Below are 70,430 nucleotides of genomic sequence, written 5' to 3'. Positions count from 1 at the left end.
ATGATATTTCAGTTTCCCTCTGCAGCTGGATTTGGTGGATTTGGGAGGATTATGATGGTTAGGTCTCTGAGGAGTTCTCACTGGATAGATTCAATGACCCCATCTCCACTACCTTCAAGGGCAGGAAGTTCCAAAGTTGCACAACACTTTGAGAGGAAAAAAAACTCCCCTCATCTCTGTCCAAAAGGGGTGACCTCAAATTTTTAAAACAGTGCCCCCCTCCAGTTTTGGACTTACCCACAACAGGGAACATCTTTCCATGTCTGCTCTGTCAAGACCATTCAGGATATTGTATACTTCAATCAAGTCACTGCTCACTCTTCCAAATTCAAGTGGAAACAAATCCAGCCAGTCCCATGTAGCCCCCCTAAAACAATCCCCTCATTTCCATGTATCACTGCAATCCACCTCCAATACAATTACATTCTTCCTCAGATGAGGAGATGGAACTGCATGTAGTCAGTACTTCATGCTCCCATTGGGATTGGCCATCCAAGCTATTCAAGATGGCTGCTCATGACCACCTTCTCAAGGGCAACAATGGACTGACTTTGAGGGAGGTAATGGCCTAGTGGTATGATCACAGGACTGTTAATTGAGAGACCCAGGTAATGTTCTGGGGGAACCAGATTCAAATCCTGCCATGGGAAATGCGAAGTTTGAATTCAGTAAAAATCTGGAATTTAGAGTCTAATGATGATTGTCAGAAAAAACCCCATCCTGGTTCTAACCCATCAACCAGTGAACTAAAGAGTGATCAACACTTTGCCAAAGTCAATGAAGCACAACCACCCAGACTAGTGAAACCGACCAAACCATTTCTTCATGATTTAAAATGGGTGAAGTTAAAAGGTACAGAAATTAGAAATCCGTTATTTTATTGCTCTTATTAACACTTTTACACAGAACTAGAGTGACATGCTGGAAATCAAGTCCTGCTCTTCCTAGAGTCGTCACAAAAGAAAGATTTTATTAAAAAAAATGCAAAATCCCACTTAGCTTCTAGCTACAGATAGTATTGATAGTATTAACTGCTGGTTAAAATTCTAACCCCTTTCCAACACGCACACTCTCTCCTCCAAGGAAAACCATGGGTAGCATGGCAGGAGGTCAATTGTCTCTGTCCACGGCGTCTGTCCCCTGAGATTGTCCATATCTGCTTCACTCCCCTATCTACCTGTGACTCCACCTTCAAGGAACTATGAATCTGAACGGGCACGGGGATATTTCCACCGGTAGGAGACACTAGGACCTGAGATGAGGAGGAATTTCATTAGCCAGGCTGTGGTGAATCTGTGGCAGTCATTGCCACAGGGAGCTGTACAGGTGAACTCATTGAGTGTATTTTAGACAGATTGTAGAAAGGTTCTTACGAAGGGTCACTGGACCCGAAACGGTAACTTTCTTCCCCACAAATGCTGCCAGACCGGCTGAGCTTTTCGAGAAATTTCTGACTTTGTTTGACATGCGCCGCACTGAAAAACTGTCAGAAATAAGCAGAGAGGGGCGAGGGCGCTGCGTCATCAGCGGGCAGACCTGCTGGCCAATCAGGAGCCGGCGTTCAGAATAGGCGGGAAATTTGAAATGCGGAAGTGGCAGTTTAGTCCGTTTCTCCGAGCCCGCGCAAATGGCTGGTCAGGGACATCAGGTACCGAGTGAGGGTGGACGGGAAAGCGAAGAGAATCGGGCGGTGAGAGGGAATAGGCGAAGGGCGGGGCAACACGATTGGAGTGGGGAGGGGTGGAAATGGGCAAGTGTGGGCTCGGGGAGGACACGGGGGGAGCGATCGGGGAAGCGGGGGGGGGAAGACACGGAAGTTGGGGGGATCGGGGAGGACGGGGGTGAGTTGGGGGGGATCAGGGAGGACGGGGGTGAGTTGGAGATGAAGCGGGAGGATGGGGGAAGTTGTGGGGGGGGATTGGGGAGGACGGGGGGTGTTTGGGGAGGACGGGGGGGGGGGATTGGGGAGGACGGGGGGGGGGGGATTGGGGAGGACGGGGGGGGGGGGATTGGGGAGGACGGGGGGGGGGGATTGGGGAGGACGGGGGGGGGATTGGGGAGGACGGGGGGGAGGAGCGGGGGGGATCGGGGAGAACCGGGGTGAGTTGGGGGGGATCGGGGAGGACGGGGAAGTTGTGAGAGGAGTTGGGGGGAAGTGGGAGGACAGGGGGAAGTTGGGGGGGGGAGGACGGGGATGTTGGGGGGAAGACGGGGGTATGTTGGGGCTGATCGGGGAGGACGGGGGAGTTGGGGGGGGGGACGGGGGAGTTGGATGGGAAGCGGGGAGGACGGGGGTGAGTTGGGGAGGAGCGGGGGGAGGACAGGGAAGTTGGGGGAAAGAGGGAGTACAGAGGGTGAGTTGGGGGCGGATCGGGGAGGACGGGGGTGAGTTGGGGGGAAGCTTAGTGAGTTGGGGGGGGATTGGGGAGGAGCCGGGGGGAGGGGATTGGGGAGGAGCGGGGGGAGTTGGGGATGAAGCGGGAGGATGGGGGAAGTTGTGGGGGGGGATTGGGGTGGACGGGGGGAGTTGGGGATGAAGCGGGAGGATGGGGGAAGTTGTGGGGGGGGATTGGGGTGGGCGGGGGTGAGTTGGGGGATCGGGGAGGACGGGGGAGAGTTGGGGGATCGGGGAGGACGGGGGAGAGTTGGGGGATCGGGGAGGACGGGGGAGAGTTGGGGGGCATCGGGGAGGACGGAGGGAAGTTGGTGTGGAGTGGGGAGGACAGGCGGATGTTGGGGTGGGGAGCGGGGAGGATGTTGGAGGGAGGGGATGGGAAAACGGTGAGAAGAGGCCTGTACTTGGGGCGGGAGATCGCAGGCGCGAGGAGGAGGCATAACGATGGATCTGCTGTAAAGGAAAGGGCCTCACTGTGTTTTCTTGTCGCAGGGATGCAGCTCACAGAAACTATTCCTGCTGCTGCTGCTAAATATTGTTGCCTCTGTTTCAGGTCAGTGCTGTGACTGCTGGAACATTTCAGCAGTGATCAAAGGCTTGGGGGAGACACGAGAGAGTTGAAAGGGTTAACCCCGGGATGTGTCACAGTGACATCTGGACACTGGTTGGGAGAGGACCTCAGGTGCTGTGTTACCCTGAGCTGAAAGGAAGGCACATAATGGGCTTTGAATCCTGGGAGTGGGCAAAGTCTGGTTGTATTGAGGGAAAATTACGACAGGAGTGGGCCATTCAGCCCCTTGAACCAGTTCCACCATTCAATGAGATCATGTCTGATCTGTAGCCAAACTCCGTTTAACTGTCTTTGGCACATATCTCTAGTACTTTTGCTTAAATAAAAGAATGCTTAGATTTAAAATGAACAACACCATAGAATCCCTACAGCCCAACAAGTCCACACTGAACTTCTGAGCATTCCACCCAGACCCATTCCCCAAACCCACCTCGCCTACACATCACAGATCACTATGGGCAATTTACCATGGCCAATCCACCTTGCCTGCACATGTCTAGACTGTGGGAGGAAACTGGAGCAAACTCTCACAGACAGGGGGGTGAACATGCAAAGTCCACACAAACAGTGGCCCGAGGGGAATTGAACCCATGCCCCTGGCGCTGTGGGGCAGCAGTGCGAACCACTGAGCCACCATGTTGCCCAACACTGACCCAGCATCCAGTGCCTTTAGTGTAAGAGCATTTCAAGCATTTATCACACCTTGCATGTAGAAGTGCCCCTTAACATCTCTCCTGAATGCTTCTGGCCCTAATCGTCAGACGACACCCCCTAGTTTTAGAATCTCCAAACAGTAGTAATAGTTTATCTTGATCAACCCAATCTTTTGAAAACTTCGATCAGGTCTCCACTTACTCTTCTAAATTCTGAAGAAAAAGAAATTGTATATTCTTTCCTCATAATTGAACCTGAAGTTCAGATATCAGTCCTCTGAGCCTACAATTTGCACTCTTTTCAAGAACAACGCATCCTTTCTAAGATGTGCCCAGCACTGCTCACAGTTTACAAAATTAGGGTTTCGTATAATACATTATAACATGTGCATCCTTACCTGAACCCCCACATTTATTTGGACATCCACTATATTCAATTTCATACTATCTAAAAAGTACCCTAACGTATCCTTTAAAGTCCAAATGGAGAGGAGTAGAGTGTGATTGAAGAAGGTAAAATCCATATTTCAGGTTTTGGGAGTTACTGCTTTAGGTGGAATGTGCAACATTGTCTTTTTTTTGAGTATGTCGTTGTTCATCTTAATCCATCGACCAAGTCAGTAACCCTCAGTAGTCATCTGTTGCAGTGTTTAATTTTGTTTTAAAATAATTAGGTTCTGAGTACAGTTCATACTTTTAAAAGCCATGCATCAGACGTTTTTACAAGGCTGTTGCTTGGATTGGAGGGTTTAAGCTGTAGGGAGAAGCCGAATAGGCTTTCTTCCCTGACGAGTTGAGGTTGACGGGTGACCTTGTAGAGATTTTTAAAACTATGAATAGGGTGAATAGCCAAGATCTTTCTCCCAGGATGAGGGAGTCATAAACTGGAAGGCGTAGGTTTAAGATGAGATTTTAAAGAAGACCTGAGGAGCAACATTATCATGCAGAGGGTGATAATTGTACAGAACAAAATGCCAGAGGAGGTTGTGGAGGCTTGTAAAATTACAACATTTAAAAGATATTTGGATTGATGCATGAATAGGAAAGGTTTACAGGGATTTGGGCCAAACGTTGGAAAATGGGACTAGATCAGTTTAGGATATCTGGTCCGTGCGGATGAGTTGGACCAAAGGATCTGTATCCACACTGTATAACTGTACGACTCTATGCCTTTACTGGTATTGGGATATAATGTACCAGTAGTGAATAATTGATAAATATCTTCAATCCTTTTCCAGGTGACTCGCCTGTCCTAGTTTCCGGGTTCGTTGGAGAGCAGGTTGTGCTGCCCTGTACCTACAGTGGGAATGTCTCAGTCTCTGATTTACAGATAATATGGGGGACTCTCAAATATGAACTCTTACACAAGTTTGTCAATGGGAATGATGCTTTAAGAGAACAAAATGCACGGTTCAGAAACAGAACAAACCTGTTCAAAGATCAGCTGGAAAAAGGCAACTGGTCAGTTCTGATCTCTGACCTCAGGGAGACAGACCAGGATGAGTATGAATGTCAGATTTACAGCAGGATGGGGGATCACTTTCGATGGAAGGAAGTTGTTTCCATCCAACTCTCTGTCACAGGTGAGAGGTTTCTGTTCCAGCTATTAGGTTAAATCTCTAAATGTACATAGTGCATTCATTGTGTGCAGGGATGTGCAGGCCAGGTGAGTTAGTCATGGGAAATATAGCGTTACAGGAATAGAGTCAGGGGATTGCTCTGATTTGGATGCTTGTCAGAAGGTCAGTGCAGACTCGATGAGGTAAATGGCCTGCTTCCACACCATAGATATTCTGTGATTCTAAAATTAGAGCCATGTTGAAGGTCTTGAAGCAGAAATGGCAGATGTTTGTGACCCGATCTGTAAAACTCAACTTTCTTTTCTGTGACCCTCATTGATCTGAGAAAGCTCGAAGATGGTGAGTGAAAGAAAAGCAAGTAGCCTGGGTAAAGAATGGACAGGTGGAAATACCCCAGGAACTCCTTTCTGTCCAAACTGGAAAGGAAGATGCTGAGGGCAGATGTGAGAGATGTAGGCCTAAGTGTTCCATCGTAGCAAAGAGGGGCACACGTGCGTTCAGAAAGCTGGAGATTGTACGGGAAGCCCATGGGATCTAGTGACTCACTAAGTGAGAGTCTGGAAAAGAAACCCAGAAGTGAAACACCACAGATCATATTGTAGCTTTACCTACAGCTATGAGACCAAAGGTAAAAACTGCTGCGTGCAGAAGAGATGAATAAAGTAGACATGTAACAGAAAGGATTTTCAACAAAAGGAAAGGGAACTCTTTTTCTTCAAATAATATGCCTAAGTCGATAACTATGTTAAGGAATACGGGTTCTACTCAAACTCTTTAGTTGGAAGAAGATCACAGATATTCCTCTAGAGAATGCATTGAATGCTACAGTTTTAATAACTGGGATAAATGGAGAGTACCTGTCAATTCATTGTACAACGTGCACTTAGAATGTGACTTGATGTCTTGGACAATGGGAGCATGAGCAGCTCAGAAACTACCTATGGCTGGGGTTTACTTACTCCTTACAGGCACAAGTGAGCTGCCAGAAGACTGCAGGGTGCCATTGTACAAGAAACATTGAGAACTATGGACTGTTGAGTCTGACATCAGTAGTGGATAAATCGTTGGAGGGAATTCTGAGAGACAGGAATTTGGAGAGGCAAGGACTGATTAGGAATAGTCAGCATGGCTTTGTGTGTGGGTAATCAAGTCTCACAAACATGATTGTGTTTCTGAGGATGTGACTAAGAACGTAAATGAGGTCAGAGCAGTAGACACTGTCTACATGGATTTTAGCAAGGCCTTTGATCAGATTTCACATGGTAGACTGTTAGTAACATTAGATCACATGGGATTTGGGAGAGCTTGTCAATTGGATACAAAATTTGCTTGACGGTAGATAACAGAGTGGTGGGAGGGATAGTTTTTCAGACGGAGATCTGTGACCAGTGGTGTGTCGACAGAATTGGATCCACTGTCGTTTGTCATTTTCTATAAACAATTTGAAGGAGCATATAGGAAGCACGGTTAGTAAGTTTGTGGATGACACCAAAAATTGGTAGTATTATATGCAATGAAGGAGGTTATGTAGGAGTACAACCAGGCCAATGAGCCGAGGAGTGGCAGACTGAGTTTAATTGAGATAAATGTGAGGTGATGCACTTTGGTAAGATGAACAAGAGCAAGACCCACGTAATGTTATGGCCCTGGGGAGTGATGTTGAACAAGAGATGTAGGAATTCGGGTATGTGGTTACTTAAACTGTGTCACAGGTAGACAGGGTGGTAAAGAAGACATTTGGCAGACGAGCTTTCATTGCTCAGACCACTGAGTATATGAGTTGGGAGGTAATGTTGCGGTTGTACAAGATATTGGTGATGCCACTTTTGGAATACTTCATATAGTTCTGCTTACTCTCCAATAGGAAGGTTATTATTAAACTGAAGAGGAGGCAGAAATAATTGGTATGGAGGTTGCGGGGACTGTAGGGGCTATGATGAGTCCCATAGTACAGCCGTAATATTATCCCGTACCGAAAATGCCACTGCCCTCCTCTCTTGCCCTCCTCCATTTATATCCTTCCCTTCACATCTATTCCCTGGAACGTAACGCTGCCAATCCTTCCCTGAGCCGTTTCTACGATATTACTATGATTTCTCAGTCCCATGTTCCCATCTATGCCCTGAGTTAATTTGTCTTTACCTGTTAGGCTTCTCGCATTGAAATAAATGCAGTTTAATTGATCAGACCTACCTCTTTCTCTGCTTTGGCCTTGCCCACCTTGACATTTGGACTTGCTCCTTTTCCCCACTGCCTCAGACTAAGTATCTCCCCGAGCAGCTGTAGCAAATCTCCCTGCCAATTTATTAGTCCCCTTCCAATTCAGGCACACCCACAATGCTTACTCAGGTCATTTCTGCCCCAGAAGAGATTCCAATGATCCAAAAATGTGTGTCCTTCTCCCCTACACCAGCTCCTCAGCTGCACATTCGTCTGCTCTATCCTCCTATTCCTTACTAGCACCTGATATCAGAAGTAATCCAGATATTACTAGCCTCAAAAGATCTGCTTTTGAACTTCCTGTCTAATTTCCTATATTCTCTTCTAAGAACCTCATCCTTTCTCTCGTGTCTTTGGTTTCAATTTGTACAACAACCTCCTGCTGGTCTCCCTCCCCTTTGGGAATATTCTGCACCCTCTCTGAGACATCCCTGACCCTGGCATCTGGGAGACAACACGTCATTCTGATACCACATTACTGGCCGCAGAAATATCTCTCTGAGCCTCTAACTACAGCTCCTATCTTACCTTGGAAGCTTACGTTCCCCGTGTTACATCAGAGCCAATCTCAGTACCAGAAACATGGCTGTCAGTGCTCCATTCCAACAAGAGTCCATCACCCCCTTAAATTTTCCAAAACAGCATACTTGTTTGAGATGAAGATAGCCACAGGAAGCTCCTCCAGTACCTGCCTACCCCTCTTACCTTTCCTAGAGGTAGACCATTGACCTGATTGTGTCTCCAGACTCTGAGCTAATGGGAATCAGTGACTAACAGTGAGTGACGTGAACAGAACTCATTGCAGTGGGTTAAGGTACAAGGACAGCAGAGTTTGGGATGAACTGAAGGTAACAGAGGGTTCCATGTGACACAGTGACCAGGAGAACATTGGAATAGCTGAACCTGTAGGCCATAAAGACACAGATGAATGTTTCAGAATTTGATGAGCTCTGGAAGAAGGGTAAAGTTAACATTTTCATGTTTTGTTTTCCAGTTGGCCCAACCCAAGGCCCAAATGAAACCCTAGAAGCAGATCATGGCAAGCAACTCAATCGAACCCAAGGTATTCCCCTGTGAAAGTGTATAATGCTGGAGAAGGGTTCAGTGGGTACAACTAACCTCTGAGCCCTGATTTTGAAGGCCATGGGGTCAGATCCCTCTATTAGACTCCAGGATAAAATGGGGCCCAAACTCACTGCTGCTGAGGGCTCTACTGGACCACCATCCTATTGGGGAAGTAGCAGTATGGTGGGGGAACACTATTGGCATAGAGGGTGCAGTACATGGGTAGAGAGAGGGTGAGGCTGGGGGAGTGCCACACTGTCAGAGAGAAAGTGAAACTGGTGGGGGCAGGTGGTGGTGGTTGAGGAGAGAAGAGAAGCTGGGTTGTCCCACACTGTGTGGGAGAGGGTGGTGGTGTGGGAAGCAGACTGTCGCCCAGGGATTGAATCAGGAAACAAAGAGATTGTATAGCCCAGTTGTAACTCAAGAGCCTCCTCAGTAATCCTACCTCCCAGATTGCTTTGGTCTCTGTCCCTGGATATATACCCTGTCTGACTGGTGGGGGTGAGGTCGGGGTAGAGGGGTGGGAGGGTTCTTGGTAGGGGTTGGGGTTGGTGGCGGAGCCCACCAGAGGTTTGGGGATGGTGATATCCAGGCAGGAGGGAGTGGCCCCAAGATCTCCGCATTGAAGACAGTGGAGCATAATATTAGGGAGAGGTAATTGCCTCATGATATTATCACTAGAGTATTAATGCAGAAACTCAGCTAATGATTTGAATGTCACGGCAGATGGTGAAATTTGAATTCATTTTTACCAAAATCTGGAATTAAGAATCTATTGATGAGCATGAAATCCTTGTTAATTATTGGGAAAGACCTATCTGGATCACTAATGTTCTTCAGAAAAAGGACATCTGCCATCCTCACCCATTCTGGCCGACATGTGACTCCAGACCCACAGCAATGCAGCTGACTCTCAGTTGTCTCCTGAAATGTCCGAGCAAGCCCCATTCAGCTGTACCAATCGCTACAAAGTCTCAAAGAAATGAAACCAGGTAGATAACCCAGCATCAATCTAGGCACCAGAAAAGACAACAGCAGAAACAGTCCTGTCGACCCTGCAAACTTCCCCTCACTAACATCTGGGGTCTACTGGGAGAGCCGTCTCACAGAGACTAGTCAAGCAACAGCCTGACACAGTCACACCCACGGAATCATACCTTACAATGTCCCAGGCATTGGTACCATCACCGTCCCTGAGTATACCCTGTCCGACTGGCAGGTCAGGCTCAGCAGGGGTAATAGCACAGTGGTATACACAGTCAGGAGGGAGTTGCCCTGTGAGTCCTCACCATTGACTCTGGACCCATGAAGTCTCATGGCTTCAGGTTAAACATGGGTAAGGAAACTTTCTTGTTGATCACCACAGTACCATCCACCCTCAGCTGATGAATGGGTGCTCCTCCATGTTGAAAACAATTGGAGGAATCAAGGATGACAAGGCACAAAACATACTGGAGGAGGTAATGGCCGAGTGGTATTATCACTGGACTGATAATCCAGAAACCTAGATAATGTTCTGGGGGCCCTTGTTCGAATTTCACCATGACAGATGGTGGAATTTGGAATTTGAATCCAATAAAATATCTGGAACTAAGGATCTAATGATGACCGTGAATCCGTTCTCAATTGTCGGAAAAACCCATCTGGTTCATCAATATCCTTTGGGGAAGGAAACTGCCATCCTTACCTTGTCTGGCCTACATGTGACCCCAGACCCACAGCAATGTGGTTGACTCTGAACTGCCCTCTGCATAATTTGGGATTGGTAATAAATGCTGTTTAGCCAGTGGTGCCCTCATCCTGTGAATGTATTTAAAACAACTCTGGGTGCGAGATTTCAATGTCCACCACCAAGAGTGGCTCGGCAGCAGGACTACTGATCGAACTGTTTGGATCTTAAGGGACGTAGCTGCTAGACTGGGTCTGCGGCAGGTGGTGTGGGAAAAACAACCTTGACCTCACCCACATTGTAAATAATCTCCATTGTGCTACATGGTACAGACTTCAAACAGATCTAGCATTCATGAGGCACTGTGGGCCATCAACAACAGCAGAATTGTACTCCAATACCATTTGTAACTTCACAACATAGCATATTGCAGTCAACCATCAATCAGGGGATCAACCCTGGTTCAATGGAGAGTGCAGGACGGATTGCCAGGAGTATCGCCAGGCATACTTGAGATTGAGATGTAAACCTGGTAAAGTCACCAAACAGGAGTAGTTGCATGCCAAACAGTATAAGCAGCAAGTGATAGTCAGAGCTGAATGGTCCCATAACTGATGGATTAGATCTAAGCTGCAGTCCTGCTACGTCCAGTTATGAATTGAGACTCCACAAATATTCCCATTCTCAATGATGGAAGAGCCCAGCATATCAGTGCAAAAGATAAGGCTGAAATATTTGCAGCAATCTTCAGTCAGAAGTGCTGAGTGAATGATCCGTCACTGTTTCCTCTAGTGGTCCCAGCATTATAGACACCAGTCTTCACCCAATTTGATTCACTCTTGTAATATGAAGAAAGAGTTGGAGACTGTGGACACTACAAAGGCTACAGGTCCTGACAACATTCTGGCAATGGTACTGAAGACTTGTGCTCCAGAACTTGCCGGTCCCCTAGCCAAACTGTTCAGTGTAGTTACAACACTGGCGTCTACTCGACAATGTGGAAAGTTGCCCAGGTATGTCCTGTACATAAAAAGCAGGACAAATCCAACCCAGTCAGTTACCACTACATCAGTCTACTCTTGATCATCAACAGTGTTATCAAGCAGCACCTGCTCAGCAATAACCTGCTCAGTATTACCCAGTGTATCCTGGATGGTGTCAAGCTTCTTGCGTGTTGAGGCAGCACTCATCCAGACAAGTTGGGAGCATTCCATCACAGTCAGCTCCTGACCTCATTGCAGCCTTGGTTCAAACATGGACAAACGAGCTGAATTCCAGGAACGAGATGAGAGTGACAGCCCTTGACATCGAGGCTGCATTCAACCGAGTTTGGCATCAAGGACCCTTAGCAAAACTGGAAGCAGTGGGTATCAGGGGCAAACTCTCCAGTCTTTAGGATCATGTCTGACACAGAGGAGGATGGTCGTGGTTGTTGGAGGCCTATAATCTCAGCTCCAGGACATCTCTGCAGGAGTTCCTCAGGGTAGAGTCCTCAGCCCAACCATCTTCAGCTGCTTCCTCAATGACCTTCCTCCCATCAAAAGTGGGGATGTTCACCGATGATTGTTCAATGATCAGCACCATTCATAAGTTCTCAGATACTGAAGTAGTCCGTCTTCAAATGCAAAACAATTTGGACAATATCCAGGCTTGGGCTGACAAATGGCAATTAACATTTGCAGCATACAGACGTCAGGCTATGATGATCACCAGTAAAAGACAATCGAACCACCCCACCGTGGCATTCAATAGTGTTACTATCACTGATTCTCCAACTGCCAACATCTTGGTGTTAGCACTGTCCAGAATTCAACTAGACTCACCTCTTAAACACTGGATACAAGAGCAGGTCAAAGGCTAGGAATACGGTGACAAGTAACTCACCTCCTGCCTCCCCAAAGTCTGTCCACGATCTACAAGGCACAAGTCAGGAGTATGATGTAATACTCCCCACTTGCCTGGATGAGTGCAACAACACTGAGGAAGCTTGACACCACCCAGGACAAAGCAGCCTGCTTGACTGGCACAACACCCTTAAGCATTCTCTCTTCCACCGCCGACACTCAGTATCAGCAATGTTTACTATCGACGAGATGCACTGAAGATCCTCAGACAGCATTTTCCAAACCCACGACTACTTCCATCTCGAAGGACAAGGCCAGCAGATATATGGGAACACCACCATCTTCAAGTTCTTCACCAAGCCATTCTCTATGCTGACATACAAATATAATGCTGTTCCTTCACTGTTGCTGGGTCAAAATCCTGGAATTCCCTCCCTAAGGGCATTGTGGGTCGACTCACAGCAGGTGGACTGCGGCGCACCAAAAATGCTGCTCACCACCAGCTTGTCAAGGGGCAGCTAGCGACAGGCATTTATATGCTGGGCCCAGACAGCGACACCCTCATCCTACAAATGAGAAAAAAGAAATTGACCTGGGTATCAATGGTATTTCCATCTAATCCCAAGACTTTCCCATTTAGGAAATGGTTTCTGTTTCTTCCTTTGGGTTTAATTGAAGGTAAACTGCTGCTGGTCAGTGTCCTGTTCTCTATTGGAAAGCATATTGTTACCGAGTTGTGTAGAGTACTCAGCTGGAACGTGTTTGTAAAATAATGAGCAGGCAAAAGCAGTGCACAGCCCCTTTAAGAGATTGTGCTTTGTCTGGTCTTGGAAGTTTGCAAGTACTGTACAGAGAGCCCCAAAATTGAAACAAGTGTGTCAAAAGGCTTTACACTTGGCAGGCAAAACAGCAGTTTTGTCTTGCTGTTGAGATAACTAATTTAAATTTAGCCAATTAATTCAAACCAAGCGCCGAGATACAGAAAACCAACTGAATTTAAAACTGATGGTTTAGACAACCTGCACCATTTTATAAAAAAAAATGTTATTGAAATGTATGTAACACAAGGGTTTTTGAAAATAAGGGAGAGAGCCATTTGTCATTTGGAGCGAAAGCGAATCCACCATCTGAGAAATAAACCTTGCTTTCTCACAAAATTGTTAAGCTCTCTTAAAAAGCCCCAGCAATGATACCACGGCATTTTAGCTCAAAATCCTCACTGTAGGGGTTACACAGAAAATGCCCCTGACTGCAGAATCAGCAGAACAGTGTTTGTGAAATAATGGAGAAGGCAGAGCGCTCCAGAAGACAGTCTCTCCAAGTTAGCACAGACTAAGTTTTAATTTATTGTTGTCTTATTAATTGGGCTCATGCCCAACCTCATGCTATAGAGAATTGCGCTTGTAGAAAACTGCACTGTAGACGATTGCTATTTTTGAAAAAAAATCGCTTTATCTGTACAACAGAAAACTCGTGTTAGCCAAACAGCATTCACGAATTTCTCAAGTGCATTATAGCCAATTCGCATTGACAAAACATGTTTAACAGCAGAACTACCTGTACTCGTTACTCACATAGAGTGGAGATCAGAGACTTTCTTTTCTTTAACCGATCTTTTCATAGATACAAGGGTGAGGCGAACTTCTGAGTGTTTCAAGTTTAGTTAGTAGAAGAGGACATCTACACTCGCTGTAACAGATTAGGCGCTTGTGTGGGTGTGTGTGTGTGTGAGAGAGAGAGAGCGCGAGAGAGAGATTATTGGTATCTAACCTCCCACATCTGTCAAGGACTAGAATTAGCTCGGGATCTCTTTGTACTGGGGCTGGTTCTGAAACACTAGCTGATCAAGATCTCTGCTGTTAATTTTGTTCATGTGTTCCAGTCTGCTCATGTCTTCATTACTGTCTCCAGATCCTGGACTTTCTACTGGAGCAAGTGCTGGATTGCAAATCGGGATTCTTGCTGCTGTTGTTTTTGCTGTTGTTGGAATTGTCTTTTGCATCATCCGCCAGCGCAAAAGATGGTGAGTTCTGGAATGTTTCACAATTTCCATTGTTACTGTTTTCTCTTTGTATAACATTGTGTGAAATGTTACTGAGTTCTGTCCCTGTCCATTCTCTGAGCTGTGAGGATGCTTCGATCCACCTTGTCATTGAGCAGCATCTTCCAGTCACTTCCAGCTTGTCATCCTCTCACTGCTGCATAGTCCCTGTGGATTAAAAAGGAGCAAATATCATCCTACTGGAAGGTAGCTGTGTCCTACAGACCCCCTAAAAGTCTGAGAGAAATAGAAGAGCAGTTTTCTCGGCAAATTTCAGGGAGATGTAGGAGTAATAGGGTAGTGATCATGGTGAATTTTAACATCAACAATGTTAACTGGTGTAATCATAGTGTGAAGGGTTAGAGTATGTGAACTTCTTGCAGTGCATCCACGACACTGTTAGCAAACCCTCCAAGACACAGGGTCCTTGGCTTAATTTTACATCATCAAGCTAAGCAAGTGATTGAAGTTTCAGTTGCGGAACATTTTGTTGACTGCAATCATAACTTAATCAGATTCAAGATTCAAATGAAAAAGAGAATCATAGAATCCCGATAGTGTGGAACCAGGCTACTTGGCCCATCAAGCCCACAGTGACCTTCCGAAGAGCATTTCCCTGAGACTTACCCTAAACCCCGTCACTTCACTTACTAGACACTATGGGGCAATTCAGCACGGCCAATCCACCTAACCCGCACATCTTTGGACTGTGGGAGGAAACTAGAACACCCGGAGGAAACATACGCAGACACTGGGAGAGTGTGCAAACTCCACACAGACAGTCGCCCGAGACTGGAATCGAATCCAGGTCCCTGGTGCATGGTGGATCAGTGGTTAGCGCTGCTGCCTACAACAGGGACCTGGGTTCGATTCCAGTCTCGAGTGACTGTCTGTGCGAATGCAAATTCGAACTCTCTCCTTGTTTCTGCATTGATTTCTCTGGGTGTTCCAGTTTCCTTCCACAGTCCAAAGATGTGCAGGGTAGGTGGCTATATTAAATTGCCCATAGTGTTCAGAAATGTGTACATTAGATGGGTTATGGGGGATGGGTCTGGGTGGGATGTCTGAGGGCCAGTGTGGACTTGTTGGGCTGGTGGCCTGTTTCCACACTGTAGGGATTCAATCATTACATGATCTATGGAAAGGGTGGGCTTGTAATCAGAATTAGAACCGATGAAGGCCAATTTTCATTAGGTGAGATATGACCTGGCCAGAGGGGACTGTGGGTAGATACTTTTGGTTAAATCTAAGTCCAAAATCTGTTTCTATGTTTAAGAACAGTAGGAAGCATTTAAGAAGGAAAAGAGGGAGAGGACAGGGCCAACATGTTCCAATAAAGGTAAAGGGTGGGATCAACAAATCCGGCAAACTCTGGTGATGTACAGGATTAGATAAAGAGAACAAGGGAGACTAATGCCAGATACTGAGGAGTCAAACAAGTTGAAGTCCTACAGGAGTACAGCATGTGCAAGAGAAACTTAACAAGCAAATTAGGATAGCCAAACGGGGGCGTGGAAGTATAATGGCAGGTTAAATAAAGGCAACTCCAAAGTTACTTTAGAAGTATATCAAGGATCAGGGGATAACTAGGCATAGAGTCAAACTAAACTGATTGCACATCACATCATCTCCCGGATCCTGAAACCCTGACACAATACTCCCTCGTCTCCGTGTGTGTTGCATCAAAGTGTTTACAAGTTCAGCTTCCTATTTATACCCGAGTTTAGTTTCTAGCCTAGTATCAATCACCTGCACTGTGCACTTTCAACTCTGTCTGTTTCTACTACTCACTTCAGCTCATTTGCTGCTGAAACTGTCATATCAGTCCCCCTTGTCATTGGACTCAACAGTTCCCAAATCCTCCTCCTTGGGTAGGCCTTCATGATCAAGGTGACTTGGTTCTGTTCTGGTTCAATGGTTTCTGAGAGAGTTGATAGCTATAACATGCCTCTTCCACATCGAGTCATGCAGCATGGGAACAGACCTCTTTGTCCAACTCGTCCTTGTCAACCAGACATTCCAGTCAGACCTAGTCCCATTTACCAGCATTTGGACCGTATCTGTAAGCCCTTCCTATTCACCCAGATGCCTACTAAATGTTGTAATGGTACCAGCCTCCAACACATTCTGTGGCAACTTCATTCCATACATGCACTACTCTCGGCATGAAAATGTTACCCCTCAGGTTGTTTATAAATCTTTCCCTCTCACCTTTAAACTTATGTTCTTTTAGTTTTTGACTCCCCTACTCTAGGAAAGGACCTTGGCTATTTACTCTACTCATGGCCCTCATTAGTTTATAAACCTCAATAAAGTGATCGCTCCGTCTCCACTCCAGTGAAAATAGCCCAAACCTATTCAGCCTTTCTATTACACAAACCATCCAGTCCTGGCAATATCTTTAAATCTTTTCTGCATTCTCTCAAGTTTAACAACATCTTTCCTGCAGAAGGGGTACCAGAATTGCACACAGTATTCCAAAAAGCAGCTGCATCAATGTCCCGTACATCTGCAACGTGACATACCAACTCCTATATATAATGCACTGACCAATGAGAGGAAGTGTGCCAAACACTGCCTTCATCACCCTGTCTACCTGCAACTCCACTTCCAAGGGACTAGGTCTCTTTATTTGACAACATGGCCGAGGACCCGATCATTCAGTGCCCTGGTTTGCCTTATCAAAATGCAACGCCTCACATTTATTGAAATTAAATTCCATCTGCTGCTCCTCAGCCCACTGGCCCATCTGATCATGATACTCTGAGATCATCATCTTCACTGTCCACTACACCCATTATTTTGGTGTTCATCTGCAAACTTAATACCCATAGCTTTATATTGACATCCAAATCATATATAAATGAGTTTTTTGAACAGTCAGGTCAATGAGTTTATTTAAGGTTATGTTCTTTCTTTAGTTAATCAGATGTTATCCTGCTCCCACTGACCCACGTTGACTTTGTCCAGCAATGATTTCTTTCTAATGTTCTCAACCCTCTCTGGAATCCACACCAGGTACAATTATAACCATGCAAGAACTATCAGGAAAGTCAGAGCTCGATGATGGATAACAGCTGGATAGAAACGGGAATGATAGAGCAACTCAGAACATTCTCATCCAGGATAGAGAGACACGCAATCTATCCTCGAAGTGTTGCCAATCTCAGGGGTTTCCTTGAGGCGGGGGGGCGGCGGTGAGTGATCTGGATGCAGCCGCTGTCGGGAGAATTCAGTTCGAAGCTGCTTTTCCCCTGAAGGGATTGGAGTGAGACAGCGATCCGAGTGGGAAATCCCGGAAAACCGTGGATCCACGGCAGGAGAGGGACTGATACTCTCCCTCCAAAGTGAGTCAATCTGAAAACGAACCACAAAAATTGTTTAAAATCCTGCAAAATTCATAAACTCGGTAACAACGCACGTAATTTCAGGGAATATGGAAGCTTAAGATTGTGCACTTTGATTTCGAGACTATTTCCTGTTATAGAGCCAAACAGTTTTAAAGTAACTGGAAAAAAAAACTCATTGTGTCCAAATGAGTTATCAAGCATTTTTAAGCACAGGAATCAGACTCCGGGTTTATCTGTCTGAACCCCGTTTAATACAGGATCAGGACTCTTGGCTTATCTGTTTGAACCCTGATCAATACAGGATCCAGACTCTGGGTTTATCTGTCTGAACCCTGTTTACTACATGAACCACACTCTGGGTTTATCTGCTGAACCCCCTTTAATACAGGAACCAAACTCTGGATTTATCTGCCTGAACCCCCCGCCGTAATACAGGAACCAGACTCTGGGTTTTTCTGTCTGAACCCCACTTAATACAGGAACCAGACTCTGGGTTTATCTGTCTGAACCCTGTTTACTACATGAACCAGACTCTGGGTTTATCTGCCTGAACCCCCTGTAATACAGGAACCAGACTCTGGGTTTATCTGTCTGAAACCCCCTGTAATACACGAACCAGAGGTTGGGTTTATCTGCCTGAACCCCCTGTAATTCAGGAACCAGACTCTTGGTTTATCTGTCTGAACCCGCTGTAATACAGGAACCAGACTCTGGGTTTATCTGACTGAACCCCCTTTAATACAGGAACCAGACTCTGGGTTTATCTGTCTGAACCCTGTTTACTACATGAACCAGACTCTGGGTTTATCTGTCTGAACCCCCTTTAATACAGGAACCAGACTCTGGGTTTATCTGTCTGAACCCTGTTTACTACATGAACCAGACTCTGGGTTTATCTGCCTGAACCCCCTGTAATACAGGAACCAGACTCTTGGTTTATCTGTCTGAACCCCCTGTAATACAGGAACCAGACTCTGGGTTTATCTGTCTGAAACCCCCTTTAATACACGAACCAGAGGTTGGGTTTATCTGCCTGAACCCCCTGTAATTCAGGAACCAGACTCTTGGTTTATCTGTCTGAACCCCCTGTAATACAGGAACCAGACTCTGGGTTTATCTAACTGAACCCTCTTTAATACAGGAACCAGACTCTGGGTTTATCTGCTTGAACCCCATTTAATACAGGAACCAGACTCTGGGTTTTTCTGCCTGAACCCCCTTTAATACAGGAACCAGTCTCTGGGTTTATCTGTCTGAACCCCCCATAACACAGGAACCAGACTCGGGGTTTATCTGTCCTAACCCCCTGTAATACAGGAACCAGACTCTTGGTTTATCTGTCTGAACCCCCTTTAATACAAGAACCAGACTCTGGGTTTATCTGTCTGAACCCCCTTTATTACATGAACCAGACTCTGGGTTTATCTGTCTGAACCCCCTTTAATACAGGAACCAGACTCTGGGTTTATCTGTCTGAACCCCCTTTAATACAGGAACCAGACTCTGGGTTTATCTGTCTGAACCCCCTTTAATACAGGAACCAGACTCTGGGTTTATCTGCCTGAACCCCCTTTAATACAGGAACCAGACTCTGGGTTTATCTGTCTGAACCCCCTTTAATACAGGAACCAGACTCTGGGTTTATCTGTCTGAACCCCCTTTAATACAGGAACCAGACTCTGGGTTTATCTGCCTGAACCCCCTTTAATACAGGAACCAGACTCTGGGTTTATCTGTCTGAACCCCCTGTATTACAGGAAGCAGACTCTGGGTTTATCTGTCCTAACCCCCTTTAATACAGGAACCAGACTCTGCGTTTATCTGTCTGAACCCCCTTTCATCCATGCTGGGATGATAGTCTGGGCAGTGCTGGCATCAAATCACAATTGGACCTGTCTCGGAGTGTGCAGAATGGAGTCACCAAGACTGGGGATTGTGCTCTGGGGCCTGGGATGGTTAAAGTCTGGATCTTGTGGGGTGCAGGAGCAAGGACTCACAGGTTAGTGGTGGAGGGAGGTGAGGGCACACATTGCCTTGGCCCCTTTCTGACCATCAGGTGCTGCCTCACTCCCTGCTCAGATTGTCACTGTTCCACGACCTGTCCAAATTCACCCCGAATCCTCAGTGACTCTCCTGCAGTCGTTATTATCTTTGTCTTTCAGGCACAATTTTCCACTTCCCAACTTCAAAATTCTCTCAGAGAATGTGAGGTGAAGAGGGAAGTTGACAGTATCCAGCTGTGTTCTCCCAGCATGTGTCCAAATGGGAAACATGTGATTCGAAGTGTGGTTCGTCTGTTCAGTGCTGACAAATATCTGGCACAAGCTGCTTTTGGGTGGGATTCCTGAATTTCTGAGCTTTAACCCTTCTGCAGAAATGAAAGCAGTGAGTTACTGATCAGAGCTTCTTGTAAATCCAGCATCGCAGCGTAACCATGAGAAGCTTGGCATGTAAAGTACCAGCAGGGAGGTTATAGCTGTGGATAAATACTTTCACTCTTTTCCAGGTGACTGTCCTGTCCCAGTTTCTGGATTCATTGGGGAGCAGGTTATGCTGCCCTGTGCCTGTAGTGGGAATGTCCCAGTCTTTGATTTACAGGTAATCTGGGGGACACCCAAGAGTGAATTTTTACACAAGTTTGTCGGCAGGTATGATGATTTGAGAGACCAAGACCCACAGTTCAGAAACAACAAATTTATTCAAAGATTAACTGGAACAAGGCAACTGGTCAGTTCTGATCTCTGACCTCAGGGAGACAGAGGAGGACGAGTATCAGTGTCAGATTTACAGCAGGATGGGGGATCGCTTTTGATGGGAGGGAGTTTTTCAAGTCAAGCTCTCCGTCGCAGGTGAAGGTCTCTACTTCAGCTATTGTTTTATCTCTGACTTGAGATGGTCCATTCATTGTTAGTTGAGCAGTCCACAGTGTTTGAACATTTCTGCAGTTTGTTTTCTCTAGAGCGAGCTCCCACACCTCGACCAAAGACATCTGTACCAGGTCAATCTGTTTCTAAACTTCTGCATGGGTTTTCAGCTCTTAGATTTGATCATGCTGGATAGACAGGAATATTGGAAGATTTGATAAGCTGTGTGATATTTTACCAAAGAATGACTCTGCGCGAGTGAGTCGTGTGGGTCACTGTTACCTGGAACCGATCCTTAAACTCCCTGGAATTGTTATTTCTGTTTCTGAGACTCACCTTCCTGTCCTGCAGATACAGGACTCTAAGGATTCCTGATTCCCACTAGCAATAGCGTGTCTGGAATTCTGCGTGGAGAATATTGCTACAATTTTACCAGTACCCTCCTGTTGGGAAGCTGACTGGGAGTGATGCTGGTTGAAGTTAGCGGAGAGTAATATTGAACTAGGTGTAACCTGCCCTTCCACACAGTCCCAGCGAGAAAGTGAATTTTCTCATTGTGTTGAGATTTACTTGGTTCCATTTGGCTCTGTGCTGTTTATAATTTTTTTGAAAGAAAGACAGGGGACAGGGAATTGTCATTGTGAACACTGCAGACGTGAGCTTTAACCTTCTCACGGAAATGTTAAGCAGAGAGTTATGGATCAGAGTTTCTTCAAGATCCATAGCTGTGAATTTTAAAGTCTGATTATCAAATAAAAATCTACAGATAGGAAGTTGTTATTGATAAAACTGCCCATGATCACTGGACTGTTAATCCAAAGACCCAGATAATGTTCTGGTGCCCCAAGTTCGAATCCCACCATGTCAGACGGTGGAATTTGAATTCAATAAAATATCTGGATTTAAGAATCTAATGATGACCTGAAAGTGAATAATATGGTGAGTTCCAGAATGTTCCGCAGATTCAATCGTAACCTATTTATATCTTTGTATAACATTGCGTGAAATGTCGCTGAGCACTGTCACTGTCCATTCACTGAGCTGTGAGGACACTTCAATCCAGTCTGTCATTGAGCAGCATCATCCAGTCACTTCCAGCTTGTCATCCTCTCGCTTCTGAACAGTCCCCATGGATTGGAAAGGAGCAAATATTATCCCACTGGAAAACCAGAGGATGGGGCATATGTTGGGAATGACAGAAGGAATTTGAGAAGATGCCACACAATAGGTTGTTCGACAAGATGAGGTCTCAAGGGGGAATGGGGGTAATACAGCATGGATTGAGGATTAGTTAATAGACAGGAAGAGAGCAGGAACAAGTGGGTCATTTTCAGCAGTCAAGATGTAACTGGTGCTGTAAGGATCAATGCTGGGATCTCAGTGACTCACAATCTATATCAGGGACTGCGATGAGGGGATGGAATGGAAATGTCCCAATTTGCTGGTGATACAAAGCTCAGTGGGAAAGTTAGCTGTGAGGATGGTACAGAGGCTGCAAACAGGGGTAAGCTCATTCAGATTTATACTTATTGTGGTTGTGGATGCTCCATTGTTAAATCTATTTCAGATAGGGATTGACAGATTTGATCATTCAAATCCTTTTGAATCCCTCCGTGGCCTCAGCCCTTCCTACCTGTACCCACCTTCAGCTGCACAGCCCTCAGATCTCTGTGCTCCTGTATCCCAGAGATTTCCAGTTTCAGTGTCTCTCCCTTAGTTCTCTGTATCTTTTACTGCACCACAGTGTTAAAAATGCGATCAAAAAAAGCAATTTCTTGTTGTCACTCTACCTGCACTTTTCAAACCATCCCCTTAATGCAGCCACTGGGCACATCTCAGATTTCCTGTTTCATTCAATACCCACATTGCTGTGCTCGTTACCTTTCCCCACATACACCCCTCACACTGGGATGAGGAGCTATTGTAGGGTTCTCTCACTCTCACCTCTGGCCCTCCCTCTGTCGGTCAGCTCTTGTAGAATGTCCAGTTCTTGCCCACTGCCTATCCTGTAAACCTGCTCTCCTCTACACACTGTGTTCCATCACCATGTAGCTGCTGTCATCCATTTTCCAGCTACCATTCATCCCCAGGATGTTAAGTGTCATTTTACATGTCTATGCTCCTGAACAGCTCCTTTATACATGCGTCCAAAGCATTGGATTGTTTTAAAATGCATTCTGTTGCTTTCTTTCTCTCCCAGGAATTGTATTCAAAACCAACACAGCAGTGAACAAAATCAAGCATCGAATTGTGACCCTTTGACAGAGGTGCCTGGTTCAGGTGAAGCACAGAGCCGTGTGCCAACAGCACCTGAGCATCAGGATGGAGCGGCTAGAGAGCAAAATCTTCTGGGGAACAGGTCTGTCCAACACTGACTGAGCCTGACTCAGAGAGCAGGAAATCACCCCTGTATTGTTGGGATCAAGTGATTCCTGGTGGAAAGTCTGAGCTCAGGATTGGGATCAACAATCACTTCCCAAATTCCGCAAACCCTTTGGGGCAGCACAATTTCAGGAGGAAAATTCCCAGTGAAAATATTATCCTATTCCTGGATAAAGTATTTCATTCTGTGTATTATGTCACTATGACACTCACAGACTGTGTCCAAACTCAATCATCGGGCTCACTTTTAGCATTGATCCTTCCCTCAGAGACTTTTCCAAGAAAATTTCCAAAATATCCTGTTGATAAGTTGGTGGGAGCATCGTGTAGTTTCTGGAAAATTTGTTAACTTGTTCTCAGTGTGCATATTTGCTGCCAGGGCCCCATTCATTGTCCATCTCAACTTGCCCCACTGCAGCCCTTGTAGCGATGGTCGTCCCTCATTGGGGAACATGGGAAGAGGCTTCGGAAACTCCCTCTGTAGCACGTGGTTCCCTCAGAGCCAGCAAGTGTTTAAAATTCAGAAACCAGAACCTGGATGGTTTACACATTGAAACTGCATCTGGCCAAATATATATCCTGCACATTTAACTGTTAATTTTCTATAAATTTATCTAAGTAATTGTATTGTAAATATTTTATCTCTGAATCTGTCAGATATCATGATTCCTTTTCTATCTGTACTGTTTGCTCCAGGGTTTGATTAAAGTAAATCTGTTGCTGCTGTGAATTTTTTAACATTGGAAATGTTTGTATTTTTAACCTGGGTGTTTGTCCTAATTTACAGATATGTCTTGTTAATTTAAATGTGACTTTTGTATATGAAGTATCTACCCCAATGGTGATTGATCATAATTTTCAATGGAAGGATAAAACTTTGTAAATATTTTAGATCTGGATACATCTGTATTTCTACCCTGGATATTTTGTTACTTTTCTGCCTGTAGTTTTTGCTCTGATCTGTGATTAAAGAGAAGCTGCTGCCGATATTAGTGGGTCTACAGTCTGACGTTTAATGACTCTGCTGGTAACTGCTTGAACAGAGGGGCTAAAATTGTTTCAGAGATAGTAGGAACTGCAGATGCTGGAGAATATGAGATAACAAGGTGTAGAGCTGGATGAACACAGCAGGCCAAACAGCGTTAGAGGAACAGGAAGGCTGACATTTCAGGCCTAGAGCCTTGAAGAAGGGTTTCGGCCCGAAACGTCTGCCTTCCTGCTCCTCTGATGCTGCTTGGCCTGGTTTGCACAGAGGGGCTGCTGTCTACAGGCAGTAAGTCCCTGATATGACTTGGAGTGAATCAAGTTGGCTGAAGTCAGGGATCAGCGATTGTGGGAAACTCAGGTGGGAGGCTGGGAATGGTCATCCAGTCTATGTTCCTGGTGGTTGGGAGCAGAGGTGTGGGGAGCTGGGGAATGTGGGAGAGTCAACTCCTTGAAATATAACTTTTAAGTAACGTCTTTTCCTGCATAAAATTAATTTCATTTTACCCCAAACACCACACATTCCTAGTTACTGCCAGTTTCCCTCCAGTCTCCAACACCATCTCTCTCAGTCTGGCTGAGCTTATTCTGATATTAAACAACATCTCATTTCACTCACTTGCTCCAAAGCAAAGGTGTGGACTGTGAGTCTTGGACAGAAACACTTCCTGACTCCTGACAAAAGGTTTCGGCCTAAAGCGTTGTCTTCCCTGCTCTTCAGATGCTGTCTGACCTGCTGTGCTTTACCAGCTCCATATTTATTGACTCTAGCTTTCAGCATCTGCAATCCCTTGCTGTCTCCAAGTGTTAGCTTATGGGAACAGGAAGAAGAGGAGAATTTATTGTTTGGACCTAGTGAGGAGTTGTTGTGATCTGCTGCCTCAGAAACAACAGATTTAACAGGAACTGAAATACTGGAAGCTGATGGTACTGGTATATTTGGAATATTATGAACAGTTCTGGTCACGACACTGCCAGAAGGACAGGCTGGCTTTGGAGAGGGTACAGAAACAATTTACCAGGATGTTGCTTGGTTTGGAGTGTATTAGCTATGAGAGGAGAATCCGCCAAACTTGGTTTGTTTTCACTTGAATGTCAAAGGATGAGGGGCAACCTGACAGAAATTTACAAAATTGTGAGATTCGTGGATAAACAGCAGAGTTGGAGTCTTCGCATCGAGGTATAAAAGTCAATTATTAGGTGGTATAGGTTTAACGTAAAAAAGGGATAATTTTAAAGGAGATGTGAGAGGCAGGTTTTTTACACAGTGGGTAGTAAGTGCCTGGAACTTGCTGCCAGAGGAGATGGTGGAGGCTGGTACAAAAGCAACATTTAAGAGCCATCTTGACAGATGTATGAATAGGCAGAGAATGGTTACGGACGCTGTAGCGGTAAAAGACTATTAGCTTAGAAAGGCGCCATATGTCAGCACAAACTCGATGGGTCAAAGGGCCTGTTCCTGCGCTGTCGTGTTCTGTTCCTTTTGTCTTGGGGATTTCATTGTTGTTCTGATCTGGGACTCACTTGTCTGAAAAGGAAGCTGTTTCATCAATTCTGACATTACTCAATGACTCTGTGTACCAGGAGATTAAAATCCATATATTAGAACTTGTCTACAGATTTTACAACCTTGAACAATCTTTGAAGAAGGACTCACCTGTTCTCCTGCGATCTGTAATTTTCCACTTGGGATGGCGGGGCAATGTGGGAGAAACTGTTGGTTAGCATTGAAACTGAAGCCAAATCGTGCAGAAAAGGAACATTCCACATTTGTACAGTGTAGGTCCTGTCCTGACCAACAAGGAAGTAATTATCGAAGTCGTGGTGCTAAGATTTCATCATCAGCTCCATGAAAATGAATGTTTTGTCCTCAAGTCTCTGCTGAACAGTGTCGGTAGGATCATTTGTGTCCGGCAACAGGGCAGATGGAGTCTCCTGTTAAAGGCGACTGAAAATAAAGGATCTTTTCTAGCCTGAAATTTTCTCACTGTGCAACAAGACTTCACTCTTAAGCTCTGATTGTTTGTGTCGATTTGATCAGATTGGAAGACTGAGGTAAAGCAGTGAAACTGAACGGAAGAGTGAGTAACTAAAGCAGTGAAACTGAACGGAAGAGTGAGTAACTAAAGCAGTGAAACTGAAAGGAAGAGTGAGTAACTAAAACTTCTTGAAGAAAAGGAAGTGGAAATCTGGATCTCTGTCCCTCAAAAAGCAGTCAAAGCTTGGAGAGGTTAACTGAGACTCTGAATCTGAGATTGACAGATTTTTATTTTGAGTGAAGGGATTCGGAGATGTGGAACCCAGGAGAGGTTCATTCATTTACAGGATATGGCTGTTGCTGGCTGGGTCAGCAGTTATTGCTGCTTCCCTGATTGAGAAAGTGATTGCTGCAGTTCATGGACTGTAGGGAGACTCATGTTGCCTCGTTTGATGTATCGATCAGTCCACTTCCAGGGTGAGTGGAAGAACAGACTGGAGAATTACAAAATAATGATTTTTTTTTATTCACAAGGTATAGGCACTGCTGACGAGACCAGCATTTGTTGCCGGTCCCTTGTGGCCCTTGAGCAGGTGTCGGTGTTGACCGGCCTTCTTGAACCGCTGCAGTCCACGTGCTTTAGGTGCATGTGGTACTGTTGGGGTGGGAGTTCCAGGGCATTGACTCAGCAACGCTGAAGGAATGGTGATATGAGTCAGGATGGTGAGTGACTTGAAAGGGCACTTGCTGGGGGTGCGTGTTCTCCTGTATCTGCTATCCTTGTGCCTCTGGTTGTTAGAAGCCTCAAGTTTGGAAGGGGTGGCCTCAGGAGTCTGGTTGAGTTACTGCAATGTACCTTATAGATAGTACACACTGCTGCTACTGTGCACCACAAGTGTTGGGAGCACATTTTGAAGGTCTGAAAGTGGACTGTTTTGCCTTATAGGGTGTGCGATCGTGTTCAATAGTGACAAAGATTGGTGAGTGGCAATAATAGCCTCTTCACTGCACATCTGCAGTGGCATAATTTAGGCCAGTAATGGAATCCAAACTACAGATTTATAGTCAGATAACAAGGTGTAGAGCTGGATGAACACAGCAGGCCAAGCAGCATCAGAGGAGCAGGAAAGCTGACGTTTTGGGCCTAGGCCCTTCTTCAGAAATGTAGCCATTTCTGATGCCAATGAGAGTTGTCACTTGTCAGCCCAAGACTTAATGTTATCCAGGTATAATTGTGTTTTCAATCAGTCTGCCTCCTCTGTCTGAGGAATTGTGAACGGTGCTGAACATGGTGCAATCACCAGAAAACATCCCCATTTCTGATTTCATGACTGAGGGAAGGTCATAGGGACAGAGAAAAGCAGGAGCAGATGTAGACCATTTAGCCCTTGGTCTGTCATTTAATGTGATCATGACTGATTATCCAACTCAGGCCCCCATTCCTGCTTTCTCCCCATTCCCTTTGATCCCTTTGGTGCTAAGAGCTGTATGTAACTTATTCTTGAAAACACTCAATGATTTGACCTCAGCTGTTCTCTGTGGTAGAGAATTCCACAGGCTCTCCAGTCTCTGGGTGAAGATACTTTTCCTTATCTCAGTCCTAAATGGCCCACTCCTGCATCCTGAAACTGTGAGCCCTGGTTCTGGAATGCCCACCATCAGGACCATCCTCCCTGCATCTAACTATGTCTAGTCCTGATGGAATTTTGTAAGTTTCTGTGAGATCCCCCTCATTCTTCTAAACTCCAGTCAGTATAGTCCTAACGAATCCAGTCTCTTTTCATATGTGTCTTGCATCCCAAGAATCAGTCTGGTAAACCCGTCCATCGCCAGAACATCCTTCCTCGGATAAGGAGACCAAAACTGCATACAATCTTCCAGGTGTGATCTTACCAAGGCCCTGTTCAATTGCAGCAAGACATCCCTGCTCCTGTACTCCAATCCTCTCACCATGAAGGCGTCTGCCTTCCTCACTACCTGCTGCAGCTCCACACTTACTCTCAGTGACTGGTGTACAAGGACACCCAGGTCTCATTGCACTGACCCCTTTCCCATTATTTCACCATTCAGATAATGATAAGCATTTCAAGTTTTGCTCCCAAAGCCAATACTTTATCCATATCACGCTTCATCTACTCACTTGCTCACTCAGTCAACTTGTTCAAATCATAGAGAAGCATTTTTGTAACCTCTTCACAGCTTACCCTCCCACCCAGCTTTGTGCGAGATATTACACTTAGCTGCCTCATCTAAATCACTGATATATATTGTGAATAACTGGGGTCCAAGCGCTGGTCCCTTGTGGTACCCCACTAGTCATTCAGTGCCACTTGCAAAGTTACCCATTTATTCTGACTCCTCTTTCCTGTCTGCCGACCAGTTCTCTTTCCATCTCAATACACGACCTGCTGGTCTATCATGTGGCACTTTGTTGAAAGCTGTCTGAAAGTCCAAGTAAATTAATAACCATGAGTTTCCCTAATCAACTCTACTTTTAAATCCTCAAAGAAATCCCATAATTTGTAAGCGTCATTTCCCTCTCATAAATCCCTGTTGACTTTATCTGATTTTGTCACTGTTTTCCAAGCACTATACCACTAAATCTTTTATACTGGACGCTAACAATTCCCCACTGCCAATGTCAGGTTTACGGTCTATAATTCGCAGTTTTCTCCCAAGTTTCATTTTTAAGCAGTGGGGTTCCTTTAGCAACCCTCCAAACATTGGAACTGTTCCAGAGTCGATAAAATTTTGAAAGATATCCACCTCAATGCATCCACTATTTCAAGACCACTTTTTTGAGTCTCAGGAATGTAGAATATTGAATCTCACAGGTCCGTGTATAGCAGTGACACTGCAAAGAAATCTTAAGGCTTCAGCATCCTGAACGTTGCGTGTGGGACCTCCAAAGGGCTACACAGATCTATAGCTTCGAGGGAACATTGTGGTGGAGGTGCCTTGACATTGCCTGCAATTCCATGGGGACAACTGTGTCAGGCTTTTGCTGGACTATTCTGTGGGACAGCCCTCCCAATTTTGGCACAAACTCCTTGGTATTAAAAACTTGCAGAATTGACAGAGGAGTTTGGTCCCTTGTCATTTCCACTGCCTCAGTCAATGCCAAGCAGTTTGTCTGGTTTCATTCATTTTCTCAGTTTCTAATGGTTAAGTACAACTGAATAGCTTGCTTAATCATTTCAAAGTCATCCACATTGCTGTGGCCCTAGAGTCAAATGTAGGACAGACCAGACATGGAAGGCGGTTTCTTTCCCTAAAGGGCCTCAGTGAATGTGATGTGTTTTGAACAACAATTATTGCAGGTCAATATTAGGCAGAAATATTCCAGAAATTTATTGAATTCAGATTTCACCACCTGCCAATGTTGGATTTGAACCCATGTCCAAAGCCTGGGGTGCAAGATTACTGATTCAATAACATTACTGCATCCTCTAAACATCACCAGAGCTTTGGGATTACCAGTCCAGGTGTAATATATCACCCCATGATTTCCCCCTTTAACCTTTGCCTGAAACCACTCTTGTGAGTCACAAATAAAGGATTTCGGTTAATGTGGATAGTTTAGAGTCTGGGGTGTGCCTACTCACAGAAAGGCAGTTCTAGGAAGAGATTTAATCAAAATGATCAGAATCCTGATGGATGTAGACATAGTAGAGAGGGAGAAATGGTTCCTACTGGTGAAAGTATTGATAATCATATGCATTTGAAATGGAATGCAGAAAATGTAACGTCAATTTGAAGACAAACCTGTTTCTGCAAGTGATTTGTACCTGGAATGTGTTGCCTGAGATTGTGCTCAAAGCAGATTCAATTGTGGCTTTGGGTCACTCTCTGGAGGGAAAAGATTTGTAGGGTTCCAGGAAAAGGGCAGGGGAATGGGACCAGGGGAGTTCCTGTTATAGAGTGCAGGTATGGACAGGACAGGCTGAATGGCCTCATTCTGTGTTGGAAACACTCTAGATATTTTGATCAATGTTCTCCGATCCTGTGAGTGGTTTCATTTGTTTTGGGTGGTAATGAGCCTGAGAGCTGAGCCAAATCATAACATTAAAATGCGTTTGATTTAATATCAGCATTTCTCACTTTGTCATCTGAATATATTATCCATCCACAAGAAACATGCAATTTCTTTTAAGAAACCATTTTGAAAAGGCCTGGAAATGTTTTATTTGGTGGCTGTTTGTGCATGCATCACAGAAAAATACAACACAAAAGGAGACTTTGGCCCAACTCCTTCCCACACTGCACAGCAAATCTTTCCCCAAATTTTTCCAACTCCCCTCGCCCCTCCCCACCCTCCAACCTTTTGAAAGTTTCTGCTGATTCTGCTCCCTTGCAGGCAGCGCACCTCAGATCACAACATCAAATTGCGAGGTCAGAAAAACAAATTCTCCTCCTTCACCGTGCTAAGCCCCAAACCTCACCTCCTGTGTATCTTTTCCCAATTCTCTTCAATCAGTGCCCCTCTGGTGACTGACCCTTCTGCCCTGGGAACAGCCTCCCCTGTTTTATTCTATTGAAACCCCTCATGATTTTGAGCTCTACAATTCAACCTCCTGTTAGCCTTCTCTACTCTGAGAAGAGCAAGCCCAGCTTTTCCCACATGGAGGGAGAGCCCTCATCCCTGGGACCATTCCAGTTCATCTCCTCCATACCCCTCTCCAAGGCTGAGACATTCTTCCAACAGGGTTTGGTGAGTGGAAAGGAATACAATACTCTAACTGGTGCCTGATCAGATTTTAATGTTTGCTTCTCCACATGACTCCAAGCTTCTTCCAGAAATTCCGGCCAAAAAGGAGTTCCACAAATATAGGTCAAACCCCAGGCAGAAAGGACTCCACCGGGATGGTGGAGAAAATCCACAAGGGAGACAGCAAAAATAGATATGTGGATATAAAACAGCAAAAGACAGCACTGAGGAAAAGCCACACGGAGGATCAGTGCTGATCGGGTGCGAGCCTGTGGGAGAGCTGCACTGTCAGTGTGAACGGTCAGTGCTGAGGGAGCAGACACTGTCGGAGGATCAGTGCTGAGGGAGCGCCGCACTGTCGGAGGGTCAGTGCTGAGGGAGTGCCGCACTGTCGGATGTTCAGTGCTGAGGGAGTGGGCACTGTTGGAGGGTCAGTGCTGAGGGAGCGGACACTGTCGGAGGATCAGTGCTGAGGGAGCGCCGCACTGTCGGAGGGTCAGTGCTGAGGGAGTGGGCACTGTCGGAGGGTCAGTGCTGAGGGAGCGGGCACTGTCAGAGGGTCAGTGCTGAGGGAGCCATGAGGAGGAGGGAGAATGAATGTCTGTAAAGTATTTTATCAGATCTGATTACAGGTGTCTCTCTAGGGCATCACAGTGTGGATATTGTCTGCCATTTTTCCTTCAACACAACAGCGATTACTTTTCAAAAAAAAAAATTTCATTGCCTGTGAAGCTATTTGGCATGTGCTGGGCATGTGAACGTGACTGTCTGTTTCTTCTAGACATGTTTGTACTTGGGGCAGTCATTCTCTTGGCTCTAACTGAGCTACCTGTGTGTGATGGCGAAACAGGTAATCTGTTTCATCGGGGATCTGCTTGTTCGTGAGCATTTTGAACACATTTACTCGAAGGGCAGGTGTGGATCTCTAGATCGGAGCTGCCTTCGGCTGGAGGAGTGTGTGGATAAAAAGTGGAAAATATCTCAGCATTGATACCCTGGAAAGATTTGTAATTTGGGTGGGCCATCATTTTTTGCATAATAACCAGTGTATCCTTGGGCTGAACCTTGAGCCCTAGGGTCCTTGCTGTTGGGGCTGTTAATTCCAGGCTGATCTCCCCACCCCCCGGTGTCCGTACTCAGGGTGCACTGCATTGTCAGAGAGGCAATGGGATTAGTTACAGGTTTATTCGGGGAGAAATGGGGAGACCCTGAGGCAATCTTTGGCTTGGTCATGGTTGTGCAGGGCTATGGGGTTAATTTCTGTACAGAGATAGAGACAAATAGAGGGCAGGGCATGGTGCATAATATCGGGTTGATAAAGGGCTACGGGGCCGGGATGGGGGGAAAGAAGGGGACTCATTTGGGATTGATACACGATTACAGGGTGTGATTGGGACGTGGGACTGTTTTGGGGATAGATACACGACAATGGGGAGAGAGTGGGGCAGAAGGATTAATTTATGAATTGATACAAGTTCAACAAGATTGAACACAGTCTGGATTAGTTGTAAGAATCAGGCCGGGCAAGTGGAAGGTAATGGCAACATATTTTGGCCATGGTGATTACATTTCGATCAGTTTTAATCTAAGAATGAAAAAAAAAAGTGAGAACAGAGTCAGAGTTCAAAATTGGAGCGAGGTCAATTTTATTCAGTGGAGGAGTGATTTAGCAAAAATGCACTTAGCAAAACTGGGCTGGAAAAGAGAGTGGGATTAGTTAGGGATTCATAGAGAGCTAGGGTAGAGTGCAAGGCAGTGGGGTTGGTTTGGGGTCGATACAGAAATTTGGGGAAAGAGCGGACGGGGAACAAATAGTTCTTGAAGCTGGGAAGTGGTGAAAGGAACTGGGATTGATACAAGACCGGGGAAGAGAGCAGGATGGTGGAAGTAGCTACAATATAATGAGGAGAGAATGGAACAGTGGGAATAATATGGGGATTGGCACAGAGTCTGACATACAATAGTGACTCGTTTGCAGTTACCCACAAACGGTTGACGGGGAGAAAATTATAGAAGATTGCAGTGATTGAGACAGGTGAAAAGCGGGTGGGAGGAAGCTCAGCAAAGCTGAAACATCAGCATGGAGCAGGTGGGCCAAATGGCCTGTTTTTTTTTCTGCAGAATTGGTGCAATTTCAGGAAAATCTGTGAGAATCTGATGATTTTTTTTCTTTTTCAGATTTGCAAAGTGCATGCATTGGGGAACTTTGGAATATGTGTGAAAGGGACAGACTATCCTGTCATGAAACAAAACTTAAGGACCATTTACAATAATAAGACATTTGTTTTTAATGCTGAACATTTCGATTCAGAAAAGAATGTTACATTTTTTATATAAAAATGTCTCTAAGGAAAATGCTTGGCCATTACTACTTAGAATATGGCACAAAAGATTTTAATGAAGCTCCTGTCAAATCATTAAATATACAGCTTCAAAGTAAGTTTTCAAAATCTTATTCTCTGAGGGACCCGAGGTTAATTTAAACAAAGAAAATTTAGAACAGTGGGGAGAAAATTCATTACAGTGGGATGAGAGACTTCAGTTCTGGAAAAGCTGGGAATGTTCCCATTGGATAAGAGAAAGTTCCAACGTGACTTGTTAAAACATTGAACATGGTGATGGGTTTGAATTCAGTAAATACTGAGAAAGAGCTTCCAGGAATAAGTAAGAGACTCAAATTGAAGAGAGAATTCGTTTCTTATATACCTCCTTATCTCTGTAACATCCTCCATTCTTTACACCCTTCCCTATATTTGTGTACGATAACACAGAGTGGAGCTGGAGGAGCACAGCAGGTCAGGCAGCATCAGAGGCGCAGGAAAGTTGTCGTTTCGGATCGGGACCCATCGTCGGAAGTATATTTGTAAGCTCCTCCAGCACCTACATCACCCCCATCTCTGTAACATCCTCCATCCCCTAAACCCCTCCCTATCTCTGTAATCCGCTCCAGCCCCTACACCCCCTCCCTATCCCTGCAACCTCCTCCAGCCCCTACACCCCCTCCCTATCTCTGTAACCCCGTCCAGCCCCTAGACTCCCTCCCTATCTCTGTAACCCCCTCCAGCCCCTACTCCCACTCCCTATCTCTGTAACCCCCTCCAGCCCCTACACGCCCTCCCTATCTCTGTAACCTCCTCCAGCCCCGACACTCCCTCCCTATCTCTGTAACCCCCTCCAGCCCCTACACCCCCTCCCTGTCTCTGTAATCCCCTCCAGCCCCTACACGCCCTCCCTATCTCTGTAACCTCCTCCAGCCCCTACACCCCCTCCCTATCTCTGTAACCCCCTCCAGCCCCGACACCCCCTCCCTATCTCTGTAACCTCCTCCAGCCCCTACACCCCCTCCCTATCTCTGTAACCCCCTCCAGCCCCTACACCCCCTCCCTATCTCTGTAACCCCCTCCAGCCCCTACACCCCCTCCCTATCTCTGTAACCGCCTCCAGCCCCTACACCCCCTCCCTATCTCTGTAACCGCCTCCAGCCCCTACACCCCCTCCCTATCTCTGTAATCTCCTCCAGCCCCTTCACCCCCTCCCTATCTCTGTAATCTCCTCCAGCCCCTACACCCCCTCCCTATCTCTGTAACCCCCTCCAGCCCCTACACCCCCTCCCTATCTCTGTAACCCCCTCCAGCCCCTACACCCCCTCCCTATCTCTGTAACCGCCTCCAGCCCCTACACCCCCTCCCTATCTCTGTAACCGCCTCCAGCCCCTACACCCCCTCCCTATCTCTGTAATCTCCTCCAGCCCCTACATCCCCTCCCTATCTCTGTAACCTCCTCCAGCCCCTACACCCCCTCCCTATCCTTGTAACCCCCTACAGCCCCTACACCCCCTCCCTATCTCTGTAACCCCCTCCAGCTGCTACACCCCCTCCCTATCCCTGTAACCCCCTCCAGCCCCTACACCCCCTCCCTATCTCTGTAACCCCCTCCAGCCCCTACATCCCGTCCCTATCTCTGTAACCCCCTCCAGCTGCTACACCCCCTCCCTATCTCTGTAACCTCCTCCAGCCCCTACACCCCCTCCCTATCTCTGTAACACCCTCCAGCGCCTACAGGCCCTCCCTATCTCTGTAACCTCCTCCAGCCCCTACACCCCCTCCCTATCTCTGTAACCCCCTCCAGCCCCTACACCCCCTCCCTATCTCTGTAACCCCCTCCAGCCCCTACATCCCCTCCCTATCTCTGTAACCTCCTCCAGCCCCTACAACCCCTCCCTATCTCTGTAATCCCCCTCCAACCCCTACACCCCCTCCCTATCTCTGTAACCTCCTCCAGCCCCTACATCCCCTCCCTATCTCTGTAACCTCCTCCAGCCCCTACACCCCCTCCCTATCCTTGTAACCCCCTACAGCCCCTACACCCCCTCCCTATCTCTGTAACCCCCTCCAGCCGCTACACCCCCTCCCTATCCCTGTAACCCCCTCCAGCCCCTACACCCCCTCCCTATCTCTGTAACCCCCTCCAGCCCCTACATCCCCTCCCTATCTCTGTAACCTCCTCCAGCCCCTACACCCCCTCCCTATCTCTGTCACCCCCTCCAGCCCCTACAGGCCCTCCCTATCTCTGTAACCTCCTCCAGCCCCTACACCCCCTCCCTATCTCTGTAACCCCCTCCAGCCCCTACACCCCCTCCCTATCTCTGTAACCTCCTCCAGCCCCTACTCCCCCTCCCTGTCTCTGTCACCTCTTCCAAAGCCTAGAACTCACGAAACTGCTGCGTCGCTCCTCATGTGGTCATTTGCACGTTTGCTGATTTTTGTTTTGTGAGCCCACCATTGTTGGCCGTGTCCTGTTAACTTTGGAACTCCCTCCGTAAACCTCTCCTCCTCCCTCTGTCGTCTTTTAAGACTCCCCTTTAACCATTGTCCCTTTGACCGATTTTCCGGTCACCTATTCAGAGTCTCCTTATGTGACTTGGTATAAAATGTTTCCGTGATTTGTGCTTCTGCGAAGATGCCTGGAATATAGCTTTAGGGACTATGGGAATGTGAGTAGTTGGTTGAACCACTCCTGCGGGAATGAGCAGAGGGTGACAGATCAGTCATATTCGGTACCGCCTGTAATATTGGGCCCGAATGATTAATACAAGCAAAACTGAAACATCTCGATTTCTGCTGTGAGGTCTATTTAATCGATCAACTTTACCTTCCAGACTGCTCAAAATGATCTCCTGAGAAAAGTCCAACAGAAGGTGAAGCAAAGAGTCAAGCAAAACCCAACGCTGCTTCAGGTAAATAACATCTCACCTTGTGGCTGTGGGCGTCTGCGACTTGCTGGATAAAGATAACAAGGTGTAGTGCTGGATGAACACAGCAGGCCAAGCAGCATCAGAGGAGCAGGAAGGCTGACGTTTCAGGCCTGGACCCTTCTTCAGCCAAGGCCCGAAACATCAGCCCTTCTGCTTCTCTGACGCTGCTTGGCCTGCTGTGTTCATCCAGCTCCACACCTTGTTATCTCAGATTCTCCAACATCTGCAGTTCCTATTATCCCTCACCTGCTGGATAAAGTTGTTTCTGCGAGCTGTCTGTTCCTCAGAGGGAGGATGATGCTCGCACTGAGAACCTGTGTGGGAAGCGTCAATGTGGGGAATCTTAACTTTTTCACAGCAGCTGCCACATGTTTTTTTCCTGATCAGGAAACTAGGTCTGAAGAAGGGGCTTACAGGTTGATAATCAACCTGTTTGGCCAGCTAAGGCACACGTTCTCTCATGGTGAAGTCCTTAAACCTGGAGGTAGTGACCCCAAACAAGGACGCAGCCGCCGTGCCGCACGTCCTCCCTCTTTACACTGCATCAAAGCAAGATTTACATACTTTCATTGATCCTCTCATTTTGTGAATCTTACACAATCTTAGAATTCCCTGAATGTTTAACTTATTTTAACATTTTACATTTGGGATAATTTATCTGCAATTATATTATCTTTCCCAGAAATATGAAAATGATCCTTCACAACCCACAAACACTCAACTAAAAGGTTCTTCAGAATCTCGTGTGGGTATCGTGATTACATGCTGAAATATTCTTACTTCCTGACATGTCTATGTTTTACAGAACTGCACTATGTCTTTATGAAGCCCTGACCCATATAAAATACCTGTTTATTGCTGCCTGTGTTTTCAATATTCTCATATCTCCTGCTATTGGACTTTCACATGCGATTCACAAAGTTTCTTCACAATATCTGGACAGTACCAGTTTTGATGAACAATCATCTATTTGTCATTCACAGGTTAATGAGGATGTCTCAACTTCCTCATCAGAACTTTTTTTTAAATATAATGACAGTCTGGAACTCCGGCAGACGGAGCCTCAGCCTGAGCTGTCTGTGCTATCGCTCTCAAATTTGGCTCTGCTTCCTGATTCTCAGTTAATGAAGACATGCCAAACGCTTCCTTTGAATTATCTTTATTCTTAAATGGAGCTTCAGTGACCCTAGAATCTGTTTGCAGTATTGCTGTGACCTCTGGGCTGGACTTTCTTTATCAATTGATCTGGTCATGCTACAGGATGGAAGAATATTGAGACCTGTTCCTCTAACTGTTCTGTCATTTAAGCTTCAGCTGGACTTTCTGTGATAATTAGCAAAGTTGAAACTTTTGCATCTGTCAGATCATTCCCCAGAAGTAAAAGAATTCCATCTACAGGTCATTTCTTAACTGTCCTGACTACCATGAGCGCAGTCAACCCAAGCTATGCTTCAGTTGGACTTTGGAGAAAGCAAACTGGAATATCCTCTCCATCTATTCCATTTCCCAACACGGTGGCTTTCATTGAAATCTCTGAATGGAAAATTAAATCCTTCTCCCTCAAGAGAGTTTGAGTAACCCTTGTATCTCTGAGAATAGTTATCAACTTGGATTCTTCCTTTGAAGAAAATGGCCCGTGCACAAAAATCCTTCGTATTTCTCATCTATGCTATGAATTTTTGTGACATTCACGGCAGAGTCTACCTCTAATTTTAATTCGAGCTACAACCTGATTTCTTTCTTTTTCAGACTCATTCTTACAAACTCCAATCCGTCCTATCAGTTTCCAGTTGAACCTCCAGCATTCTGAATGCAAGTGTCCCACCTTGGTACCATGGAAACACCATTGGCTTCTGACTTTCACTTCCACCCTCGGTACTTTCCCTTTTGATCTGAGGAGGACACCGTGAAGCGTTCCCAGTTATCCTTTCCTTATCTCTTGCCTTCTTTTCACTCTCCCACTTTCCATCCCTTTTGAATTCGGAGAGTGGTGGAAAACAATTCCCAGAGACACAGACACACAGAACGAATGAGACAAAAGATTGTGCCGCAGAAGCTGCCCATTCTCTGAGCTTGTAAAAAGTTCAGTTGCAACTTGCAGGAAACTAATTACGAAAGATGCCTGAACTGACTTTCCGGCTTTCTCCACTCACGCGAGTAATCTATTTTCTCTGTTTGTTTGTGCGTATGTCTGTGCGTAAAGGAGGTGTGTATCAGAGGATTATAATTATGATTGTGTTCAATGCGATTGGTTTATATCTGTTTATCTGCAGCTATATTCTCATCTATGTGATCTAGCCTCCCACATCCCTCCAGGACTAGAATCGCCCAGGGATCTGTTTGTAGTGGGGCTCATTCTGAAACACTAGGTGCTGAGGGTCTCTGCTGTTAGTTTTGTTCATGTGTCCCAGTTTGCTCATGTCTTCATTCTGTCTGTAGGTCCTGGAATCTCCACTGGAGCAAGAGTTGGATTGGGAATCGGGATTGTTGCTGTTTTTGTTGTTGTTGTACTTGTGGTTTATAACATTCGGAAGCGAAAAAGGTGGTGAGTTCTGGAATGTTTCACAATTTCCATGGTTACCCTTTTTTCTTTGTATGAAACTGCATGAAATGTTGTTGCGCTCTGCCCCTGTCCATTCCCTGAGCTGTGAGGATGCTTCAATCCAGCCTGAGCAGCATCACCCAGTCACTTCCTGCTTGTCATCCTCTTGTTGCTGAATAGTCCTCATGGATTGGAACGGAGCAAGAGGTATCCCACTGGAAAACCAGAGGATGGGGCATATATCAGGAATTTCAGGAGGTATTTAAGTAGGTGACTCACAATAAGTTGTCGCACAAGATGAGGGCTCATAGAATGAGGTGGCTATACAGAATGGACTGAGGATTGGTTAATGCACAGGAACAGAGCAGGAACAAATCGGTCATTTTCAGCTGTCAGGATGTAACTGGTGCTGTAAGGATCAGTGCTGGGACTTCAGTGACTCACAATCTATATCAGCGACTGGGATGAGGGGATAGAGAATAATTGTCCCAGTTTGCTGATGATACAAAGCTCAGTGGGAAAGTAAGCTGCGAGGAGGATACAGAGGCTGCAAACAGGGGTAGGCTGGATAATTGACTGGACCATAACTGTCGTGGCTTGTGTAAAAAAAAGTGAAGAGTGAATGGAAAAGGCTATTTTTACAAGGTGAAAGGCCAGTGAATGTGTCATTCAGAGGAAATTGTAGACAAATCGCTAAGTTACCATGTAAGGAATGAGGAAGGGGAATGGGATAGTCACCTTCCTTGCAGGTGGGTCAGAGGAAGGAGATCTTGCTGCAGGTTCTATAAGGATATGTATCAGAAGCAAACTGGAGGCCTGTGCACAGTCTTGTCTCTTTAGGAAATGTGTGATGTATTTGTTTTTAAGGGAATGTAAGAAAGTTTCACTCGAGTGAATGCTGGGATCAATGCACCCTAAGCCACACCCACGCAGTGCTCATTGAAGCTGATTTTCAAGGAATGTCTCATTGCTTGTGTGTGTCTCAGTGTCAGATTGTTTTTGGTCATTCCTGTATCCCACGTTACAGCTGCTATATAACTCGCCTCAGCCTTTTCAAACCTTCCCTCGAAGTTGGGAATTGGAGGATTCAGTCATTAGGAATCCCATCCTGGCTTTCCTTGTTCCACTCAATATCCACATCGCTGTGCTCACCATCTTTCCACTCACAGTGGGATAAGGAACTGTTGCAGGGTTCTCTCCCTGTCTCCTGTGGCCCTCCCTCCGTCGGTCAGCACAGCTCCTGTGGAGTGTCCAGCCCATCGCCTCCTACAAGCCTCCTCTCCTCAACTCTCTGAGGGCTCCATCAGCGTGCAGCTCCTGCTGCCATTTTTTTTCCAGCTGCCATTCGTCCCACGCTGTTGAGTGCCATTTCATGGGTGTGTGCTTCTGAGCAGCTGCTTTACTCCCCTGTCCAAACAGTTGGATTGTTTTCACCTGAACTCTGCTGGTTTCTCTCTCCTAGGAATGAAAACAAAAGCTGTCATCAAGACCCTTCGAATGATCTGCTTGAACCAAGTGAAATGGAGGTGCTGTCACCCGATCATGCAGACACAGCGAATGGAGAATGAGCCCCTGGGCTGGGGGGTGGCTGCAGCTGAGTTGCTCTAACCCTGTCTCTGAATTAGCTCATTGCAGTAGCTGTTTGGTGATTGCCATTGGAGAGGCTGAGATCAGCAATGACTTACCAACGTCCAAGTCTGGACCACCAACACAATCCCATACAGTTACGCCGCGGTTTTCACAAAGTCAGACCCATTCTGGAGGCTGTTAAAAACTGGCTGGGCAGATCGGAATCCTTGATTCCAATCCCAGCAATTTTTAATCCTGCACCCTGCACTCACCACCTCGCCATCTCCGCTGGGGGGGGGACAGTCATCTTCAACCCCATGGAATTTTTAGTGGAGTTGATGATTGATATTTGACGGATGCTGTGAACTTTAAGCTGCATTAGAAACCTTAAGTTTGAAAGCTATTATCCCACGCCTTCTCCATCCTGCTCGCTCAGTCCACACTCTGTACTGAACCAGTTCACCGGATAATAATGATGCCAAGCTTTAAATGATGATTGCAAAGAATTAGAAATCTGCTTTGATAAAGAACTGCTATTCTTACAACTCTGACATTGTCAATTCGACAGCAGAGCCACTTTATTATCAGAAGCTTTCCCTCATTTCACACCCTCTTAACCTCGTCCAATTGAGCCTATAGATGCTGAAACAACACATCAAAATCAATGAAAACATACTTTAGTCCAACATAATAAACCCTGGCTGAGCTCATCAACTGGTGACTCTTAGAGTTCAGCTAAGCATTCAGAATGAGGCCTTCTGGAGAAACTGAGTTGCCTGACAATCTGTTTCATCTCCTTTCCCTACTTTTGCCAGCCACAGTCTCAGGAACATGCAGAACCACCTTTCACTGTGTGGATCATCAGTCACACCATGTGCTGATCTGTGAAAAGGTAACTTCCAGAATGTTCCATGGACATTGTGACCAAGTTCTCAAAACTGGTATAAATTATTGAGTTACTTTCCAGAAGAAAATCAAAATGACCTGAAAGAGATGTTACAATCACATAGGGAGATATGTGGAAATAAACTGGGAAGGGCGAATCCAGCTCTGCATGATGTCCAATTCAGCAACATCCTAATAGACTTAGCGCTGTAAGGGTGATACAGGTTCGAGAAGAGATTGAAAGCACACTCAAAGACAACACAATCAATCAAAGTGAGTTACAGAGACTGGAGCTCACCCATAGTCATGATGCCAAAACCCAATGGTCCCCAGCAATTATGTGTGGACTATTGCAATGTCTATGCAGTTACAAAGTCTGATTCATGACCTGTTCTGCATTTGGAAGACTGCATTGAGAAAGTGGGATGAGCAACCCTTATTTGTAAGTTGGACTTACTCAGAGGATAGTGTCTGGTACTTCTATACAAAACAACAAAAACAAGTTTGGATTTCATGCCACTGAATGAACTATATCAATTTAAAGTCAGGCCATTTGGTCTGAAAAAAGTGCTAGCGACATTTCCGAGACTAAACAGTTAAGACATTTCCAGATTACCCATTTGCCTGGTGTACAATGTCAACCTGGTGGTTTTTCATCAAACACGGAAGGAATATTTGCAGCATTTATCTGAATTGTTTGATCAATTTCAGGAGCCAGGCTTGGTGATAAACCTGGCTGAGAGTGGATTCACCAAAGCCCAATTCACATTTTTGGGTACTGTTACTGGACATGGACAGTTGGCCCCATGCATTGTGAAAACAAAGTTTATTGGCGGGTTTCCCATTGCTGAAGAGTGGGTTTTATTGGAAATTCGTACTGAATTTTAACAGTGTGGTTCTCCGCTGACTGTCTTATTGAAGAAGTGCAGTGTGCGGCAGATTGTCAGGAGGTACTCGACAGGCTGAAAGCTGTGTTAAACACCACCCCAGGGTTAGCCACAACTCATTACACAAAGCCATTCAACGTGGTTATTGAAGTGAGTGTCGGTGCTCTACTCTTAGAACAAGACGATGAGAAGATTGAAAGACCACTCGAGTATTTCTCCAGGAAACTGAATAATCAGCAACAGAAATATTCCACGATTGAGAAGGAGCCCTTGAATTTGGTGTAACAACATTTATATTGCCTGTAATGTGTCTGACACAATTGTATATCTTGATCATAACCCATTAAAGATTTTGGAGTCATTTAAGGACAGAAATTCCAGACTGTTGAGATGGCGCTATTATCGCAGCCATTCAATTTGAAAATTACACATGTGACAGGATGAGAAACCGTTAATGCCGACACATTGTTGTGATTTGGATCAAGAAAGATGGAGAAGTTTGGTGGCAGGAGTCAACGGACTGAAATAGAATGAAGGAGGAATGGTTGCATTCAATCACTGGAAACAATGGAATGTCAATGTATCACAGCAAACTAACAGAGTCAGACTTAGGGTTTTAACATAAACCATCTTTGTATATTGGTGGTTCATTGTTTTAAAGGGGGTGTGTGACTGTTGTCACTTTAAAAAGTTAACTTTGTCCTGATTTTTTAAAAAAATAGGTTGTAAAGGCAGAAGAATTGAAGTGGCTAGGGAGCTGACCTAAGTTGGTAATTTAGGAAGATTTTAGGTTTTTTTAACACAGTTGTAACAATGGAAGGGGAGTTCTCCCAGACGGCTTTCTAGTTTTTTTTAGTTGCAGTAGTAATAAGATCCGATTAGTAACTCACTGCTTCCATTTCTGTGGAAGGGTTAAAGCTCAGAAATTCAGGAATCTCAACTAAAAGCAGCTTGTGCCAGGTGTTTGTCAGCGATGTTCTCACGGTTGGGTCCATTCGCGGTCCTTTTCCCCTGCCCCACATGTGAGACTGTAGGGGAACAGTATGGGTCTGAACAGCAGAGGGCGCGCCAGCTCCCGGACTCTACCATTCGCACAGAGACGGCGGGGGAGTGAGAGATCTCGGTGCAGACTCTGTCGGAAAAGTCCGGGTCAAAGCTGCTTTTGGCCTGAAGGGATTCGAGTGAGACACCGATCCGAGAGGGGGGCTCCCGGGAAACTGTGAATCCAGAGCCGGGGTGTGGGAAGGAACGGCGGAGGGGTGGGGTGATCCGCAGACACCACCCCTCTCTCTACAATGTGGGTCAGGTTGTGAATTGTCACTGTTTGCAAACAACTTTCCGACCTGGCCAAAGCAAATGAAACTGAAAGAGCGATGACAGTGTCGAGCTGGATAAACGCAGTGGGTGCGGTGCATCTTAGGAGCACAAACACATTTCAGGCCGAGACAACAGAAACTGCTTTGTGCTTTTCACCACTTTCTGAAGAACCAGGACATTTTGCTGCGATTTGGACGGTGGGGGCGCCTCTTGATGACAGATGCAATTTATTAGGGGAACAACACATTTCCCAGCGAACAGGGAACCCAGCGGGACATTGCATCAACGGCTCCGATAATGGACAGTCTGCGCTTCCTCTAACATGGAGTTTTACAAAGTGTTTCTCAGCAGCTTCTCGGTCTCCTGTCGGTGTCTGGCCCTGATCCTGATCCCAGTCCGGGTCCCGGGAAAGGAGATGCAGGTATTTACTGTCAGTGCCTGCCACCCGCGGACATGGAGGGAGGTAAATGCGGGGGAAAGCTTTCCGAGCAGTGAATGTGTCGGGAAAGGGGCTCACAGTGTTTTCTTGTTGCAGGGACATTGCTCACAGAAACCGCTCCCCCTGCTGCTCCTGCTGAGTGCTGTTTCTGCTGTTTCAGGTCAGTGCTGTGATCCTATCTGGTCCTGCCAAAATTTTATACGTTTCTAAACTCTTTTAAACTCCGATTAATGTATCGCAGGGAACCGTTAATGATAAATAGAGCCATCCTGAACTTTGACCTTTCCACAGAAATGAAATGAAGCTGCGGTTGTTGTAATTTCAGCATCTCAATGTATCCATGTGAAGCTTGGGATGTAATGTACCAGCAGGGAGGTTATATCTGTGGATAAACACTTTCACTCTTTTGCAGGTGACTCGCCTGTGTCAGTTTCTGGATTCCTTGGAGAGCAGGTTGTACTGCCCTGTATCTACAAAGGGAAAATCCCAGTCTCTGATTTACTGGTCATCTGGGGGAGACGCAAGACGGAAATTGTACACAAGTTTGTCTATGGAAACGATAATTTGAGAGAACAAGATACACAGTTCATAAACAGAACAAACCTGTTCAAAGATCAGCTGGAAAAAGGCAACTGGTCAGTTCTGATCTCTGACCTCAGGGAGACAGACCAGGATGAGTATCAGTGCCAGATTTTCCGGAACACGACTGTAGGTGTATATTGGGAGCAAACTGAAATTGTTCATCTCTCAGTAAAAGGTGAGAGGTTTCTGTTTTAGGTATTGTGTATTTAATCTCTGATGCTATGGGGATAGCAGTGAAGGGGTTATGAGAAATGTGAAGACTTGGACTAATAATCCAGAGAATAAAAATTCACATCCCACCATGGGACTGTCAGGGTTCAAATTCAGGGTATTAAATAAAAATCTGGAAAGAGAAAGAAGAAAAGTGACAGTGAAGATGTTGAATTGTTGTGAAACTAATCACTGACGACCCTTTAGGTAAGAACACTCCCAGCGTATGTTGCTGGATTACTGATTATTGTCCAAGATTCTATAGACTCTGAAAGAGCTCCTATGGATTAGAGGGTAGCTAATGTAACCATACAATTTTTAAAAAGAGCAGGGAGAGAGAAAACAGGGAAATATAGACCGGTTAGCTTGGCATCTGTGGGGTACCAAATGGCTTCAGTGCTTGAATCCCATGTATGCACACAATATATGAATGATTTAGATGAGGGTTTTAAGTTAATGTCTCAAAGGTTGCAGACAACACAAAGCTGGGTGGGAAGATGAACTGTGAGGAGGATGCAGAGATGCTTCAGTGTGATTTGGATAAGTTGAGTGAGTGGGAAAATGCTTGGCAGATGCAGATAATTTGGATAAATGTGAGGTCATTCACTTTGAAACCAAAAGCAGGGGGGCAGATAATTATCTGAACAGTGATAGATTGGGAAAGGGGGAGGCGCAACAAGACCTGGGTGTCCCTGTACACCAGTTGCTGAAGGTAGGCATAGCAGGTGGTGAAGAAGACAAATGGTACGTTGGCCTTCATAGTGACAGGAATTGCGTACAGGAGTGGAGATGCCTTGCTACAATTGTACAAGGTCTTAGTGAGACCATCCCTGAACTGGAAGATCAGTGATGATCATATTGAGTGGTGGAACAGGCTTGAAGGGCTGAATGGCCTACTCCTGCTCCTCTGTTCTGCGTTCCAATGTTTTGGTATTAAACCCTGGTGCCCTTACTTGGTCTGTGTGACTCCAGTCTGACATTAACCATGCTCTGATTTATTCAGAGCTTCAATCAGTTTTAAACCACGAGAGAGAAAACAAAACAGAACATAACTGAACAGACTCCAAGTCTAATTCAGGCCAAACTAAAGACAGACCAATATATCATATAACTGTATGTGCCATAACCTACACTTCCTTCCCAGAAACACGGCGCTTCTGTTTCCAGAGGTTGGGGTGCAGGACGTGGGACCCACAGAACCCCCGATGCAGCCTTTACAAGGCTCTGAAGACTGAGCTTGAAAGTGTCTCCCTTTTGGTCCAGGATCCTGTGAGAATTGTCCCCACAGGGGGATGAAATCTGCTGGGAATGATCCTGCTCAGGGAAACTCTGGAAAACTTCCATTCTACAGATAACACAATCTTGTTGGAATTTTCACTCCCATTCTGTCCTTGATCCCTCCTGATCAGTTTGACCCAATCCTCATTCCTCCTTGGATGTGTTTCCCTAAAGCCCGATAGAATCTCTGAACATTTCTGCAGTTTGTTTCACACACTGTACCAAACGCATGTTGTTTTCTTGAGAGCGAGCTCCTACCGCTGGACCAAACACAACTGTACCAGGTAAATCTGTGTGTAAAATATTGCTGTGTTTTCATATCTTACATTTGATCATGCGGGATAAACAGGGAGCGACATTGGTGGTTTGCAATGCTGTGTGGTATTGTATGAAAGAATGAGTCTGCTAAAGTGAGTGATGTGGGTCACTGTTACCTGGAACTGGCCCTTGGAATTTGTTATTAAGTTGTTGAGAGACCCCTTCCTGTCCATCAGATTGATTGTATTTTGGTACATGTGACAATAAATCAGTGAAAAGCTTTGTTTACATGTAGTACAGGCAGATCACAGCATGCAAGGGATGTACAGAGCAAATAGAGGCATGCAGGTTACATTGCAGGTTCCATTGGCTGAGGTGAGAAGACATTCAACAGTCTGATAACAGCCAGAGTGAAGCTGCTCCTGAACATGTTCGTACATGCTTTCAGGCTTCTGTATCTTCTGCATGATGGAAGAGGTTATGGAAGGTCATTACCCGGGTGTGATGAGTCTTTGATGATGTTGGCTGCCTTTCTGTGGCAGTGAGCTGTGTGAGTAGAGTCCGCGGATGGCAGGTCGGCTTCTGTGATGGTCTGGGCTGTGCACACAGCCTTCTGTAGTTTCTCACAGTCCTGGGCAGAAGAGTTACCGTACCAGGCCGTTATACACCCGGACGGAGCACTTTCAATGGTGCATCTATGGAGGCTGGTGAGGGACCTTGTCAATATGCCAATTTCCTGAGCCGCCTGAGCGAGAAGTGGCATTGCCGTGTCTCCTTGACTGTCACGTCTACGTGGCAAGTCCAGGACAGGTTGTCCGTTATTGTCATTTCAAGGAACATCATGCTCTTCATCCTCTCCACCTCAGTTCCATCGAAATAGATGGAGGCATGTTCTCCTCCATTCTTCCTGAAGTCAATGATCAATTCTTTAGTTTTGCAGCGGTTGGGAGACAGACTGTTTTTATTGCAGCACATGGCCAAGCCCTCCAACTCCATTCTGTTGTTAGATAGCCATCCCACCATGCTGAAGTCAGCAGTGAACTTGCAGATGGTGTTCATTCGGAATTTGGCAACACAGTCATAGCTGTACATGCAATACAGTAGGGGCCTGAAGACACTTGTTTGGGGGTGTCCAGTGTTGGTCATGTTACTAGACAACAGTCCAGAGACCTGGACTAATAATCCAGTGAATGAGAATTCAAATCCCATCATGGCACTCAGATACAGGACTCTGAGGATCCCTGCTTCCCACTGACATTAGTGTTTCTGGAATTCTGTGTGGAGAGTCTCAGTACACTTTGAATGCAACCCTGCTGTTGGGAAACTGATGGAAAGTGAAGTCAGTGGAGAGTAACAGTGATCCAGGTGTAAGCTGCCCTTCCGCTCCCCCAACCCCAGTCCCAGAGAGAAAGGGAATTTTCTCATCTTATTGAGATTTACTTGGTTCCATGAGTATGCTGTTTCCAGTTTGAGAAAACAATGAAGCGTCTAGATCCAAAATGTCAGCTTTTCTGCTCCTCCGATGCTGCTTGGCCTGCTGCGTTCATCCAGCTCCACACCTTGTTATCTCAGATTCTCCAACATCTGCAGTTCCTATTATCCCTCACCTGCTGGATAAAGTTGTTTCTGCGAGCTGCCTGTTCCTCAGAGGGAGGATGATGCTCGCACTGAGACCCTGTGTGGGAAGCATCAATGTGGGGAATCTTAACTTTTTCACAGCAGCTGCCACATGTTTTTTTCTTGATCAGGACACTAGGTCTGAAGAAGGGGTTTACAGGTTGATAATCAACCTGTTTGGCCAGCTAAGGCACACGTTCTGTCATGGTGAAGTCCTTAAACCTGGAGGTAGTGACCCCAAACAAGGACGCAGCCGCTGTGCCACACGTCCTCCCTCTTTACACTGCATCAAAGCAAGATTTACATACTTTCATTGATCCTCTCATTTTGTGAATCTTACACAATCTTAGAATTTCCTGAATGTTGAACTTATTTTAACATTTTACATTTGGGATAATTTATCTGCAATTATATTATCTTTCCCAGAAATATGAAAATGATCCTTCACAACCCACAAACCCTCAACTAAAAGGTTCTTCAGAATCTCGTGTGGGTATCGTGATTACATGCTGAAATATTCTTACTTCCTGACATGTCTATGTTTTACAGAACTGCACTATGTCTTTATGAAGCCCTGACCCATATAAAATACCTGTTTATTGACGACTGTGTTTTCAATATTCTCATATCTCCTGCTATTGGACTTTCACATGCGATTCACAAAGTTTCTTCACAATATCTGGACAGTACCAGTTTTGATGAACAATCATCTATTTGTCATTCACTGGTTAATGAGGATGTCTCCACTTCCTCATCAGAACGTTTTTAAAAATATAATGACAGTCTGGAACTCCGGCAGACGGAGCCTCAGCCTGAGCTGTCTGTGCTATCGCTCTCGAATTTGGCTCTGCTTCCTGATTCTCAGTTAATGAAGACATGCCAAACGCTTCCTTTGAATTATCTTTATTCTTAAATGGAGCTTCAGTGACCCTAGAATCTGTTTGCAGTATTACTGTGACCTCTGGGCTGGACTTTCTTTATCAATTGATCTGGTCATGCTACAGGATTGAAGAATATTGGGACCTGTTCCTCTAACTGTTCTGTCATTTAAGCTTCAGCTGGACTTTCTGTGATAATTAGCAAAGTTGAAACTTTTGCATCTGTCAGATCATTCCCCAGAAGTAAAAGAATTCCATCTACAGGTCATTTCTTAACTGTCCTGACTACCATGAGCGCAGTCAACCCAAGCTATGCTTCAGTTGGACTTTGGAGAAAGCAAACTGGAATATCCTCTCCATCTATTCCATTTCCCAACACGGTGGCTTTCATTGAAATCTCTGAATGGAAAATTAAATCCTACTCCCTCAAGAGAGTTTGAGTAGCCCTTGTATCTCTGAGAATAGTTATCAACTTGGATTCTTCCTTTGAAGAAAATGGCCCGTGCACAAAAATCCTTCGTATTTCTCATCTATGCTATGAATTTTTGTGACATTCACGGCAGAGTCTACCTCTAATTTTAATTCGAGCTACAACCTGATTTCTTTCTTTTTCAGACTCATTCTTACAAACTGCAATCCGTCCTATCTGTTTCCAGTTGAACCTCCAGCATTCTGAATGCAAGTGTCCCACCTTGGTACCGTGGAAACACCATTGGCTTCTGACTTTCACTTCCACCCTCGGTACTTTCCCTTTTGATCTGAGGAGGACACCGTGAAGCGTTCCCAGTTATCCTTTCCTTATCTCTTGCCTTCTTTTCACTCTCCCACTTTCCATCCCTTTTGAATTCGGAGAGTGGTGGAAAACAATTCCCAGAGACACAGACACACAGAACGAATGAGACAAAAGATTGTGCCGTTGTTCGCCGCAGAAGCTGCCCATTCTCTGAGCTTGTAAAAAGTTCAGTTGCAACTTGCAGGAAACTAATTACGAAAGATGCCTGAACTGACTTTCCGGCTTTCTCCACGCACGCGAGTAATCTATTTTCTCTGTTTGTTTGTGCGTATGTATGTGCGTAAAGGAGGTGTGTATCAGAGGATTATAATTATGATTGTGTTCAATGCGATTGGTTTATATCTGTTTATCTGCAGCTATATTCTCATCTATGTGATCTAGCCTCCCACATCCCTCCAGGACTAGAATCGCCCAGGGATCTGTTTGTAGTGGGGCTCATTCTGAAACACTAGGTGCTGAGGGTCTCTGCTGTTAGTTTTGTTCATGTGTCCCAGTTTGCTCATGTCTTCATTCTGTCAGTAGGTCCTGGAATCTCCACTGGAGCAAGAGTTGGATTGGGAATCGGGATTGTTGCTGTTTTTGTTGTTGTTGTACTTGTGGTTTATAACATTTGGAAGCGAAAAAGGTGGTGAGTTCTGGAATGTTTCACAATTTCCATGGTTACCCTTTTTTCTTTGTATGAAACTGCATGAAATGTTGTTGCGCTCTGCCCCTGTCCATTCCCTGAGCTGTGAGGATGCTTCAATCCAGCCTGAGCAGCATCACCCAGTCACTTCCTGCTTGTCATCCTCTTGTTGCTGAATAGTCCTCATGGATTGGAACGGAGCAAGAGTTATCCCACTGGAAAACCAGAGGATGGGGCATATATCAGGAATTTCAGGAGGTATTTAAGTAGGTGACTCACAATAAGTTGTCGCACAAGATGAGGGCTCATAGAATGAGGTGGCTATACAGAATGGACTGAGGATTGGTTAATGCACAGGAACAGAGCAGGAACAAATCGGTCATTTTCAGCTGTCAGGATGTAACTGGTGCTGTAAGGATCAGTGCTGGGACTTCAGTGACTCACAATCTATATCAGCGACTGGGATGAGGGGATAGAGAATAATTGTCCCAGTTTGCTGATGATACAAAGCTCAGTGGGAAAGTAAGCTGCGAGGAGGATACAGAGGCTGCAAACAGGGGTAGGCTGGATAATTGACTGGACCATAACTGTCGTGGCTTGTGTAAAAAAAAGTGAAGAGTGAATGGAAAAGGCTATTTTTACAAGGTGAAAGGCCAGTGAATGTGTCATTCAGAGGAAATTGTAGACAAATCGCTAAGTTACCATGTAAGGAATGAGGAAGGGGAATGGGATAGCCACCTTCCTTGCAGGTGGGTCAGAGGAAGGAGATCTTGCTGCAGGTTCTATAAGGATATGTATCAGAAGCAAACTGGAGGCCTGTGCACAGTCTTGTCTCTTTAGGAAATGTGTGATGTATTTGTTTTTAAGGGAATGTAAGAAAGTTTCACTCGAGTGAATGCTGGGATCAATGCACCCTAAGCCACACCCACGCAGTGCTCATTGAAGCTGATTTTCAAGGAATGTCTCATTGCTTGTGTGTGTCTCAGTGTCAGATTGTTTTTGGTCATTCCTGTATCCCACGTTACAGCTGCTATGTAACTCGCCTCAGCCTTTTCAAACCTTCCCTCGAAGTTGGGAATTGGAGGATTCTGTCATTAGGAATCCCATCCTGGCTTTCCTTGTTCCACTCAATATCCACATGGCTGTGCTCACCATCTTTCCACTCACAGTGGGATGAGGAACTGTTGCAGGGTTCTCTCCCTGTCTCCTGTGGCCCTCCCTCCGTCGGTCAGCACAGCTCCTGTGGAGTGTCCAGCCCATCGCCTCCTACAAGCCTCCTCTCCTCGACTCTCTGAGGGCTCCATCAGCGTGCAGCTCCTGATACGCATTTTCGAGCTGCCATTCGTCCCACGCTGTTGAGTGCCATTTCATGGGTGTGTGCTTCTGAGCAGCTGCTTTACTCCCCTGTCCAAACAGTTGGATTGTTTTCACCTGAACTCTGCTGGTTTCTCTCTCCTAGGAATGAAAACAAAAGCTGTCATCAAGACCCTTCGAATGATCTGCTTGAACCAAGTGAAATGGAGGTGCTGTCACCCGATCATGCAGACACAGCGAATGGAGAATGAGCCCCTGGGCTGGGGGGTGGCTGCAGCTGAGTTGCTCTAACCCTGTCTCTGAATTAGCTCATTGCAGTAGCTGTTTGGTGATTGCCATTGGAGAGGCTGAGATCAGCAATGACTTACCAACGTCCAAGTCTGGACCACCAACACAATCCCATACAGTTACGCCGCGGTTTTCACAAAGTCAGACCCATTCTGGAGGCTGTTAAAAACTGGCTGGGCAGATCGGAATCCTTGATTCCAATCCCAGCAATTTTTAATCCTGCACCCTGCACTCACCACCTCGCCATCTCCGCTGGGGGGGGACAGTCATCTTCAACCCCATGGAATTTTTAGTGGAGTTGATGATTGATATTTGACGGATGCTGTGAACTTTAAGCTGCATTAGAAACCTTAAGTTTGAAAGCTATTATCCCACGCCTTCTCCATCCTGCTCGCTCAGTCCACACTCTGTACTGAACCAGTTCACCGGATAATAATGATGCCAAGCTTTAAATGATGATTGCAAAGAATTAGAAATCTGCTTTGATAAAGAACTGCTATTCTTACAACTCTGACATTGTCAATTCGACAGCAGAGCCACTTTATTGTCAGAAGCTTTCCCTCATTTCACACCCTCTTAACCTTGTCCAATTGAGCCTATAGATGCTGAAACAACACATCAAAATCAATGAAAACATACTTTAGTCCAACATAATAAACCCTGGCTGAGCTCATCAACTGGTGACTCTTAGAGTTCAGCTAAGCATTCAGAATGAGGCCTTCTGGAGAAACTGAGTTGCCTGACAATCTGTTTCATCTCCTTTCCCTACTTTTGCCAGCCACAGTCTCAGGAACATGCAGAACCACCTTTCACTGTGTGGATCATCAGTCACACCATGTGCTGATCTGTGAAAAGGTAACTTCCAGAATGTTCCATGGACATTGTGACCAAGTTCTCAAAACTGGTATAAATTATTGAGTTACTTTCCAGAAGAAAATCAAAATGACCTGAAAGAGATGTTACAATCACATAGGGAGATATGTGGAAATAAACTGGGAAGGGCGAATCCAGCTCTGCATGATGTCCAATTCAGCAACATCCTAATAGACTTAGCGCTGTAAGGGTGATACAGGTTCGAGAAGAGATTGAAAGCACACTCAAAGACAACACAATCAATCAAAGTGAGTTACAGAGACTGGAGCTCACCCATAGTCATGATGCCAAAACCCAATGGTCCCCAGCAATTATGTGTGGACTATTGCAATGTCTATGCAGTTACAAAGTCTGATTCATGACCTGTTCTGCATTTGGAAGACTGCATTGAGAAAGTGGGATGAGCAACCCTTATTTGTAAGTTGGACTTACTCAGAGGATAGTGTCTGGTACTTCTATACAAAACAACAAAAACAAGTTTGGATTTCATGCCACTGAATGAACTATATCAATTTAAAGTCAGGCCATTTGGTCTGAAAAAAGTGCTAGCGACATTTCCGAGACTAAACAGTTAAGACATTTCCAGATTACCCATTTGCCTGGTGTACAATGTCAACCTGGTGGTTTTTCATCAAACACGGAAGGAATATTTGCAGCATTTATCTGAATTATTTGATCAATTTCAGGAGCCAGGCTTGGTGATAAACCTGGCTGAGAGTGGATTCACCAAAGCCCAATTCACATTTTTGGGTACTGTTACTGGACATGGACAGTTGGCCCCATGCATTGTGAAAACAAAGTTTATTGGCGGGTTTCCCATTGCTGAAGAGTGGGTTTTATTGGAAATTCGTACTGAATTTTAACAGTGTGGTTGCTCCGCTGACTGTCTTATTGAAGAAGTGCAGTGTGCGGCAGACTGTCAGGAGGTACTCGACAGGCTGAAAGCTGTGTTAAACACCACCCCAGGGTTAGCCACAACTCATTACACAAAGCCATTCAACGTGGTTATTGAAGTGAGTGTCGGTGCTCTACTCTTATAACAAGACAATGAGAAGATTGAAAGACCTCTCGGGTATTTCTCCCGGAAACTGAATAATCAGCAACAGAAATATTCCACGATTGAGAAGGAGCCCTTGAATTTGGTGTAACAACATTTATATTGCCTGTAATGTGTCTGACACAATTGTATATCTTGATCATAACCCATTAAAGATTTTGGAGTGATTTAAGGACAGAAATTCCAGACTGTTGAGATGGCGCTATTATCGCAGCCATTCAATTTGAAAATTATACATGTGACAGGATGAGAAACCGTTAATGCCGACACATTGTTGTGATTTGGATCAAGAAAGATGGAGAAGTTTGGTGGCAGGAGTCAACGGACTGAAATAGAATGAAGGAGGAATGGTTGCATTCAATCACTGGAAACAATGGAATGTACATGTATCACAGCAAACTAACAGAGTCAGACTTAGGGTTTTAACATAAACCATCTTTGTATCTTGGTGGTTCATTGTTTTAAAGGGGGTGTGTGACTGTTGTCACTTTAAAAAGTTAACTTTGTCCTGATTTTTTAAAAAAATAGGTTGTCAAGGCAGAAGAATTGAAGTGGCTAGGGAGCTGACCTAAGTTGGTAATTTAGGAAGATTTTAGGTTTTTTTAACACAGTTGTAACAATGGAAGGGGAGTTCTCCCAGACGGCTTTCTAGTTTTTTTTAGTTGCAGTAGTAATAAGATCCGATTAGTAACTCACTGCTTCCATTTCTGTGGAAGGGTTAAAGCTCAGAAATTCAGGAATCTCAACTAAAAGCAGCTTGTGCCAGGTGTTTGTCAGCGATGTTCTCACGGTTGGGTCCATTCGCGGTCCTTTCCCCTGCCCCACATGTGAGACTGTAGGGGAACAGTATGGGTCTGAACAGCAGAGGGCGCGCTAGCTTCCGGACTCTACCATTCGCACAGAGACGGCGGGGGAGTGAGAGATCTCGGTGCAGCCCTGTCGGAAAAGTCCGGGTCAAAGCTGCTTTTGGCCTGAAGGGATTCGAGTGAGACACCGATCCGAGAGGGGGGCTCCCGGGAAACTGTGAATCCAGAGCCGGGGTGTGGGAAGGAACGGCGGAGGGGTGGGGTGATCCGCAGACACCACCCCTCTCTCTACAATGTGGGTCAGGTTGTGAATTGTCACTGTTTGCAAACAACTTTCCGACCTGGCCAAAGCAAATGAAACTGAAAGAGCGATGACACATGTGTCGAGCTGGATAAACGCAGTGGGTGCGGTGCATCTTAGGAGCACAAACACATTTCAGGCCGAGACAACAGAAACTGCTTTGTGCTTTTCACCACTTTCTGAAGAACCAGGACATTTTGCTGCGATTTGGACGGTGGGGGCGCCTCTTGATGACAGAGCAATTTATTCGGGGAACAACACATTTCCCAGCGAACAGGGAACCCAGCGGGACATTGCATCAACGGCTCCGATAATGGACAGTCTGCGCTTCCTCTAACATGGAGTTTTACAAAGTGTTTCTCAGCAGCTTCTCGGTCTCCTGTCGGTGTCTGGCCCTGATCCTGATCCCAGTCCGGGTCCCGGGAAAGGAGATGCAGGTATTTACTGTCAGTGCCTGCCACCCGCGGACATGGAGGGAGGTAAATGCGGGGGAAAGCTTTCCGAGCAGTGAATGTGTCGGGAAAGGGGCTCACAGTGTTTTCTTGTTGCAGGGACATTGCTCACAGAAACCGCTCCCCCTGCTGCTCCTGCTGAGTGCTGTTTCTGCTGTTTCAGGTCAGTGCTGTGATCCTATCTGGTCCTGCCAAAATTTTATACGTTTCTAAACTCTTTTAAACTCCGATTAATGTATCGCAGGGAACCGTTAATGATAAATAGAGCCATCCTGAACTTTGACCTTTCCACAGAAATGAAATGAAGCTGCGGTTGTTGTAATTTCAGCATCTCAATGTATCCATGTGAAGCTTGGGATGTAATGTACCAGCAGGGAGGTTATATCTGTGGATAAACACTTTCACTCTTTTGCAGGTGACTCGCCTGTCTCAGTTTCTGGGTTCCTTGGAGAGCAGGTTGTACTGCCCTGTATCTACAAAGGGAAAATCCCAGTCTCTGATTTACTGGTCATCTGGGGGAGACGCAAGACGGAAATTGTACACAAGTTTGTCTATGGAAACGATAATTTGAGAGAACAAGATACACAGTTCATAAACAGAACAAACCTGTTCAAAGATCAGCTGGAAAAAGGCAACTGGTCAGTTCTGATCTCTGACCTCAGGGAGACAGACCAGGATGAGTATCACTGTCAGATTTTCTGCACGACTGTAGGTGTATATTGGGCGCAAACTGAAATTGTTCATCTCTCTGTAAAAGGTGAGAGGTTTCTGTTTTAGGTATTGTGTATTTAATCTCTGATGCTACGGGGATAGCAGTGTAGGGGTTATGAGAAATGTGAAGACTTGGACTAATAATCCAGAGAATAAAAATTCACATCCCACCATGGGACTTCCAGGGTTTAAATTCAGGGTATTAAATAAAAATCTGGAAAGAGAAAGAAGAAAAGTGACAGTGAAGATGTTGAATTGTTGTGAAACTAATCACTGATGACCCTTTAGGTAAGAACACTCCCAGCGTATGTTGCTGGATTACTGATTATTGTCCAAGATTCTATAGACTCTGAAAGAGCTCCTATGGATTAGAGGGTAGCTAATGTAACCATACAATTTTTAAAAAGAGCAGGGAGAGAGAAAACAGGGAAATATAGACCGGTTAGCTTGGCATCTGTGGGGTACCAAATGGCTTCAGTGCTTGAATCCCATGTATTCACACAATATATGAATGATTTAGATGAGGGTTTTAAGTTAATGTCTCAAAGGTTGCCGACAACACAAAGCTGGGTGGGAAGATGAACTGTGAGGAGGATGCAGAGATGCTTCAGTGTGATTTGGATAAGTTGAGTGAGTGGGAAAATGCTTGGCAGATGCAGATAATTTGGATAAATGTGAGGTCATTCACTTTGGAACCAAAAGCAGGGGGGCAGATAATTATCTGAACAGTGATAGATTGGGAAAGGGGCAGGCGCAACAAGACCTGGGTGTCCCTGTACACCAGTTGCTGAAGGTAAGCATAGCAGGTGGTGAAGAAGACAAATGGTACGTTGGCCTTCATAGTGACAGGAATTGCGTACAGGAGTGGAGATGCCTTGCTACAATTGTACAAGGTCTTAGTGAGACCATCCCTGAACTGGAAGATCAGTGATGATCATATTGAGTGGTGGAACAGGCTTGAAGGGCTGAATGGCCTACTCCTGCTCCTCTGTTCTGCGTTTCAATGTTTTGGTATAAAACCCTGGTGCCCTTACTTGGTCTGTGTGACTCCAGTCTGACATTAACCATGCTCTGATTTATTCAGAGCTTCAATCAGTTTTAAACCACGAGAGAGAAAACAAAACAGAACATAACTGAACAGACTCCAAGTCTAATTCAGGCCAAACTAAAGACAGACCAATATGTCATATAACTGTATGTGCCATAACCTACACTTCCTTCCCAGAAACATGGCGTTTCTGTTTCCAGAGGTTGGGGTGCAGGACGTGGGACCCACAGAACCCCCGATGCAGCCTTTACAAGGCTCTGAAGACTGAGCTTGAAAGTGTCTCCCTTTTGGTCCAGGATCCTGTGAGAATTGTCCCCACAGGGGGATGAAAGCTGCTGGGAATGATCCTGCTCAGGGAAACTCTGGAAAACTTCCATTCTACAGATAACACAATCTTGTTGGAATTTTCACTCCCATTCTGTCCTTGATCCCTCCTGATCAGTTTGACCCAATCCTCATTCCTCCTTGGATGTGTTTCCCTAAAGCCCGATAGAATCTCTGAACATTTCTGCAGTTTGTTTCACACACTGTACTAAACGCATGTTGTTTTCTTTAGAGCGAGCTCCTACAGCTGGACCAAACACAACTGTACCAGGTAAATCTGTGTGTAAAATATTGCTGTGTTTTCATATCTTACATTTGATCATGCGGGATAAACAGGGAGCGACATTGGTGGTTTGCAATGCTGTGTGGTATTGTATGAAAGAATGAGTCTGCTAAAGTGAGTGATGTGGGTCACTGTTACCTGGAACTGGCCCTTGGAATTTGTTATTAAGTTTTTGAGAGACCCCTTCCTGTCCATCAGATTGATTGTATTTTGGTACATGTGACAATAAATCAGTGAAAAGCTTTGTTTACATGTAGTACAGGCAGATCACAGCATGCAAGGGATGTACAGAGCAAATAGAGGCATGCAGGTTACATTGCAGGTTCCATTGGCTGAGGTGAGAAGACATTCAACAGTCTGATAACAGCCAGAGTGAAGCTGCTCCTGAACATGTTCGTACATGCTTTCAGGCTTCTGTATCTTCTGCCTGATGGAAGAGGTTATGGAAGGTCATTACCAGGGTGTGATGAGTCTTTGATGATGTTGGCTGCCTTTCTGTGGCAGTGAGCTGTGTGAGTAGAGTCCGCGGATGGCAGGTCGGCTTCTGTGATGGTCTGGGCTGTGCACACAGCCTTCTGTAGTTTCTCACAGTCCTGGGCAGAAGAGTTACCGTACCAGGCCGTTATACACCCGGACAGTGCACTTTCAATGGTGCATCTATGGAGGTTGGTGAGGGACCTTGTCAATATGCCAATTTCCTGAGCCGCCTGAGCGAGAAGTGGCATTGCTGTGTCTCCTTGACTGTCACGTCTACGTGGCAAGTCCAGGACAGGTTGTCCGTTATTGTCATTTCAAGGAACATCATGCTCTTCATCCTCTCCACCTCAGTTCCATCGAAATAGATGGAAGCATGTTCTCCTCCATTCTTCCTGAAGTCAATGATCAATTCTTTAGTTTTGCAGAGGTTGGGAGACAGACTGATTTCATTGCAGCACATGACCAAGCCCTCCAACTCCATTCTGTTGTTAGATAGCCATCCCACCATGCTGAAGTCAGCAGTGAACTTGCAGATGGTGTTCATTCAAAATTTGGCAACACAGTCATAGCTGTACATGCAATACAGTAGGGGCCTGAAGACATTTCTTTGGGGGTGTCCAGTGTTGGTCATGTTACTAGACAACAGTCCAGAGACCTGGTCTAATAATCCAGAGAATGAGAATTCAAATCCCATCATGGCACTCAGGTACAGGACTCTGAGGATCCCTGCTTCCCACTGACATTAGTGTTTCTGGAATTCTGTGTGGAGAGTCTCAGTACACTTTGAATGCAACCCTGCTGTTGGGAAACTGATGGAAAGTGAAGTCAGTGGAGAGTAACAGTGATCCAGGTGTAAGCTGCCCTTCCGCTCCCCCAACCCCAGTCCCAGGGAGAAAGGGAATTTTCTCATCTTATTGAGATTTACTTGGTTCCATGAGTATGCTGTTTCCAGTTCGAGAAAACAATGAAGCGTCTAGATCCAAAATGTCAGCTTTTCTGCTCCTCCGATGCTGCTTGGCCTGCTGCGTTCATCCAGCTCCACACCTTGTTATCTCAGATTCTCCAACATCTGCAGTTCCTATTATCCCTCACCTGCTGGATAAAGTTGTTTCTGCGAGCTGCCTGTTCCTCAGAGGGAGGATGATGCTCGCACTGAGACCCTGTGTGGGAAGCATCAATGTGGGGAATCTTAACTTTTTCACAGCAGCTGCCACATGTTTTTTTCTTGATCAGGACACTAGGTCTGAAGAAGGGGTTTACAGGTTGATAATCAACCTGTTTGGCCAGCTAAGGCACACGTTCTCTCATGGTGAAGTCCTTAAACCTGGAGGTAGTGACCCCAAACAAGGACGCAGCCGCTGTGCCACACGTCCTCCCTCTTTACACTGCATCAAAGCAAGATTTACATACTTTCATTGATCCTCTCATTTTGTGAATCTTACACAATCTTAGAATTTCCTGAATGTTGAACTTATTTTAACATTTTACATTTGGGATAATTTATCTGCAATTATATTATCTTTCCCAGAAATATGAAAATGATCCTTCACAACCCACAAACCCTCAACTAAAAGGTTCTTCAGAATCTCGTGTGGGTATCGTGATTACATGCTGAAATATTCTTACTTCCTGACATGTCTATGTTTTACAGAACTGCACTATGTCTTTATGAAGCCCTGACCCATATAAAATACCTGTTTATTGACGACTGTGTTTTCAATATTCTCATATCTCCTGCTATTGGACTTTCACATGCGATTCACAAAGTTTCTTCACAATATCTGGACAGTACCAGTTTTGATGAACAATCATCTATTTGTCATTCACTGGTTAATGAGGATGTCTCCACTTCCTCATCAGAACTTTTTTAAAAATATAATGACAGTCTGGAACTCCAGCAGACGGAGCCTCAGCCTGAGCTGTCTGTGCTATCGCTCTCGAATTTGGCTCTGCTTCCTGATTCTCAGTTAATGAAGACATGCCAAACGCTTCCTTTGAATTATCTTTATTCTTAAATGGAGCTTCAGTGACCCTAGAATCTGTTTGCAGTATTACTGTGACCTCTGGGCTGGACTTTCTTTATCAATTGATCTGGTCATGCTACAGGATGGAAGAATATTGGGACCTGTTCCTCTAACTGTTCTGTCATTTAAGCTTCAGCTGGACTTTCTGTGATAATTAGCAAAGTTGAAACTTTTGCATCTGTCAGATCATTCCCCAGAAGTAAAAGAATTCCATCTACAGGTCATTTCTTAACTGTCCTGACTACCATGAGCGCAGTCAACCCAAGCTATGCTTCAGTTGGACTTTGGAGAAAGCAAACTGGAATATCCTGTCCATCTATTCCATTTCCCAACACGGTGGCTTTCATTAAAATCTCTGAATGGAAAATTAAATCCTACTCCCTCAAGAGAGTTTGAGTAGCCCTTGTATCTCTGAGAATAGTTATCAACTTGGATTCTTCCTTTGAAGAAAATGGCCCGTACACAAAAATCCTTCGTATTTCTCATCTATGCTATGAATTTTTGTGACATTCACGGCAGAGTCTACCTCTAATTTTAATTCGAGCTACAACCTGATTTCTTTCTTTTTCAGACTCATTCTTACAAACTCCAATCCGTCCTATCTGTTTCCAGTTGAACCTCCAGCATTCTGAATGCAAGTGTCCCACCTTGGTACCGTGGAAACACCATTGGCTTCTGACTTTCACTTCCACCCTCGGTACTTTCCCTTTTGATCTGAGGAGGACACCGTGAAGCGTTCCCAGTTATCCTTTCCTTATCTCTTGCCTTCTTTTCACTCTCCCACTTTCCATCCCTTTTGAATTCGGAGAGTGGTGGAAAACAATTCCCAGAGACACAGAACGAATGAGACAAAAGATTGTGCCGTTGTTCGCCGCAGAAGCTGCCCATTCTCTGAGCTTGTAAAAAGTTCAGTTGCAACTTGCAGGAAACTAATTACGAAAGATGCCTGAACTGACTTTCCGGCTTTCTCCACTCACGCGAGTAATCTATTTTCTCTGTTTGTTTGTGCGTATGTCTGTGCGTAAAGGAGGTGTGTATCAGAGGATTATAATTATGATTGTGTTCAATGCGATTGGTTTATATCTGTTTATCTGCAGCTATATTCTCATCTATGTGATCTAGCCTCCCACATCCCTCCAGGACTAGAATCGCCCAGGGATCTGTTTGTAGTGGGGCTCATTCTGAAACACTAGGTGCTGAGGGTCTCTGCTGTTAGTTTTGTTCATGTGTCCCAGTTTGCTCATGTCTTCATTCTGTCTGTAGGTCCTGGAATCTCCACTGGAGCAAGAGTTGGATTGGGAATCGGGATTGTTGCTGTTTTTGTTGTTGTTGTACTTGTGGTTTATAACATTCGGAAGCGAAAAAGGTGGTGAGTTCTGGAATGTTTCACAATTTCCATGGTTACCCTTTTTTCTTTGTATGAAACTGCATGAAATGTTGTTGCGCTCTGCCCCTGTCCATTCCCTGAGCTGTGAGGATGCTTCAATCCAGCCTGAGCAGCATCACCCAGTCACTTCCTGCTTGTCATCCTCTTGTTGCTGAATAGTCCTCATGGATTGGAACGGAGCAAGAGGTATCCCACTGGAAAACCAGAGGATGGGGCATATATCAGGAATTTCAGGAGGTATTTAAGTAGGTGACTCACAATAAGTTGTCGCACAAGATGAGGGCTCATAGAATGAGGTGGCTATACAGAATGGACTGAGGATTGGTTAATGCACAGGAACAGAGCAGGAACAAATCGGTCATTTTCAGCTGTCAGGATGTAACTGGTGCTGTAAGGATCAGTGCTGGGACTTCAGTGACTCACAATCTATATCAGCGACTGGGATGAGGGGATAGAGAATAATTGTCCCAGTTTGCTGATGATACAAAGCTCAGTGGGAAAGTAAGCTGCGAGGAGGATACAGAGGCTGCAAACAGGGGTAGGCTGGATAATTGACTGGACCATAACTGTCGTGGCTTGTGTAAAAAAAAGTGAAGAGTGAATGGAAAAGGCTATTTTTACAAGGTGAAAGGCCAGTGAATGTGTCATTCAGAGGAAATTGTAGACAAATCGCTAAGTTACCATGTAAGGAATGAGGAAGGGGAATGGGATAGTCACCTTCCTTGCAGGTGGGTCAGAGGAAGGAGATCTTGCTGCAGGTTCTATAAGGATATGTATCAGAAGCAAACTGGAGGCCTGTGCACAGTCTTGTCTCTTTAGGAAATGTGTGATGTATTTGTTTTTAAGGGAATGTAAGAAAGTTTCACTCGAGTGAATGCTGGGATCAATGCACCCTAAGCCACACCCACGCAGTGCTCATTGAAGCTGATTTTCAAGGAATGTCTCATTGCTTGTGTGTGTCTCAGTGTCAGATTGTTTTTGGTCATTCCTGTATCCCACGTTACAGCTGCTATATAACTCGCCTCAGCCTTTTCAAACCTTCCCTCGAAGTTGGGAATTGGAGGATTCTGTCATTAGGAATCCCATCCTGGCTTTCCTTGTTCCACTCAATATCCACATGGCTGTGCTCACCATCTTTCCACTCACAGTGGGATGAGGAACTGTTGCAGGGTTCTCTCCCTGTCTCCTGTGGCCCTCCCTCCGTCGGTCAGCACAGCTCCTGTGGAGTGTCCAGCCCATCGCCTCCTACAAGCCTCCTCTCCTCGACTCTCTGAGGGCTCCATCAGCGTGCAGCTCCTGATACGCATTTTCGAGCTGCCATTCGTCCCACGCTGTTGAGTGCCATTTCATGGGTGTGTGCTTCTGAGCAGCTGCTTTACTCCCCTGTCCAAACAGTTGGATTGTTTTCACCTGAACTCTGCTGGTTTCTCTCTCCTAGGAATGAAAACAAAAGCTGTCATCAAGACCCTTCGAATGATCTGCTTGAACCAAGTGAAATGGAGGTGCTGTCACCCGATCATGCAGACACAGCGAATGGAGAATGAGCCCCTGGGCTGGGGGGTGGCTGCAGCTGAGTTGCTCTAACCCTGTCTCTGAATTAGCTCATTGCAGTAGCTGTTTGGTGATTGCCATTGGAGAGGCTGAGATCAGCAATGACTTACCAACGTCCAAGTCTGGACCACCAACACAATCCCATACAGTTACGCCGCGGTTTTCACAAAGTCAGACCCATTCTGGAGGCTGTTAAAAACTGGCTGGGCAGATCGGAATCCTTGATTCCAATCCCAGCAATTTTTAATCCTGCACCCTGCACTCACCACCTCGCCATCTCCGCTGGGGGGGGACAGTCATCTTCAACCCCATGGAATTTTTAGTGGAGTTGATGATTGATATTTGACGGATGCTGTGAACTTTAAGCTGCATTAGAAACCTTAAGTTTGAAAGCTATTATCCCACGCCTTCTCCATCCTGCTCGCTCAGTCCACACTCTGTACTGAACCAGTTCACCGGATAATAATGATGCCAAGCTTTAAATGATGATTGCAAAGAATTAGAAATCTGCTTTGATAAAGAACTGCTATTCTTACAACTCTGACATTGTCAATTCGACAGCAGAGCCACTTTATTGTCAGAAGCTTTCCCTCATTTCACACCCTCTTAACCTTGTCCAATTGAGCCTATAGATGCTGAAACAACACATCAAAATCAATGAAAACATACTTTAGTCCAACATAATAAACCCTGGCTGAGCTCATCAACTGGTGACTCTTAGAGTTCAGCTAAGCATTCAGAATGAGGCCTTCTGGAGAAACTGAGTTGCCTGACAATCTGTTTCATCTCCTTTCCCTACTTTTGCCAGCCACAGTCTCAGGAACATGCAGAACCACCTTTCACTGTGTGGATCATCAGTCACACCATGTGCTGATCTGTGAAAAGGTAACTTCCAGAATGTTCCATGGACATTGTGACCAAGTTCTCAAAACTGGTATAAATTATTGAGTTACTTTCCAGAAGAAAATCAAAATGACCTGAAAGAGATGTTACAATCACATAGGGAGATATGTGGAAATAAACTGGGAAGGGCGAATCCAGCTCTGCATGATGTCCAATTCAGCAACATCCTAATAGACTTAGCGCTGTAAGGGTGATACAGGTTCGAGAAGAGATTGAAAGCACACTCAAAGACAACACAATCAATCAAAGTGAGTTACAGAGACTGGAGCTCACCCATAGTCATGATGCCAAAACCCAATGGTCCCCAGCAATTATGTGTGGACTATTGCAATGTCTATGCAGTTACAAAGTCTGATTCATGACCTGTTCTGCATTTGGAAGACTGCATTGAGAAAGTGGGATGAGCAACCCTTATTTGTAAGTTGGACTTACTCAGAGGATAGTGTCTGGTACTTCTATACAAAACAACAAAAACAAGTTTGGATTTCATGCCACTGAATGAACTATATCAATTTAAAGTCAGGCCATTTGGTCTGAAAAAAGTGCTAGCGACATTTCCGAGACTAAACAGTTAAGACATTTCCAGATTACCCATTTGCCTGGTGTACAATGTCAACCTGGTGGTTTTTCATCAAACACGGAAGGAATATTTGCAGCATTTATCTGAATTATTTGATCAATTTCAGGAGCCAGGCTTGGTGATAAACCTGGCTGAGAGTGGATTCACCAAAGCCCAATTCACATTTTTGGGTACTGTTACTGGACATGGACAGTTGGCCCCATGCATTGTGAAAACAAAGTTTATTGGCGGGTTTCCCATTGCTGAAGAGTGGGTTTTATTGGAAATTCGTACTGAATTTTAACAGTGTGGTTGCTCCGCTGACTGTCTTATTGAAGAAGTGCAGTGTGCGGCAGACTGTCAGGAGGTACTCGACAGGCTGAAAGCTGTGTTAAACACCACCCCAGGGTTAGCCACAACTCATTACACAAAGCCATTCAACGTGGTTATTGAAGTGAGTGTCGGTGCTCTACTCTTATAACAAGACAATGAGAAGATTGAAAGACCTCTCGGGTATTTCTCCCGGAAACTGAATAATCAGCAACAGAAATATTCCACGATTGAGAAGGAGCCCTTGAATTTGGTGTAACAACATTTATATTGCCTGTAATGTGTCTGACACAATTGTATATCTTGATCATAACCCATTAAAGATTTTGGAGTGATTTAAGGACAGAAATTCCAGACTGTTGAGATGGCGCTATTATCGCAGCCATTCAATTTGAAAATTATACATGTGACAGGATGAGAAACCGTTAATGCCGACACATTGTTGTGATTTGGATCAAGAAAGATGGAGAAGTTTGGTGGCAGGAGTCAACGGACTGAAATAGAATGAAGGAGGAATGGTTGCATTCAATCACTGGAAACAATGGAATGTACATGTATCACAGCAAACTAACAGAGTCAGACTTAGGGTTTTAACATAAACCATCTTTGTATCTTGGTGGTTCATTGTTTTAAAGGGGGTGTGTGACTGTTGTCACTTTAAAAAGTTAACTTTGTCCTGATTTTTTAAAAAAAATAGGTTGTCAAGGCAGAAGAATTGAAGTGGCTAGGGAGCTGACCTAAGTTGGTAATTTAGGAAGATTTTAGGTTTTTTTAACACAGTTGTAAAAATGGAAGGGGAGTTCTCCCAGATCAGGCTTTCTAGTTTTTTTTAGTTGCAGTAGTAATAAGATCCGATTAGTAACTCACTGCTTCCATTTCTGTGGAAGGGTTAAAGCTCAGAAATTCAGCAATCTCAACTAAAAGCAGCTTGTGCCAGGTGTTTGTCAGCGATGTTCTCACGGTTGGGTCCATTCGCGGTCCTTTCCCCTGCCCCACATGTGAGACTGTAGGGGAACAGTATGGGTCTGAACAGCAGAGGGCGCGCTAGCTTCCGGACTCTACCATTCGCACAGAGACGGCGGGGGAGTGAGAGATCTCGGTGCAGCCTCTGTCGGAAAAGTCCGGGTCAAAGCTGCTTTTGGCCTGAAGGGATTCGAGTGAGACACCGATCCGAGAGGGGGGCTCCCGGGAAACTGTGAATCCAGAGCCGGGGTGTGGGAAGGAACGGCGGAGGGGTGGGGTGATCCGCAGACACCACCCCTCTCTCTACAATGTGGGTCAGGTTGTGAATTGTCACTGTTTGCAAACAACTTTCCGACCTGGCCAAAGCAAATGAAACTGAAAGAGCGATGACACATGTGTCGAGCTGGATAAACGCAGTGGGTGCGGTGCATCTTAGGAGCACAAACACATTTCAGGCCGAGACAACAGAAACTGCTTTGTGCTTTTCACCACTTTCTGAAGAACCAGGACATTTTGCTGCGATTTGGACGGTGGGGGCGCCTCTTGATGACAGAGCAATTTATTAGGGGAACAACACATTTCCCAGCGAACAGGGAACCCAGCGGGACATTGCATCAACGGCTCCGATAATGGACAGTCTGCGCTTCCTCTAACATGGAGTTTTACAAAGTGTTTCTCAGCAGCTTCTCGGTCTGCTGTCGGTGTCTGGCCCTGATCCTGATCCCAGTCCGGGTCCCGGGAAAGGAGATGCAGGTATTTACTGTCAGTGCCTGCCACCCGCGGACATGGAGGGAGGTAAATGCGGGGGAAAGCTTTCCGAGCAGTGAATGTGTCGGGAAAGGGGCTCACAGTGTTTTCTTGTTGCAGGGACATTGCTCACAGAAACCGCTCCCCCTGCTGCTCCTGCTGAGTGCTGTTTCTGCTGTTTCAGGTCAGTGCTGTGATCCTATCTGGTCCTGCCAAAATTTTATACGTTTCTAAACTCTTTTAAACTCCGATTAATGTATCGCAGGGAACCGTTAATGATAAATAGAGCCATCCTGAACTTTGACCTTTCCACAGAAATGAAATGAAGCTGCGGTTGTTGTAATTTCAGCATCTCAATGTATCCATGTGAAGCTTGGGATGTAATGTACCAGCAGGGAGGTTATATCTGTGGATAAACACTTTCACTCTTTTGCAGGTGACTCGCCTGTCTCAGTTTCTGGGTTCCTTGGAGAGCAGGTTGTACTGCCCTGTATCTACAAAGGGAAAATCCCAGTCTCTGATTTACTGGTCATCTGGGGGAGACGCAAGACGGAAATTGTACACAAGTTTGTCTATGGAAACGATAATTTGAGAGAACAAGATACACAGTTCATAAACAGAACAAACCTGTTCAAAGATCAGCTGGAAAAAGGCAACTGGTCAGTTCTGATCTCTGTCCTCAGGGAGACAGACCAGGATGAGTATCACTGTCAGATTTTCTGCACGACTGTAGGTGTATATTGGGCGCAAACTGAAATTGTTCATCTCTCTGTAAAAGGTGAGAGGTTTCTGTTTTAGGTATTGTGTATTTAATCTCTGATGCTATGGGGATAGCAGTGTAGGGGTTATGAGAAATGTGAAGACTTGGACTAATAATCCAGAGAATAAAAATTCACATCCCACCATGGGACTTCCAGGGTTTAAATTCAGGGTATTAAATAAAAATCTGGGAAGAGAAAGAAGAAAAGTGACAGTGAAGATGTTGAATTGTTGTGAAACTAATCACTGATGACCCTTTAGGTAAGAACACTCCCAGCGTATGTTGCTGGATTACTGATTATTGTCCAAGATTCTATAGACTCTGAAAGAGCTCCTATGGATTAGAGGGTAGCTAATGTAACCATACAATTTTTAAAAAGAGCAGGGAGAGAGAAAACAGGGAAATATAGACCGGTTAGCTTGGCATCTGTGGGGTACCAAATGGCTTCAGTGCTTGAATCCCATGTATTCACACAATATATGAATGATTTAGATGAGGGTTTTAAGTTAATGTCTCAAAGGTTGCCGACAACACAAAGCTGGGTGGGAAGATGAACTGTGAGGAGGATGCAGAGATGCTTCAGTGTGATTTGGATAAGTTGAGTGAGTGGGAAAATGCTTGGCAGATGCAGATAATTTGGATAAATGTGAGGTCATTCACTTTGGAACCAAAAGCAGGGGGGCAGATAATTATCTGAACAGTGATAGATTGGGAAAGGGGCAGGCGCAACAAGACCTGGGTGTCCCTGTACACCAGTTGCTGAAGGTAAGCATAGCAGGTGGTGAAGAAGACAAATGGTACGTTGGCCTTCATAGTGACAGGAATTGCGTACAGGAGTGGAGATGCCTTGCTACAATTGTACAAGGTCTTAGTGAGACCATCCCTGAACTGGAAGATCAGTGATGATCATATTGAGTGGTGGAACAGGCTTGAAGGGCTGAATGGCCTACTCCTGCTCCTCTGTTCTGCGTTTCAATGTTTTGGTATAAAACCCTGGTGCCCTTACTTGGTCTGTGTGACTCCAGTCTGACATTAACCATGCTCTGATTTATTCAGAGCTTCAATCAGTTTTAAACCACGAGAGAGAAAACAAAACAGAACATAACTGAACAGACTCCAAGTCTAATTCAGGCCAAACTAAAGACAGACCAATATGTCATATAACTGTATGTGCCATAACCTACACTTCCTTCCCAGAAACATGGCGTTTCTGTTTCCAGAGGTTGGGGTGCAGGACGTGGGACCCACAGAACCCCCGATGCAGCCTTTACAAGGCTCTGAAGACTGAGCTTGAAAGTGTCTCCCTTTTGGTCCAGGATCCTGTGAGAATTGTCCCCACAGGGGGATGAAAGCTGCTGGGAATGATCCTCCTCAGGGAAACTCTGGAAAACTTCCATTCTACAGATAACACAATCTTGTTGGAATTTTCACTCCCATTCTGTCCTTGATCCCTCCTGATCAGTTTGACCCAATCCTCATTCCTCCTTGGATGTGTTTCCCTAAAGCCCGATAGAATCTCTGAACATTTCTGCAGTTTGTTTCACACACTGTACTAAACGCATGTTGTTTTCTTTAGAGCGAGCTCCTACAGCTGGACCAAACACAACTGTACCAGGTAAATCTGTGTGTAAAATATTGCTGTGTTTTCATATCTTACATTTGATCATGCGGGATAAACAGGGAGCGACATTGGTGGTTTGCAATGCTGTGTGGTATTGTATGAAAGAATGAGTCTGCTAAAGTGAGTGATGTGGGTCACTGTTACCTGGAACTGGCCCTTGGAATTTGTTATTAAGTTTTTGAGAGACCCCTTCCTGTCCATCAGATTGATTGTATTTTGGTACATGTGACAATAAATCAGTGAAAAGCTTTGTTTACATGTAGTACAGGCAGATCACAGCATGCAAGGGATGTACAGAGCAAATAGAGGCATGCAGGTTACATTGCAGGTTCCATTGGCTGAGGTGAGAAGACATTCAACAGTCTGATAACAGCCAGAGTGAAGCTGCTCCTGAACATGTTCGTACATGCTTTCAGGCTTCTGTATCTTCTGCCTGATGGAAGAGGTTATGGAAGGTCATTACCAGGGTGTGATGAGTCTTTGATGATGTTGGCTGCCTTTCTGTGGCAGTGAGCTGTGTGAGTAGAGTCCGCGGATGGCAGGTCGGCTTCTGTGATGGTCTGGGCTGTGCACACAGCCTTCTGTAGTTTCTCACAGTCCTGGGCAGAAGAGTTACCGTACCAGGCCGTTATACACCCGGACAGTGCACTTTCAATGGTGCATCTATGGAGGTTGGTGAGGGACCTTGTCAATATGCCAATTTCCTGAGCCGCCTGAGCGAGAAGTGGCATTGCTGTGTCTCCTTGACTGTCACGTCTACGTGGCAAGTCCAGGACAGGTTGTCCGTTATTGTCATTTCAAGGAACATCATGCTCTTCATCCTCTCCACCTCAGTTCCATCGAAATAGATGGAAGCATGTTCTCCTCCATTCTTCCTGAAGTCAATGATCAATTCTTTAGTTTTGCAGAGGTTGGGAGACAGACTGATTTCATTGCAGCACATGACCAAGCCCTCCAACTCCATTCTGTTGTTAGATAGCCATCCCACCATGCTGAAGTCAGCAGTGAACTTGCAGATGGTGTTCATTCAAAATTTGGCAACACAGTCATAGCTGTACATGCAATACAGTAGGGGCCTGAAGACATTTCTTTGGGGGTGTCCAGTGTTGGTCATGTTACTAGACAACAGTCCAGAGACCTGGTCTAATAATCCAGAGAATGAGAATTCAAATCCCATCATGGCACTCAGGTACAGGACTCTGAGGATCCCTGCTTCCCACTGACATTAGTGTTTCTGGAATTCTGTGTGGAGAGTCTCAGTACACTTTGAATGCAACCCTGCTGTTGGGAAACTGATGGAAAGTGAAGTCAGTGGAGAGTAACAGTGATCTAGGTGTAAGCTGCCCTTCCGCTCCCCCAACCCCAGTCCCAGGGAGAAAGGGAATTTTCTCATCTTATTGAGATTTACTTGGTTCCATGAGTATGCTGTTTCCAGTTCGAGAAAACAATGAAGCGTCTAGATCCAAAATGTCAGCTTTTCTGCTCCTCCGATGCTGCTTGGCCTGCTGCGTTCATCCAGCTCCACACCTTGTTATCTCAGATTCTCCAACATCTGCAGTTCCTATTATCCCTCACCTGCTGGATAAAGTTGTTTCTGCGAGCTGCCTGTTCCTCAGAGGGAGGATGATGCTCGCACTGAGACCCTGTGTGGGAAGCATCAATGTGGGGAATCTTAACTTTTTCACAGCAGCTGCCACATGTTTTTTTCTTGATCAGGACACTAGGTCTGAAGAAGGGGTTTACAGGTTGATAATCAACCTGTTTGGCCAGCTAAGGCACACGTTCTCTCATGGTGAAGTCCTTAAACCTGGAGGTAGTGACCCCAAACAAGGACGCAGCCGCTGTGCCACACGTCCTCCCTCTTTACACTGCATCAAAGCAAGATTTACATACTTTCATTGATCCTCTCATTTTGTGAATCTTACACAATCTTAGAATTTCCTGAATGTTGAACTTATTTTAACATTTTACATTTGGGATAATTTATCTGCAATTATATTATCTTTCCCAGAAATATGAAAATGATCCTTCACAACCCACAAACCCTCAACTAAAAGGTTCTTCAGAATCTCGTGTGGGTATCGTGATTACATGCTGAAATATTCTTACTTCCTGACATGTCTATGTTTTACAGAACTGCACTATGTCTTTATGAAGCCCTGACCCATATAAAATACCTGTTTATTGACGCCTGTGTTTTCAATATTCTCATA

At 45.3% G+C, this 70,430-nt stretch overlaps 4 protein-coding genes across 7 annotated transcripts; all 4 read left to right on the top strand.

The window, feature by feature from the left end:
• Positions 1-1,583: 1,583 nt before the first annotated feature.
• On the top strand, positions 1,584-23,626 carry LOC125448525 (uncharacterized). 3 transcript variants are annotated; one of them, XR_009443102.1, is made up of 7 exons: positions 1,606-1,648; positions 2,888-2,948; positions 4,858-5,202; positions 8,414-8,482; positions 13,909-14,020; positions 17,057-17,385; positions 22,453-22,560. XR_009443102.1 is itself a non-coding variant. In XM_059641394.1 (6 exons), the coding sequence occupies exons 1-6, from the start codon at positions 1,628-1,630 to the stop codon at positions 22,625-22,627; spliced, it is 783 nt and encodes a 260-aa protein (XP_059497377.1). In that variant the 5' UTR covers positions 1,606-1,627; the 3' UTR covers positions 22,628-23,626. The 3 variants fall into 3 exon arrangements, 2 of the variants coding, with proteins under 2 accessions (XP_059497378.1, XP_059497377.1); XM_059641394.1 differs by lacking the exon at positions 17,057-17,385 and having other exon boundaries at positions 22,453-23,626; XM_059641395.1 differs by lacking the exons at positions 2,888-2,948; positions 17,057-17,385 and having other exon boundaries at positions 1,584-1,648; positions 22,453-23,626.
• An 18,873-nt stretch (positions 23,627-42,499) lies between these two features.
• On the top strand, positions 42,500-64,056 carry LOC132206695 (uncharacterized). Of its 2 annotated transcripts, XM_059641320.1 has the most exons (6): positions 42,500-43,179; positions 43,294-43,357; positions 43,610-43,954; positions 56,845-56,883; positions 60,660-60,765; positions 62,222-64,056. In XM_059641320.1, exons 1-6 carry the CDS (start codon positions 43,081-43,083, stop codon positions 62,325-62,327), a joined length of 759 nt encoding a protein of 252 aa, XP_059497303.1. In that variant the 5' UTR covers positions 42,500-43,080; the 3' UTR covers positions 62,328-64,056. The 2 variants fall into 2 exon arrangements, with proteins under 2 accessions (XP_059497303.1, XP_059497304.1); XM_059641321.1 differs by lacking the exons at positions 56,845-56,883; positions 60,660-60,765; positions 62,222-64,056 and adding exons at positions 45,513-45,551; positions 49,336-49,575.
• LOC132206669 (CD276 antigen homolog) lies at positions 54,336-56,676 on the top strand. The gene is made up of 4 exons (XM_059641263.1): positions 54,336-54,514; positions 54,629-54,692; positions 54,945-55,286; positions 56,585-56,676. Exons 1-4 carry the CDS (start codon positions 54,416-54,418, stop codon positions 56,674-56,676), a joined length of 597 nt encoding a protein of 198 aa, XP_059497246.1. The 5' UTR covers positions 54,336-54,415.
• Positions 64,057-65,239: 1,183 nt separating the features above from the next.
• LOC132206680 (CD276 antigen homolog) lies at positions 65,240-68,004 on the top strand. Its single transcript, XM_059641285.1, has 4 exons — positions 65,240-65,842; positions 65,957-66,020; positions 66,273-66,614; positions 67,913-68,004. The coding sequence occupies exons 1-4, from the start codon at positions 65,744-65,746 to the stop codon at positions 68,002-68,004; spliced, it is 597 nt and encodes a 198-aa protein (XP_059497268.1). The 5' UTR covers positions 65,240-65,743.
• The last annotated feature ends 2,426 nt before the right edge of the window (positions 68,005-70,430 follow it).

This window comes from Stegostoma tigrinum, chromosome 41 (genome assembly GCF_030684315.1).
Source record: "Stegostoma tigrinum isolate sSteTig4 chromosome 41, sSteTig4.hap1, whole genome shotgun sequence".
Taxonomy (NCBI): Eukaryota; Metazoa; Chordata; class Chondrichthyes; order Orectolobiformes; family Stegostomatidae; genus Stegostoma; species Stegostoma tigrinum.
This window is presented reverse-complemented; position numbering and strand designations above follow the sequence as displayed.

Excerpts from the sequence above, each read along its gene's own strand:
- LOC125448525 (XM_059641394.1), top strand. The coding sequence starts at position 1,628 with ATGGCTGGTCAGGGACATCAG. Across the intron at positions 2,949-4,857 it reads TATTGTTGCCTCTGTTTCAG|GTGACTCGCCTGTCCTAGTT; the intron begins GTCAGTGCTGTG and ends ATCCTTTTCCAG. Across the intron at positions 8,483-13,908 it reads GCAACTCAATCGAACCCAAG|ATCCTGGACTTTCTACTGGA; the intron begins GTATTCCCCTGT and ends TACTGTCTCCAG.
- LOC132206695 (XM_059641320.1), top strand. The coding sequence starts at position 43,081 with ATGGAGTTTTACAAAGTGTTTCTCAGCAGCTTCTCGGTCTCCTGTCGG. Across the intron at positions 43,180-43,293 it reads TCCCGGGAAAGGAGATGCAG|GGACATTGCTCACAGAAACC; the intron begins GTATTTACTGTC and ends TTCTTGTTGCAG. Across the intron at positions 56,884-60,659 it reads ACCAAACACAACTGTACCAG|GTCCTGGAATCTCCACTGGA; the intron begins GTAAATCTGTGT and ends TTCTGTCTGTAG.
- LOC132206669 (XM_059641263.1), top strand. The coding sequence starts at position 54,416 with ATGGAGTTTTACAAAGTGTTTCTCAGCAGCTTCTCGGTCTCCTGTCGG. Across the intron at positions 54,515-54,628 it reads TCCCGGGAAAGGAGATGCAG|GGACATTGCTCACAGAAACC; the intron begins GTATTTACTGTC and ends TTCTTGTTGCAG. Across the intron at positions 55,287-56,584 it reads TGTTCATCTCTCTGTAAAAG|GATCCTGTGAGAATTGTCCC; the intron begins GTGAGAGGTTTC and ends CTTTTGGTCCAG.
- LOC132206680 (XM_059641285.1), top strand. The coding sequence starts at position 65,744 with ATGGAGTTTTACAAAGTGTTTCTCAGCAGCTTCTCGGTCTGCTGTCGG. Across the intron at positions 65,843-65,956 it reads TCCCGGGAAAGGAGATGCAG|GGACATTGCTCACAGAAACC; the intron begins GTATTTACTGTC and ends TTCTTGTTGCAG. Across the intron at positions 66,021-66,272 it reads TGCTGTTTCTGCTGTTTCAG|GTGACTCGCCTGTCTCAGTT; the intron begins GTCAGTGCTGTG and ends ACTCTTTTGCAG.